Raw genomic sequence first — 70,444 nt, 5'->3', positions numbered from 1 at the left:
TCTACAACTCAACTTCGACTTGAAGTCCTATCTCTAAGAAAGATTGCGGAGAACACCAATGAGAACCTCATCGCTAAACAGCTACACCTGGAAGCTATGACCGACATGCTAGGCCGGTCTCACAGCCTTGCTCAGCAGCTTGCGCAGCAGTTCCCCCGCAAGGCTAACCTTTCTTGAACTGTCTTGGAAGTGGTCTCGGTTCAGTATTATTTGGTTACGCTGCAATGGTGCCCAGTTTTTGTAATCTGCTTCTTCGTTGTGCTTTATGATCACTGGTGGCGAACTTTGATGCCCAGTGGATGTAATATGTGTAATAGCTGTGATAGCCTAGCATAAGTTGCTTGCTTATTTATTTCCTTGTTGTCTTGTTTATTTGTTTGCTTGTAGTCAGTGCAGTTCTTTTTCCGCGGTTTGCTAGTGGCTGCAATAACCTATTTTTTAAAACTAGGCCACAATAACCATGGGCTAATATTTACTGTAGTGACACTGGGCCTCCTACGGGCCGTAGAAACAGTGGGCCTTCTACGGGCCGTAGAAACAGTGGGCCTTCTACGGGCCGTAGAAACAATGGGCCTTCTACGGGCCGTATCATCAATGGGCCTTATACGGGCAGTATGATCGATTGGCCAAACATGGGCCAATAACAGGCCGCATTATGGCCGTAAATGGGCTAGAGATGGAATCGTCCGTTCATGGGTCGACCATAACGGGCCATCGTTAATAGGCCGTATTTGATGACGCTATGAAAACGGCCCAACGTATTAACGGACCACAAACGGGCCGACTGTAACCACGGGCTGAATTTGGCCCACAAGCAGAAAATGACAGTAACGGGCTGTAAGTAAACGAATGCTGGAAATGAGCCCAAGAATAAATGGGCTTTGAGAAGGCCGAAAGATAACATGGGCTGGAAACGGCCCAACGGAATAACGGGCCGTTAATGGGTATAAAGTGATACACTGTTCATTATAGGCCAGTTTCACCACGGGCCGTTAATGGGTGTAAAGTGATACACTGTTCATTACAGGCCAGTTTCACCACGGGCCGTTAATAGGCCAAGAGTTATATAGGGCCTCATATGGGCCGAAAGTCGTCATGGCCCATACATGGGCCAGAAGTGAAAACGGGATGGAATCATATTGGATGGCCCAGATGACGCTACTGGGCCTAATTCGGATAAGGCATAACGGGCCTTGGGTTAGCGGGCTGTAAATGGGCTATATGCGAACATGCCGTTAACAGGCTTTCCATGGGCCGGCCGGCCACCTTTTGACCAAGTCAAACGGGCCGGCCTTTTCACAGGAATGGGTCTCTGTTGGGCCGTGCCACGTGTCGATGTATCATAGGCGCCTTCTGTCCAATGAGTGGATGAGATCTGTCCCAACGATGAGCCGACACGTGTTTCCTCCAGCCAATGCTGATTTTACACGTGGAAAATCCCCATTGGTCGGGGCTGTTAACGGGTTATCGGATCCAAAACCCGACCCGATAGCTTAACGGCGTTCCGTTATGGTGGATGCCACGTGTCGGTCACCCTTGACGAAAGCACTTCTGTGACGCGCGATTTATCGTCATGGAAGTGGACACTTCCGTGATGATAATTTTGGTAATGTCATGGAACACTTCTACGACAGCACAGGTATGACTATCTTGATCCTGTCATAAATTTGTCATGGATGTACATGCACGACAAAAAAACGCGACCTACTGTGACAAACACGTATCATCACAAAAGTGTATTTTATTGTAGTGTAAGCCCCCGAGTGGGAGGCTTGCTCATCACTCGGTAGGATTTCTCAAACTTAGGCGAGTACTGGACTGCAGCTAAGCCCCCGAGTGAGAGGCTTGCTCATCACTCGGTAGGATTTTTCAAACTTAGGCGAGTACTGGACTGCAGCTAAGCCCCCAAGTGAGAGGGTTGCTCATCACTCGGTAGGATTTCTCAAACTTAGGCGAGTACTGGACTGCAGCTAAGCCCCCGAGTGAGAGGCTTGCTCATCACTCGGTAGGATTTTTCAAACTTAGGCGAGTACTGGACTGCAGCTAAGCCCCCGAGTGAGAGGCTTGCTCATTACTCGGTAGGATTTCTCAAACTTAGGCGAAACGGATTCGCAGCTAAGCCTCCGAGTGAGAGGCTTGCTCACCACTCGGTAGGTTTTTTCAAACTTTAGGCGAAACGGATACACGGCAAAGTCACCCACTGGGGGATTTCAGACGCAAACAAAAGTAACAACAACCATTTAGGAAGACTGTAAAGCTCTTGTCTTTGATAAACAAACTACAAAGGTATTTCTTATTACATCTCATCCGAATGAGTACTTAAGTATAGAAGGGGCGGAGCAGCTCCGCGTTCCAAGCCCGTGGCTCGTCTTTCTGATGCTCGACATTGTAAAGATGGTATGCTCCATTGTGGAGAACTCTGGTAACAATGAAGGGACCTTCCCAAGCAGGGGCGAGCTTGTGTGGTTTCTGCTGATCCACTCGAAGAACCAAGTCTCCCTCTTGAAAGGCTCGGCCCCTCACGTTTCTGGCGTGGAATCGACGCAAGTCTTGCTGATAAATGGTCGACCGGATTAAGGCCATCTCAATTTCCTCCTCTAGGAGATCGACTGCGTCCTGCCGGGCCTGTTCCGCTTCATCTTCAGAGAAGAGCTCGACTCGGGGTGCATTGTGAAGCAAGTCACTCGGTAGAACAGCTTCAGCTCCATAAACCAAGAAGAATGCAGTTCGGCCAGTCGACCGATTGGGAGTTGTCCTCAATCCCCAAAGAACTGATGGAAGTTCATCGACCCAGTCGCCTGCTGCGTGCTTGAGATCACGCATCAGTCGGGGTTTCAGTCCTTTGAGAATCAAGCCATTTGCTCTTTCTGCTTGTCCATTCGACTGGGGATGGGCGACTGAAGCATAGTCGACTCGTGTGCCTTGGGAAGCACAGAAGGCTTTGAACTCATCAGAATCGAAGTTAGACCCATTGTCAGTGATGATGCTTGCGGAACTCCATATCTGAATGTCAATTCTGTGATGAAGCTGACAGCAGTACTGGCTTCAAGATTCTTGATAGGCTTGGCTTCAACCCATTTGGTAAACCTGTTGACTGCTACAAGCACATGAGTGAAGCCGCTCCTACCAGTCCTCAGGGGTCCAACCATATCCAATCCCAAAACGGCAAAGGGCCAGACGAGTGGAATAGTCTTCAGGGCTGACACAGGCTTGTGGGACATATTGGACTGAAACTGGCAGCCTTCACATTTGTCGACTATATCTTTCGCCATTTCATTTGCTCGTGGCCAATAAAATCCGGCTCGGTATGATTTGGCCACAATGGTCCGAGAGGACGCATGGTGACCACAGGTCCCCGAGTGGATGTCGTTGAGGATCACTCGACCTTCTTCTGGTGTTATGCACTTCTGGCTGACTCCGGTTATGCTTTCCCTGAACAGTTGTCCTTTTATCACAGTAAAGGCTTTGGATCGACGGACAATCTGTCAAGCCTCTTCTTCATCCTCTGGGAGTTCCTTCCTAAGGATATACGCAATGTATGGCACTGTCCAGTTGGGAGTGATGACCAAAACCTCCATGATCAGGTCGACCACGGCTGGGACTTCGACTTCAGTCAGATCTGTGGCACTCTTAGGCTGCGGGGGCTCTTCAGTGAAAGGATGTTCTTGAACTGAGGGTGTATGAATGTGTTCCAAAAACACGTCGCTGGGAATGGCTTCCCTCTTGGAACCTATCTTTGCCAAATCATCGGCTGCTTGATTTTTCAGTCGGGGTATATGATGGAGCTCTAACCCCTCAAACTTCTTTTCCAACTTCCTCACCGCGTTGCAGTAACCAGTCATAGTTGGGCTTCTGACGTCCCACTCCTTCATCACTTGATTGACTACTAAATCTGAGTCGCCGTACACCATGAGGTGACGGACGCCGAGTGAGATGGCCATACATAACCCATATAAGAGTGCTTCATATTCCGCTTCGTTATTGGAGGAATCAAAGTGAATCTGGAGAACATATCTGAGCTTGTCTCCTCGGGGGGATACCAGTACCACCCCAGCACCGGAACCATTCAGCATCTTGGAACCATCAAAAAACATGGTCCAGTGCTCCGAGTGGACTTGACTCTCGGCCCTCCAAGGAAGGGCGAGTTGGAGTCTTATCTGGGCCAGCTTGCTGCAAAGCTGGTCCTAAAACTTGAAGGTACTGATGATTGACTGACTTATTGCGGTCGACTGTCAAGCCTGATCATATCGTCGACTCACCGTTTACTCAACTGTGCAGAGCTTTGCCAAGACTTTGATGTGGAAACTGGGCGGGTCGAGACAGGTCTCGACCCCATAAATTGCCCAGTCAATGAAGACGTCACAATGAATGTGCTGCAATTGGAATCTCGCATGGACAGTGCGGTTGCTTATCTTGCCCGCCTGAAGGCGGCGATGACTCGGGTTGATGCTGAACTCTGGCCTCAGGCGGAACTATCTCAAGATCTCGAGTCTCTGTCGTGGTTCTAAGTCTGACAGTAGAATGGGGGGTAGGGATGTAGAGGCAAGATCCTAGCTATGGAGAAGCTGTACGCACGAGTTTTACGAGTTCAGACCCTTCTCGGAGGAAGTAACAGCCCTACGTCTCGGAGCCCGGAGGCGGTTGACTGGATTATATGCGTGTGTGTGTTATAGGGGGTGCAAACCCTTGTCTCAGAGGAGGGGTGGCTTATATAGAGTGCGCCAAGACCCCAGCTCCCCTCCGTTACACAGGATTCAATGTACATAAAGTGAGAGCGTTACAGGTAACGTCAATAATAAAGTGCTATAAATGATCATTAAGTCTATGAGTAAACGTCCGACCGTTGCTGCGCCGAGTGGCTTTAGGTCTTCTGCAAGTCGAGTGGTTGAGTGGTCGAGTGATCCAAATAAGGAGGGGTCTCCGAGTGAATGGTAGGTCGAGTGGATTGCACTCGACACCTTTGTTGAGCCCTCTCTATTTGCTCTTGAACTTCTTTGCTTCTAGGACAAGGACCTTAGGTAGGACATATAGGTCAGGCCTATTACCCTACCCTAGGTCTATGTCCTCATCATTAGCCCCCAAATGGATTGAGGTCCGAGTGAAAGAAGGTTGAATTTGATCTTGCTTTGACTCTTGCCTTTCTCAAGAACTCATCTCTGAACGGAGGCTAGTGTTGGTACTTCGGCTTCGTTTCAGTCGCCTTGATCGATTCAGGAATTGCCGATTTGTTTTTATAATGTCACCCGCCGAGTGTTGTCTTTGACGCGAAATCTTTGGCGTGATCGGTTGTAGAGGATCCCGGATTTCGCAGGATTCGAAATTTCGGTGAAAGCGCGCCAGGCGGAGCGTGCCGTGGTAAGCGGAGTGGATAAACAGGACGTTTCGATTTTTGCGCCACCTTTTTCGCCACGTACCCCGTGTGCGACTGTTGCCGGATTTGACAGGATCGCCCGGACCCACGCGTCAGCCACTCGGAAGTGGGCCTTTAAAAGTGGCGAGGCCGAGGCGTCCGCACTGTGCGTGCCCATTCTCCTTCTTCTTCCTCTCGCTCTTTCACCCCATCCGACTTCTCCACTCTTGATGCCTCCGCTCCACCGCCATGGGGAAGGAGAAAACGGCGGCGCTGGAACGCGCGAAGAAGGCGACGGGGGCGACGAAAGGCAAGAAGATGAATCGGGGATCTTCATCGCGGTCGGGGCTGCCGCGGGGTTGGATCTAGGGAGATTGGATCCGATCCTCGCTTCAGCAGGAGGACTTGGATGATATGGCCGAGTCAGGGCTGATCGTCCATGGGTCCGCGCGGCTGCCGGAGGGGGAAACGGAGCCACAGCCGCAACCGGGTGAGTGTGTTCTGCTTGCCACTCATGTCGACCGCGGTTTCTCGCTTCCTCCACACCCCTTCTTTCGAGGTTTCTTGAATTTCTTCGGGGCTCAACTCCATCATTTCACTCCCAACACCATCACATACCTTGCCGCATTTGTGTCCATGTGCGAGAATTTTCTGGGGTGTCGACCGCACTGGGGTCTTTTCAAGCACATTTTCACCATCCGCTCCCAAACAGTGAAGAAAGCGAACTCGAACGACGAGAAAACTCATGTTATCCAGATGTGTGGGGGTCTGGGTATTCAGAAGAGGAAGAGGAGTTCCTTCCCTTCTATGACTCTTCCTGAGTCGGTCAGGGGCTGGCAGCCGACCTGGTTCTATTGCCAGGATATCGCGACCCCAGGCCAGTCGACTGGACTTCCTCCTTTCTCTTTTGATCATGTTCAAACTCCATCTTCACTGAAAGTGACCGCTGCGGAGAAGCCGGAGACGGGCATGTTGGTCGAGAGAGTAGTTCAACTGATCAACACAGGTGTCACCGGCATGGATCTGCTGGAGGTGTTCCTCAGTCGGCGCATTCAACCACTCCAAGCTCGTGACCACTCCATGTGGATGTACTCCGGGGCTGGTGATACCGCTCGGGTTCGTCCGGAGGAGGTCGAGGCAAAAACAGTGGCCGAGTGGCTGAGGGGCATCACCGGGAACAAGGACAACCCCAGGGGTGCCAGGAGAGTCAAACCTTTCAGCGAAAGCAACCAGCCAGACAAGGTTTGGCCATTACACCTGATTGAATTTGGATGTGTTTTCTGACTGTTTGTTGATCCGACTGATTTCCACTCGGCTCCTTGTTTTGTAGATTTATACAGAGATGTACTCAATGCCCAATGGCGAGCAAGCTCTGGAGCAGGACCGTGAAGGCGAGGACAGCGCGGAGGAGAGCGGCGAGTGGGAGTCACCAGCCGACGATGATGAAGATGAGAGCGATGAGTCAGACGACGAGGAGGTAGCCAACTCACCACCTCGTTCCGAACGTCGATCCAAGCAGCACCATGATCTCGCGGGCAGGCGCGGCAAGGCTGTGGCCTCGAGCGCTCCATCTCAAAAGCGCGCTCGGTCTTCGACTCCAGAATTGGCTGAGAAGGTCACCAAGCAGCCCAAGATCAATCCTTCGAAGGCTCGGAAGACCCTGCCTAGAATTAAGATGGACGTTCCTGTTGCTTCTGGGTAAATGTTCTCCCCGTATTTTCTTGTTCTAACCGATTCTCTTGTACTGACCGAGTGGATGATGAACCTTTACAGCCCGGCCTCGGCTGCGACTGATATGGATATCGACAAGACCCCAGTCGACGAGGAAACCGCCGATGCAGCTACCTCCAAATCCAGTAAGTCTGCCCGACTCGAATTTGTTTGGACAACTGGATTGTTGGTCAGCTATCTCTTTGACTTTCTCTGTTTGTTGCAGCACCACGAGACGTTGTTGTGCTCTCGGACGATGAAGAAGAAGTACCGCTGAGGGGAAGGAGGAGGAGGGACAAGGAACTGAGCGGGAAAGCGTCTGAGGTCCAGGTTCCTCAGTCGACTGAGATGCCTGAGACGGCAGTGGAGCAATCGACAGATCCGGCACGTACCAACATCACTTTCGCTATCCCGCTGTCGACTGATTGCCCATCAGGATCAGCTGCTCAGACTTCTGCTGTGCCAATACCGACTGCTCTGCCATCATCGCTTTTCACTGCGTATCAAACTCCGGATGACCCACCGACTGGCGCCAAAGAAGCTCTTCTTCAGTTGAACCTTGTGATGGGGCAAATGAAAGTGGTGCATGAGGCTGGTCAGGTGGCCTTCAACGCCGGAACAGCTCTGCAGACCAATGTCCAGGTTAGTTGATTTTTGATTGATCATACTTCTCATCTGATCACCCACTGGGTGTGACTGTTTTGAAGTTGTACGAGGCAATTTGAGTCGTCTTGAATTGAATCTTTGAACTAGTGGGTGCACTCTTAGTGCACCCACTGGGTGTAGTCCCCGAGACAATAGTTGACTGCAGGCAGTCGACTGTGGTCTGAGAATCTAAATTTTGTCACTCGGTCTGGACGGACCAGGTCGAATGAAACCAAAACTAGTGGGGGCACGCTAAGTGCACCCACTGGGTGTAGTCCCCGAGATCGTGGTTGACTGCGGGCAGTCGACTATGGCCCGAGAACTGCTTTTTTTTACTCTCGCGCTGAGCAGGTCATGTCGAGTGTTTATTCAAACCAGTGGGGGCACGCTAAGTGCACCCACTGGGTGTAGTCCCCGAGACTGCCGTTGAATGTTTGATTCGGTGGTAGTCTTAGAGTAGCTATCACTGTGATGTCTTTTTATCTCAGTCAACTGATATGGCTTATACTGCAGAAATCTTGTGATCTTGGGGCTCAGCTTTCTGCAATGAACAAATAGCAAATCAGCCTCAACCTTGATCTAGAATTGGCCAAGAAGAATCTCAAGACTTCTCGTGATGAAGTAGCTGCCATGGGAGGTAACCAATCGTCAACTGTCTATCTCACTGCTGGCACTTTTCCTTTCCATTTTTTGAACCGAGTGACTCCACTCGAGCAGATGTATGTAGTGAAAACCGTCACCTCCAAGCCCGTCTGAAGAATGTTATTTCTTTAGAGAAAATGAAGCAGGCTTTGGAGAAGAAGGATCAGGATCTTGCAGCTGCACAGAAGGAAGCACGAGAAAAGACGGCGCTTGCTGACAAGAAGCTTGCTTCAGTCGGCAAGTTAGAAGAAGAGAACTCAAAACTGAAGACTGCCATTTCTGACGCCAGTCGGGAGGTCGAGCGACTGAAGAAAGACAAGGACAAGCTGACAAACGAGCTTGGGAGCCTCAAGGCCAGGAATGGCTAGTTGGAGTCTTATCTGGGCCAGCTTGCTGCAAAGATGGTCCTAAAACTTGAAGGTACTGATGACTGACTGACTTATTGCGGTCGACTGTCAAGCCTGATCATATTGTCGACTCACCATTTACTCAACTGTGCAGAGCTTTGCCAAGACTTTGATGCGGGAACTGGGCGGGCCGAGACAGGTCTCGACCCCATAAATTGCCCAGTCAAAGATGACGTCGCAATGAATGTGCTGCGATTGGAATCTCGCATGGACAGCGCGGTTGCTTATCTTGATCGCCTGAAGGCGGTGATGACTCGGGTTGATGCTGAACTGGCCTCAGGCGGAACTATCTCAAGACCTCGAGTCTCTGATGGCTCGACTGAACCAAATACCTGACCGAGTGCAAGAATGGAAAAAGTCGTCTGCTCGCTGCAGTGCTGATGTCGCCTTGTCTCTGGTCCGAGTGCACTGCAAGGATGTCAAAGAAGACAAGCTGGTGGAACTCAAGGTTGCTAACACAAAAAGGCACACTTTCGAGTCCTTTATGGACACTTTCCTTGATGCTGCCACCCGCATCGCAGACAACATAGACCTTGACAGTTTCTGCGACCCAGCCAGTCCTTCTCCCGACGAGTGACCAAAAAACATTATGTTCCACCTTTATTTGCCTCGGAATGCCGAGTGATTGTGTAATCTTTAAACTTCTTCGGGCTTGGTTCTCGAGTACTTTTGATATTCAGTCCGGAACCTTAGGATTTATCTGAACTTTGTTTACCTTGAAATATGCTTGCGTTTGTCTTCGAGTGGGTTTTGTTCTTCACTTGGAATAATCTTTGAACTTGAGATGCAGCTCTGAGGAGGAGATTCCAGTCGACCTGCACCTCCTCGTCCTTGCGAATGAGGATGGAGTGTATGTTGTACTTGTGGTGTAGTTCCGAGTAGAAGGTTGCAGTCGACCTGCACCTCGTCGTCCTTGCGGATGAGGATGGAGCGTACGTTGTACTTTTGGCGCAGCTCCGAAGGAGAAGGTTACAGTCGACCTGTACCTCGTCGTCCTTGCGGATAGGGATGGAGCGTACGTTGTATTTGTGGCGTAGCTCCGAGGAGATGGTTGTAGTCGACCTACACCTCGTCGTCCTTGCGGATAGGGATGGAGCGTATGTTGTATTTGTGGCATAGCTCTGAGGAGAAGGTTGTAGTCGACCCGCACCTCGTCGTCCTTGTGGATAGGGATGGAGCGTACGTTGTATTTGTGGTGTAGCTCCGAGGAGAAGGTTGTAGTCGACCTGCACCCCGTCGTCCTTGCAGATAGGGATGGAGCGTACGTTGTATTTGTGGCGTAGCTCCGAGGAGAAGGTTGTAGTCGACCTGCACCTCGTCGTCCTTGCGGATAGGGATGGAGCATACGTTGTATTTGTGGCGTAGCTCCGAGGAGAAGGTTGTAGTCGACCTGCACCCCGTCGTCCTTGCAGATAGGGATGTGTTTCAAACTTAGGCGAGTACTGGACTGCAGCTAAGCCCCCGAGTGGGAGGGTTGCTCACCACTCGGTAGGATTTTTCAAACTTAGGCGAGTACTGGACTACAACTAAGCCCCCGAGTGGGAGGGTTGCTCACCACTCGGTAGGATTTTTCAAACTTAGGCGAGTACTGGACTGCAGCTAAGCCCCCGAGTGGGAGGGTTGCTCTCCACTCGGTAGGATTTTTCAAACTTAGACGAGTACTAGACTGCAACTAAGCCCCCGAGTGGGAGGGTTGCTCACCACTCGGTAGGATTTTTCAAACTTAGGCGAGTACTGGACTGCAGCGAAGCCCCCGAGTGGGAGGGTTGCTCTCCACTCGGTAGGATTTTTCAAACTTAGGCGAGTATGGGACTGCAGCTAAGACCCCGAGTGGGAGGGTCGCTCTCCACTCGGTAGGATTTTTCAAACTTAGGCGAGTACTGGACTGCAGCTAAGCCCCCGAGTGGAAGGGTTGCTCACCACTCGGTAGGATTTTTTCACACTTAGGCGAGTACTGGACTGCAGCTAAGCCCCCGAGTGAGAGGCTTGCTCACCACTCGGTAGGATTTTTTCACACTTAGGCGAGTACTGGACTGCAGCTAAGCCCCCGAGTGAGAGGCTTGCTCACCACTCGGTAGGATTTTTTCACACTTAGGCGAGTACTGGACTGCAGCTAAGCCCCCGAGTGAGAGGCTTGCTCACCACTCGGTAGGATGTTTTCACACTTAGGCGAGTACTAGACTGCAGCTAAGCCCCCGAGTGAGAGGCTTGCTCACCACTCGGTAGGATTTTTTCACACTTAGGCGAGTACTGGACTGTAGCTAAGCCCCCGAGTGAGAGGCTTGCTCACCACTCGGTAGGATTTTTTCACACTTAGGCGAGTAGTGGACTGCAGCTAAGCCCCCGAGTGAGAGGCTTGCTCACCACTCGGTAGGATTTTTTCACACTTAGGCAAGTACTGGACTGCAGCTAAGCCCCCGAGTGAGAGGCTTGCTCACCACTCGGTAGGATGTTTTCACACTTAGGCGAGTACTGGACTGCAGCTAAGCCCCCGAGTGAGAGGCTTGCTCACCACTCGGTAGGATTTTTTCACACTTAGGCGAGTACTGGACTGCAGCTAAGCCCCCGATTGAGAGGCTTGCTCACCACTCGGTAGGATTTTTTCACACTTAGGCGAGTACTGGACTGCAGCTAAGCCCCCGAGTGAGAGGCTTGCTCATCACTTGGTAGGATTTTTCAAACTTAGGCGAAACGGATTCGCGGCTAAGCCCCCGAGTGAGAGGCTTGCTCATCACTCGGTAGGATTTTTCAAACTTTAGGCGAAACGGATTCGCGGCAAAGTCACCCACTGGGGGATTTCAGACGCAAACAATAGTAACAACAACCATTTAGGAAGACTGTAAAGCTGTTGTCTTTGATAAACAAACTATAAAGGTATTTCTTATTACATCTCATCTGAATGAGTACTTAAGTATAAAAGGGGCGGAGCAGCTCCGCGTTCCAAGCCCGTGGCTCATCTTTCTGATGCTCGACATTGTAAAGATGGTATGCTCCATTGTGGAGAACTCTGGTGACAATGAAGGGACCTTCCCAAGCAGGGGCGAGCTTGTGTGGTTTCTGCTGATCCACTCAATGAACCAAGTCTCCCTCTTGAAAGGCTCGGCCCCTCACGTTTCTGGCATGGAATCGACGCAAGTCTTGCTGATAAATGGTCGACCGGATTAAGGCAATCTCTCTTTCCTCCTCTAGGAGATCGACTGCGTCCTGCCGGGCCTGTTCTGCTTCATCTTCAGAGAAGAGCTCGACTCGGGGTGCATTGTGAAGTAAGTCACTCGGCAGAACAACTTCAGCTCCATAAACCAAGAAGAATGGAGTTCGGCCAGTCGACCGATTGGGAGTTGTCCTCAATCCCCAAAGAATTGATGGAAGTTCATCGACCCAGGCGCCTGCTGCGTGCTTGAGATCACGCATCAGTCGGGGTTTCAGTCCTTTGAGAATCAAGCCATTTGCTCTTTCTGCTTGTCCATTCGACTGCGGGTGGGCGACTGAAGCATAGTCGACTCGTGTGCCTTGGGAAGCACAGAAGGCTCTGAACTCATCAGAATCGAAGTTCGACCCGTTGTCAGTGATGATGCTGTGCGGAACTCCATATCTGAATGCCAATTCTCTGATGAAACTGACGGCAGTACTGGCCTCAAGATTCTTGATAGGCTTGCCTTCAATCCATTTGGTAAACTTGTCGACTGCTACAAGCACGTGAGTGAAGCCGCTCCTACCAGTCCTCAGGGGTCCAACCATATCCAATCCCCAAACAGCAAAGGGCCAGACGAATGGAATAGTCTTCAGGGCTGACGCAGGCTTGTGGGACATATTGGAGTAAAACTAGCAGCCTTCACATTTGTCGACTATATCTTTCGCCATTTCATTTGCTCGTGGCCAATAAAATCCAGCTTGGTATGCTTTGGCCACAATGGTCCGAGAGGACGCATGGTGACCACAGGTCCCCGAGTGGATGTCGTTGAGGATCATTCGACCTTCTTCTGGTGTTATGCATTTCTGGCTGACTCCAGTTACACTTTCCCTGAACAGTTGTCCTCTTATCACAGTAAAGGCTTTGGATCGACAGACGATTTGTCGAGCCTCTTCTTCATCCTCTGGGAGTTCCTTCCTGAGGATATACGCAATGTATGGCACTGTCCAGTCGGGAGTGATGACCAAAACCTCCATGATCAGGTCGACCACGGCTGGGAGTTCGACTTCAGTCGGATCTGTGGCACTCTTAGGCTGCGGGGGCTCTTCAGTGAAAGGATCTTCTTGAACTGAAGGTGTATGAATGTGTTCTAAAAACACGTTGCTGGGAATGGCTTCCCTCTTGGAACCTATCTTTGCCAAGTCATCGGCTGCTTGATTTTTCAGTCGGGGTATATGATGGAGCTCTAACCCCTCAAATTTCTTTTCCAACTTCCTCACCGCATTGCAGTAACCAGTCATAGCTGGGCTTCTGGCGTCCCACTCCTTCATCACTTGATTGACTACTAAATCTGAGTCGCCGTAGACCATGAGGCGACGGACGTCGAGTGAGATGGCCATACGTAACCCATATAAGAGTGCTTCATATTCCGCTTTGTTATTTGAGGAATCAAAGTGAACCTGGAGAACATATCTGAGCTTGTCTCCTTGGGGGGATACAAGTACCAACCCAGCACCGGAACCATTCAGCATCTTGGAACCATCAAAGAACATGGTCCAGTGCTCCGAGTGGATTTGAGTCGGCAGTTGCTGTTCGATCCACTCGGCGAGGAAATCTGCTATTGCTTGGGACTTGATAGCTTTCTTTGCCTCAAACTTAATATCCAAGGGAAGGATTTCAATCGCCCACTTTGCCACTCGACCAGTTGCATCTCTGTTGTTCAGAATCTCTGATAATGGAGCGTCACTGACGACTGTAATGGAGTGGTCAGAGAAATAATGTGCAACCTTCTTCGTGGTCATATAAATCCCATAAACAAGCTTCTGATAATGTGGATATCTTTGCTTTGATGGGGTCAAAACTTCAGAAACATAATATACTGGGCGCTGAACTTTATAGGCTTTTCCTTCCTCTTCCCGTTCGACCGTAAGTACTGTACTGACAACTTGTCCAGTGGCTGCAATGTAAAGCAGTAAAGGCTCTTTGCTGATTGGGGCAGCAAGCACCGGCTGGGTGGAAAGCAGGGCTTTGAGCTCTGCAAATGCTGCATCAGCTTCAGGAGTCCACTCGAACTTATCAGACTTCTTCATTAGTCGGTAAAGAGGCAATGCCTTTTCACCGAGGCGAGAAATGAATCGACTCAAGGCGGCCAAACAACCTGTAAGCTTCTGGACATCGTGCACACGCACAGGGCGTTTCATTCGGAGAATGGCACCAACTTTCTCTGGATTAGCGTCGATCCCCCGTTCGGAAACGAGGAAACCGAGTAATTTTCCGCCCGGAACTCCGAATGTGCACTTTGATGGATTGAGCTTGATATCATACCTTCTGAGGTTGGCAAAAGTTTCAGCAATGTCAGCCAACAGGTCGGAACCTTTACGTGACTTGACCACAATGTCATCCATGTATGCTTCCACATTCCGACTGATTTGAGTGAGTAAACACTTCTGAATCATCCTCATGAATGTGGCTCCAACATTCTTCAGGCCGAATGGCATGGTGACATAACAGAAGCACCCAAATGGAGTGATGAAATCTGTTTTTATCTCATCGGGTCCATACAGTCGGATCTGATGATACCCAGAATAAGCGTCCAAAAAGGACAAGCGCTCACACCCTGCAGTCGAGTCGACTATTTGATCGATGTGGGGGAGAGGAAAGTGATCTTTCGTGCAGGCCCGATTGATGTGCTTGAATTCAATGCACATGCGAAGTGAGTCGTCCTTCTTGGGGACCATGACAACATTGGCTAGCCACTCGGAGTGGTAAATCTCTCGGATAAACTCAGCTGCTAGGAGCCGAGCGACTTCTTCACCGATTGCTTTTCTCGTCTGCACGGCGGACCGTCGAAGATGTTCTTTGACTGGTTTCACTTTTGGGTCGACTCGCAAACGGTGCTCAGCCAGCCCCCTGGGAAAACCTGGCATGTCAGAAGGTTTCCATGCAAAGATGTCCCAGTTCTCACGGAGGAACTGGATGAGCGCTTCTTCCTATTTGGAGTCGAGTGTTGTCGAAATGTGAGTCGGAGCAGCATTGGGAAAGGTCGAGTGAATATGACTCGGCTTCGTTTCACCAGACGACTGAAATGCTAAATCCGTGGCAGGCTTCTTAGCTCGCAACAAATCACTCGGATCTGCATTTTTTTGATACTCCTGCAATTCCACTACTGCCATTTGCGCATCGGCGTTCTTTGAGCCCTTCTGGAAGCACTCTTCTGCCTTCTTCTGATTGCCAGTGATAGTGATCACTCCTTTAGGGCCAGGCATCTTCAATTTGAGGTAGACGTAACATGGTCGAGCCATGAAACGTGCATAAGCCGGCCTGCCCAGAATAGCATGATAACCACTCTGGAAATTGATGACTTCAAACGTCAACTTTTCTTTGCGGTAATTCTTGGAATCACCGAAAACCACATCGAGGGCGATCTGGCCGAGTGACTCAGCCTTCTTGCCAGGAATAACCCCATGGAAACTCATATTGCTTTCACTGAGTCTGGACATCGGAATACCCATTCCTTTCAAGGTCCATACAGAATATTCAGACCACTGCCACCATCCATCAGAACCTTAGTCAACTGAGTGCCTTCGACGACTGGGTCGACCACCAACGCTTGCCTCCCAGGGGTGGCTATGTGTGTCGGGTGATCAGACTGGTCGAATGTAATGGCAGTCTGGGACCACTTCAAATAACTGGGCATCGCCGGAGCGACCATGTTCACTTCTCTGTTGATGACTTTCAGTCGACTCTTGCTCTCAACATCAGCAAAAATCATCAGAGTGGAATTGACGTGGGGGTAACCATCATCGTCCTCTTCCTTATCCTCAACTTTGTCCGATTCTTTCTCCTTTCTTTGGGCTATTTCTCTCAGAACTGCTGGATTAGGAGCCGACATTGTCGAGTGGTATGTTTCGGGTAAATGAGATTACCCTCCTCATCTTTTTTAGTGTGAATGTGGCATGGTAAATCCAACACTTTCTTGGGGTTCCATGGCCCTTTGGGCTTCCCCTTGAACTTTTCTTGAGTCACGGCTAAGGCTTCTCCGGGAGCAGCTGGCTCGGCTTTGTGTTTCTGCTTCCGACTGGAGTTCCCTCCTCCGGTTTCGTGGGCGACTATTTTGTGCTTGCCACTCCGGAGTCGATCCTCCTCTTCACCATTAGCATACTTGGTGGCAATTTCCATCATTCGACTCAGAGACATATCTCCGGTCCGACCGAACTTCAGATTCAATTCTCGATACTTGACGCCTTCCTTGAAGGCACAAACTGCTTGGTGATCAGACACATTCTCCACCGTGTGGTGCCACGTGATCCATCTCTGGATATAATCTCTCAAAGTTTCATTCGACTTCTGCACACAAGACTGTAGCTCAGTTAGCCCTGCTAGCCGTTTGCATGTACCTTCAAATGTTCTGACAAACACTCGGGCAAGCTCTTCCCAGCTATAAATACTGCCAAGTGCTAACTGATCCAACCACGCTCTGGCCGAACCCTCTAACATCAGAGGCAGGTGCTTCATGGCCACTTCATCATTGCCACCACCAATCTGCACAGCCACTCGGTAGTCCTCAAGCCAAGTGTCAGGCTTGGACTCACCAGTGAACTTGCTGACTCCAGTCGCCAACCTGAAGTTGGGAGGAATCACTGCTGAAACACTCGGGACCTGAAATATGCACCCAGCTGCCGGTCGGGTAATCTCTATCGTGGCCATCTCTGTGTGCCCTGTTCCTATCAACCAGACCTTGAACGAGAATGGATCTCGCGTCAAAGCCCGGCTCCCGGGGGTCGACTGGAATCCTTCGCCCACCACTGTGAGGGCGTCTGTCATCGTGTTGCCAAGGCGCGTATGACCCACTCCTCGGGGGAGGCGTGGGTACTCGACGATGATCATACTGCTCACGGTTTCTGTACTGATCCTGTCGATCTCCACATCCCTCACGCCTTGGAGGTGATCTTGGGCTGTGGGCCGACTGAACTGTGTCTGCCATTACAGATCTACTATGAATCCTATTCCGAGACTGTGACATTGCTGTGTTCTGCTCCCCCGCCGCCCGGAGAAAAGCCCGGATCTGCATCAAACCTCTACCAGATTCCAACTGGGAAGGCTGAATCGACTCTGCTATTCGGGCAGCAGCTGTGAGATTCTGGATCGGAGTTCGATATACCTGGTTGGAGGCGGGAAAAGTTGTCGTCGACTGGATTCAGGAACTCGCTGCCGAGCACGCTCGTCGAGTGCGTGCTGGAGATTCTCCAGTCGAGTGCGCTTAGCCAAGTTGGCCAGGCGCACCTCCTCCAGGGCCCGGACCTCGGGGGTTTCTCCAACGATAGGAGTGTGAAGTGCATCCATGTTACGGCGGCGAAGCTCTTCCCTCTGCTACGAAGAGAGGGGCTCGGGGCGGTACTTCTCGTGGGCACGCAACGGATCGCCTCCGCCATCACCACCGTCGTCGCGGGGGAAGCCAGGAGGACTGCGCGGTCCGTTGACCATCAGGACTTCCGCCGCGGGGTCACTGCTGTCGCACTCGGACGCGGTCTCAACGGAGCTAGTCGACAGGTCGAACAGGCCATAGAGAGTTTCGTCGGGCTCGATTGCTGCGACTTGGGGGGTGGCCGATTGGCGAGCTACCGCGTGCCTCACCCACCGCTGGAGCCTCGACCGACAGGAACGCTTGTGCCGGCGGGCAGCAGGGAGTGAAGACGCCACCGGAGCCGACCGATACTGAGTCGACGGCTGCCGCAGAAGGACGCACGCGCGAAAGTGCGTTGCCCCGCGGACGGGGAGCGCCTCGACGTCGAGTGGAGCTTCTTGGAGCCAAGCGGCGTCGTCGGTGATGAACACGAGCGTGCCGAGACGGATCTCGCGGCCCTCAACCAATCCTCCGCCTGAAACCACGCTGATGGGGATCGGAAAAATTGCAACTTCTCCAACAAGTCGCTAAGACACCTGCCCCACGGTGGGCGCCAACTGTCGTGGTTCTAAGTCTGACAGTAGAATGGGGGTAGGGATGTAGAGGCAAGATCCTAGCTATGGGGAAGCTGTACGCACGAGTTTTACGAGTTCGGGCCCTTCTCGGAGGAAGTAACAACCCTACGTCTCGGAGCCCGGAGGCGGTCGACTGGATTATATGCGTGTGTGTTACAGGGGGTGCGAACCCTTTGCCCAGAGGAGGGGGTGGCTTATATAGAGTGCGCCAGGGCCCCAGCTCCCCTCCGTTACACAGGGTTCAATGTTCATAAAGAAGGAGCGTTACAGGTAACGTCAATAATAAAGTGCTATAAATGATCATTAAGTCTATGAGTAAACGCCCGACCGTTGCTGCGCAGAGTGGCTTTAGGTCTTCTGTACGTCGAGTGGTCTTTTACATGGTCGAATGGTTGAGTGGTCGAGTGACCTAAAGAAGGAGGGATCTCCGAGTGAATGGTAGGTCGAGTGGATTGCACTGAACACCTTTGTTGGGCCCTCCCTATTTACTCTTGAACTTCTTTGCTTCTAAGACAAGGACCTTAGGTAGGACGTATAGGTCAGGCCTATTACCCTACCCCAGGTCTATGTCCTCATCCCCCTCCCCCGTATATAAAAGAGTGGAGGAGGGGGAGGGCCGGCCCTCTACTATGGCGCGCCATGGGGAGTCCTACTCCCACCGGGAGTAGGATTCCTCCCTTTCCAAGTAGTAGGAGTAGGAGAGAAGGAAGGGGAAGAGAGAAGAGAAGGAAGGAGGGGGCGCCGCCCCTCCCCCTAGCCCAATTCGGACTAGGACTTGGGGGGCGCGCGGCCTGCCCTAGTCAGCCCCTCTCTCTCTCCCCTAAAGCCCAATAAGGCTCATATATTCCCCGGCGAATTCCCGTAACTCTCCGATACTCCGATAAATATCCGAACCACTCAGAACCTTTCCGATGTCCGAATATAGTAGTCCAATATATCGATCTTTACATCTCGACCATTTCGAGACTCCTCGTCATGTCCTTGATCTCATCCGGGACTCCGAACTACCTTCGGTACATCAAAACACATAAACTCATAATACCGATCGTCACCAAACGTTAAGCGTGCAGACCCTACGGGTTCGAGAATTATGTAGACATGACCGAGACTCATCTCCGGTCAATAACCAATAGCGGAACCTGGAAGATCTTTATCGGTTAAACCGCATAACAACATACGTTGTTCCCTTTGTCATCGGTATGTTACTTGCCCGAGATTCGATTGTCGGTATCTCAATACCCAGTTCAATCTCGTTACCGGCAAGTCTCTTTACTCGTTCCGTAATGCATCATCCCGCAACTAACTCATTAGTCACATTGCTTGCAAGGCTTATAGTGATGTGCATTACCGAGAGGGCCCAGAGATACCTCTCCGACAATTGGAGTGACAAATCCTAATCTTGATCTATGCCAACTCATCATGTACCATCGGAGACACCTGTAGAGCACCTTTATAATCACCCAGTTACATTGTGATGTTTGGTAGGACACAAAGTGTTCCTCCGGTATTCGGGAGTTGCATAATCTCATAGTCATAGGAACATGTATAAGTCATGAAGAAAGCAATAGCAATATACTAAACAATCAAATGCTAAGCTAACGGAATGGGTCAAGTCAATCACATCATTCTCTAATGATGTGATCCCATTAATCAAATGACAACTCATGTCTATGGCTAGGAAACTTAACCATCTTTGATTCAGCGAGCTAGTCAAGTAGAGGCATACTAGTGACACTCTGTTTGTCTATGTATCCACACATGTACTAAGTTTCCGGTTAATACAATTCTAGCATGAATAATAAACATTTATCATGATATAAGGAAATATAAATAACAACTTTATTATTGCCTCTAGGGCATATTTCCTTCACTTCCTCCCCCTGTATGCTACAGACTGTGACCTAGGAACTCTGGAAGTGACATGAGTACCATCTATTGCCCCAATGCAATCCTGAAAATGGCATCACAAGCCTGTGTTAGTGCTCAACTTGAACAATACGAGCATATCAAGCCATGAAAAGTGTATATTGTCAATGCTCACCTTGAAGTATGGATACCATCTTGGGCTTCCGCGAATCTTGGGTGGAGTCTGGCCAGATTGTCTCCTGATCATCTCTCCTCTAAGCTCCCCAAAAGCAAAAAAAAGCACCTGCTTGAAGTACCTAGAGATGGTCTCCATTAATCTCCTGAACATGTTGTGAATGACCCTGAACCTCTGGTTATGGCCAACAACATGGAGGAACATGGCCACTTGCTCTTCCACACTGGTGTTGATGTTATCTTGTAGCAGCCCCTGCTCCTGAAGGTCTCGACAAGCCTGGAAAATGGTGCTCTTTTCATTCGAAGCATCCACAGAGCCTCGACGTCATTGCAGTTGTAGATGTAATTCAGATTATGGATCCTCTCCTGTTCCCGGATAAACATTGGACCATAGCAGATCAAAGGTCTCCCAGCATGACGAACAGCTCTCTGGTGCATGAACATGACCCATGCCTGAATCACACTTATCAGTGTTGGTACCTGAATTATCAGCCTCATCCGTGCGTCCATAACCTAGTCGACATCAACGGTTCATTCAGTGGGAAATCGATTCTATACCTTGCCTAACGGCTAATGGCCTAACCACTGACCTAACAAAGGGGGGAGGGGGTGCTGCTTACCGGCTTCGAAGATGAGGACGACGTAGGGGGAGCCATGGCACAGACAAGGTCGACTAGACGGTGGCCAACAGCAAGGGGAGCACCAGATCCGCCGCCTCTTCCGCCGCCGCCACCGCCTCTAGCGTAGATATGAAATCGCAGCCGCCGCCGGTGGTGAGGCAGTAGGGAAGAAAGGGGGTAGTGGCTATGGGTGAGTGAGTGAAAGGGGGTGAGGCTAGATTTGGCGCCGGGACGGTGCGCCAGATTTCCCATCTCCCGCCATCCCCCCTCGCCCTCGCGTCGCACCCGCCCGTGCGACCTCGCGCCGCACTCAGCCTGGCTCGTGAGAAACTGCCGATCCAAGCGTTTCCAGTGAGCCAGGCTCTTGGCTACTTTGAGAAGCGTGCGATGCAGGCCCAACAGTGAAACCAGGCAACCAAACAGGCCTCTTCCTTCCCGTGCGGGCCTGGTTGGGCTCGATGCGGGCAACCAAACACGCCCTAGGCGTCTACTCAACTCACTTGCATGCCTTGTTGTGTTGCATGCACCCGCCTCGGCACGGAGCATCGTCAAGCTCTGGCTTCATGTGACTTGTGAGGGTGTGACGGAATATGCACACCCCTCCATGGCGCTTCGGTCGTGGGTCTTGGGCGTCCGCTCGTATCCGCAACCATTGGTTCGGCAACCCCGTCTGATGTGGTGCTACAGTTCACTCTGGCAGCTTAGACCGAGCAGTTACAAGGCTTGCTGACACATGTTGGGAGCGTTCTGTGTTGGGCAAAGGTTGCTTTGAGCACGCTCTTTCTTGTGCTAGCTATGTTGTAGACCTCTCCGATGTTGCATCATCTTGGTGAGGTCGGTGTTGGCTCCGTACAGGATACGGGAGCAGAGCTATATGGTTGTTTCTTCCCTCGTCCTCATGTTCGGGACAACTCCCAATCCATGTCTGCCTTGATCCCTGTGTCGTGGCTCTGGTGCTACAGATCATGAACGAGGTTCTGGAGCTATGCCCGAGCCTTGCTTCGCCTCTGTCAATGGAGCATTGGAAGGTGGACTCGGATGACGTCATGCGAGGGATATGATTCGCCTCCGTCATGTCAGCAACTAGAGGTGAACTCACCTGGGCGCTCGGATGTGGCTTTGGTGCCCACTCCACCCCAATGTCACATTATCCTGATGCTTTCTTTGCAAAAGGTCTTTGTGACGTGCTTATTAGCTTGGATGGATTTGGAAGAGCGATTGCTTGCCTCCTAACGGGGACGATGCAAAAGCAAGCTGAAGGGCGGGAGGGGACGTACGTAAGGTTGGACGAAGCTGGGAACGTACGTAAGGTTGTACGAAATGTTCTACCTGGCAGTAGAGATAGAGAAAAGAAAAGGAGGTTGACTAAATACATATCAGAAGGCCGACGATACATGCAGATCGACCAACACGAGCGACCGATCCATCACCTCGTGCTTCGTTCGTTGCCATCGTGTCAGCTGCTCGATCTGCCCCATGGGTTGTCCCTATCCTTCGCCGGCCATCTCCATCCTCCCGTCATACCCCTCTTCCCCAGGAGGCTCCTCCTGAGAGACGCGCTCCCCCTCTACACCCTCGCCCCATCCTTGCAGAGGGATCTCTTGGTGCTGCGGCACTCCAGCATAAGCCGCGATGCCCTTCCCCACATTCTCCCATCAAGCGGCATGCCCCCCCCCCCTCGCGCGGTTGCAGCATCAACACATACCTCATTGGCTCGCAGGGGCACCACCATTCGGCTCATACCAACACCAGCTGTCGTTCCAGCACCGTTGCGCTAGGGTTGCAGCCTTGCCGCTGCCCGGTTCCAACAACACCAGCTGCCGGCCCAATAGTGGCGCTGGCAGGTTCCAGCACTACCGTGCTAGGGTTGCAACACTCATGTAGGCCCTCATTCCAGTAACATCAGTTGTTGTTCCAACAATGGCGCCAGCAAATTCCAGCAACGCTAGACGCCGTTCCAACATCGATGTCGGCCAATCCTAGCAACACCCCTCTCCGTTCCAACATCTGCGTCGGCCAGTTTTAGCAACGCCAACACCGTTCCAACATTGTTGCCGCCCTCGTTCCAGCAAGGCCGGCCATCGTTCCAAGGCATGTTTTGGTGATCCGCGTTGGAGTTGCCCTAAAGCATCCAGAGTGGTGTGCGCGCCATATCGCATAGCAAGCGTGGCGAGGCGGCCAATCGCGCACAAGATCGGTTAGCCGATTTGCAACGCTTCTTCTTTACCTAATAATAAAGAGAATTGGGTTTCTGTCCGTACGTCATTTAAATTGCCCCCAAAGTTGGCAGAAAATTACCCACTATGCCATCCGTAAGTAAAACGATTCGTTTTATTTCAACATCGCCGCCGGGTTTGCTTCTTAAAGTGTAATACATTCAAATTGTACAAGAACTCAAACAATCCGATGGCTAAGGCAATGGTCTACCACGCTGGCGACCCAGGTTCGATCCCTGCTTCCCACCCCTTTTTCTCTGTATGTACGTGCCTCCTCCTCTCGCACGCCCTAACGGGCCGGCCCATGTGCGGGTGGTGGCGCCCCCTGTTTTGTTTTTTGCTTTTTACTTTTTCATTTTAATTTTTCACTTTTCTTCTTTAAGTTAATTCAGGATTTTCAAAATAACCAAATTTCAAAAACTTGTGAGCTTTAAAAATATATTAATAATCATAAACTGTTTATGAATTCAAAAAATATTTGAAAATCATATAATTGGTCGCATATTATAAAAATATTCACAAATCACAAATAGATGTTCATGAAATAAAAAAATGTTCATAATTTTTTTTAAATAATCCAGTATTTAAAACATATTCTGGAAATAGAAAAACATGTACATGAATTGTAGAAAATGTTCCCAAAAATTGAAACATATCTATAAATAATTAACAAAACGAACCGTCGCTTGCATAGAAGTTTTATTAGGGGATCTATGGAGGTCGTTTTATGATTTTATTTAGTCCCTTTGCGTCGGGTTTAAAAATGGTCTTCGTGTTTCACACAACGCTGAGACCAAAAAAATAGACATAGCTTCCTATTGGTTAGTTCTTGTAAGCTATGCAAAAATGATAAATGTCTATTTTGCATTCATACACAACTATGTTTATTCTGGTACCACGGTACTGGTATGGTAAACACCTCTATGCTAGGTCAAGACGAGGCACATCATTCATCACTCTAGCTCAAGCAGGGTCTATTAATGCAGTTTGCTCAGCCAATTTTTTTTTCGTTGTGGCGCCTTAGGAAATCAAATCGTGATCAAACCATCACATGTTTAGTTTTTTAAATGAATTTTTAGAAGTCCCTTATTTCATCATGACATCACTTAGACATAGTTTGTGAAATGATATTTTAAAAGTCCTTATCTCATCCTGACATTTGATTTAGAATTTTTTATATCTAGCACAACTACATAATCTCCCGTTACAACGCACGGGCATAATTGCTATAATAAAGCAAATTGGGTTTATTCTCGTCCGTCATGGCATTTTTCAGAAAAGTCCCTTTATTTCTGATAACTCAACCCGCAGTCCTGTTTTAAGTCACACCCGAACCGTTATTTTACATTTTTGAAAACCACCCTTATCTTTTAGGTAATTCATCCTCGGATCATATTTAAGTCAAACAAATGTTTTTTTTCTAAATCATTCATATATTTTAAACCGTAACTCCGATTTGAACATATTATATATGAAATTTGATTAGAAAAATACGTAGAATATGAATATGAGATTATTTTTACCTGTTAAGTATTTTTAAATATTATTTTGGAAGATAGTTAAGTCAAACAAATGAGTTTCTAAATTATACTCCCTCCGTAAAGAAATATAAAAGCATTTAAAACACTACTTTAGTAATCTAAATGCTCTTATATTTCTTTATAGAGGGAGTACGTATCTTTTAAACTGTAACTCCGATTTTAACATGTTATATATGAAATTTCATTAGAAAAATCTGTGGAATATGAATATGATGTTAATTCTACCTGTTAAATATTTTAAAATATTGTTTTAGAAGCAAACTTATAATTTATAGCGCACGATCCTTTTTCTTTCGTACCGGCGGTGATCCGAATTGCAAATAAACACCCCACTATAACCATATAGGGAAAAGAAAACATCAATAAATACACATGCATACCTCTGAAAAACGTCGCAGGGGAAAACAACAGATTTCTCATTGCGAGAGTGAGAGAATGCGAGAGAGAGAGAGAGAGAGAGAGAGAGAGAGAGGAAGAGAGAGACGCCTTAGGATTAACCATATTCGAACACGTTTTATTTTGTTTGTGTGAACACCGAGGCCATCGCCGGCGAAGGTGAGAAGGAGGATAACCGGCAGCACAAATATGATGCCTCGCTACAACAAAGGGGATGGACGTATTGTGGTCTTCAATGATGGTTATTGGGTTAAGAGCGTGTGTTATGTTTTCTTTCCCGTTGCAACGCACAGGCTCTTTTGCTAGTGTATCCTAAAGCCAGAAAGGAGAGGATTTCCTTTTAGCCTTACCTTTTCTTGGTGCAACCAGACGGAAAACCTTAGCGCTGATGACACCGGAAAGCAGCGATGGTATGAGGATATCCACGAGTTGGCGTCACCAGACTGTGAAAGTAAACCTGGATTGGCTAGCTAATTAATCAACAACATAGTCCATGCTAACATGCTTTGCTTTTGGATCGGCTTAATCAAGTGCATAGGCCATGCTTTACTTTTGAATCGGCGTCAGATAAAGGAGGGATAGGGATTATTCGGCGGAGAGATAATAATAAATAAAGAAAGAAAGAAAGAGAAAGAGGGGATCATGCATGTTTCGAGGGGGAGTTGGGATTGCGATGTGCGGATGAGTCACCTGCCGTCGATTCGGCACGGCCGGTTTGACGAACTCGAAACTGGGTTCGCTCTCTGTAGGTTGGGGAGATTCTGGGTCGAAGTTGTACCCAACACCACCACACGTCCACGCAAACTCAACCCGGGTTTCTCACCGGTCATGGCGAGACTCGTGTGCTCTTACGGTGGATTCAGTTAAATTGAGCTTTTGCTAGAACAAAAAAAGGCACTGAAGCTCTTCCAAACTGAATGTTAACAGTACAAAGGCATATAGCGTAGAACGTGCATGAAACAATCTCGATCTTTCGGCGACACGCACGGGCAGCGACCGACCACGTCCGACACCCCGCAACCCCAGCCAGGAAAATCAAAGTGACAGCATGCGCCCGTGTGCAAAACGCACACGTTTAACGGACGAAATGACGGCGGACAACAGACACACACACACAAGCAAATACAACCTGTCTCTTGTTTCCTGCTTGGCCGCGTGCAGTGCGTACGAGCCAGCCACACACAAGTCGGCAAGCACTTTCTCTCGCCGCTGCACCGCCTTGGCATCTCTTGGTGGCGGCATCACCCAATCACAGTCAGCCGTGTGTGCGCGCGTCAGCGTGAGTGTGGTTGCCTAGTGCGCGTATAAAAAAGGCCATGCGCTTCTGCTCACATGGTCAGGCATACATAGAGCCCTGAGCGAAGGCCTCTCCCCGCCGCGGACGGACTGCAGGCTCCAAGAAACACGAGGGGAGGATCGATCCAGGGGTCTAGTTAAGCGTTAACAACCTCTCGTTTCCACCATACGTACAGTAGCTTTTCGTCCGGGAGAAGCAAGCAAAGCAAGCTCTGGCTTCCTGGGGCCGGCCAGTCGAGGTATGTACGGCAATCATCGCCAGTTCTTCCACAGTTCCACTGAATTGAGCTTGCCCTTTTTTCTTAAATTCTCTAGCTTGTTTTGAGATACGATTCCTTGTCTTTTAGCTTCACAAGCTCAATTCAACCGCTTCCGCATGCAGATAGGAAGATTATGTTAGATCGCCCGATTGGTGCTTTTACTAGGAATTAGTAATACTCAAGCATGTGTATGTTCGCAGTAGTGAAGCCAAATTAAGCTTAAGGGTGCTGGAAGAACCTATGTATCCAATAATTGTGTGGTTTTTCTTATTCAATCCATGGAGCATACCTCAGCTACGAGCAAAAATAGCAGGATGCATGTGAAGAAGCAAAAATTGCATGTGTTTTTCCTTTACACGAATCACCCATTTGCAGTACTGCAAAAGAAGCTGTTGTTAGTTAATCAGGAGCTATAGCTTAACCAGTTAGTTACTCTAAATCGTGATGAAGCATACTTGTTAGGATAGGGATAGTGTTAGGTGTCTCCGTTTACCACCAAATTGTACTGGGCGGGTGATAAACGTAACTGTCCTTGGACTATGCATGTAACCGTGGCCCTGTCAGATGTTGACACTTTTGATGGAATCGGTTCATCGGTCGGTGTCACACGCGGCCGTAACAACAGTGACCAAAGTGTTCCACTCCATCTTCTTCTCCTCAAAAAATCAATTATTTCCTTCTTTCCGTGTGGCGTCGTGTCCTGCTGGTGTAGGACTAGTGTTGCGGGTGACGATCCATCTGGAGGCACGCATCATGGAGCTCAAATAATGCCGCAGGCCCGCGTATGCATGCCATGTTAATTTGCGGGACTCAAATAATAAGAATAGTATTCCATCACGATAATTTATGGGCTTTTTTCCCCTTAAGGCTGGAACATATTTATGGAGAAATTGCAAAATTCCATTGTTTGTATGGGCATATTCTGACATCTCTGCTGCCTCGAGTTCGTTCCAGCAGGTGTTTGCATCGATCGTCGTCGCACGCAGGAAGAAGCTCCAATGTTGCGCGAGAGATGGCAGGGATGCGTTTTTATCCTCGTCCTTCTTCTTCTCTCCAACGCGGCGTCAGGTATGTGTCTAGGCCCGTGCTCCGGTTTCAGTTTCAGTTTCAGTACGGTGCTGCCGGTGCCGGGTTCCATTCTCGCTTTCCTTTCTGTCCCCGGCCCAAGATTCGTTACTTAACTCGACATACATTTCCGGACGTACGTAGAGCATCGTAGAAAGAAAGAACGATGGAAAGAAAGACAGAAAAGGATGTAACATGGCGGCACTACATGACGTGGCGTCTTTTTCCAAAGACGCGACAGCACGGCACACAGACAGACAGAGTTCTATTTTCGTTTTCGTTTTCTTGAAAGCGCGCAGCAGCACAAAGGGACTTTCTAAGCTGCGATGCGCGTTCCCTTTCCAGAGTCTTATCTTGAGTGAGCCATGAGCAAAAAAGGCGAGAAGCAGACGCAACACGCGTACAGGCTAGCTAGCTCATCGGTTGTGGCCTCGTGCTGTGATGCACCTACCTAACTATCTTACGTACATTCTCGATCATTCTCTCTCTTTGACACATGCAAAAGCCTTATCACTCGCAGTTATCCAAATTATAGCATTTGCCACTCGAGCACTGAACAGACTCAGCCCTAAAGCTCCAATGATGTGGCCAAACAAGGAAAATCTTAACTGCACACTGACAATCACTGACAACTGAACTCAACTTCACCTTGATGTCATGAACTCATGATGGACAGGCACTTCTCTGGGGGACAACACGATGCTCCCCACGGAGACGGAGGATTCTCCGTCAGACTTGGCGAAGATCGTGCAGTCGTCTAAGCAGACCAAGCAGGCGCGCGTGTGCGGCGGAGCAGACCACCGGCTGCTGCGGTCACTCGCCAACACCGGAGCGGAGGTCATGGTCACCGTCCCCAACTCGCGGCTGCAGCACATGGCCGAGTTCCGGGAGGAGGCCCGGCTCTGGGTCGCCGCCAACGTGGCGCCGTTCCTCCCGGCGACCATGATCACACACGTCCTGGCGGGAGACGACGCCCTGTCGTCCAGCTCCGGCTCCCCCGGCGACGCCCACTCGCTGGTCCCCGCCATGCTCAACCTCCACGCCGCGCTCGCCGCCGCCCGCCTCGACGGCCGCGTCAGGGTGTCCACCGCGCTGTCGTCGGTGCCGCTCGCCCCGTCCTGGTCCGCCGCCGTCGCGGGGCTCGTCCTGCGGTTCCTGAGCGAGACCGGCTCGCCGCTCTTCCTCAAGCAGGCTCGCGCGCGGGAGGCCACCGACGACGACGCCAGAGTCGGCGACGCGTACGCCGCGATGCGGGCGCTCGGCTTCTCGGGCGTCCCGCTGATCGCGGCCGAGTTGGAGCTCGACGGCGCGCTGGTGTACCACAGCTACTTGCATCATGCTGCCGGTGGAGGCGGCGGGAGGCGGTCGCTGGCGTCGGGGACGTTCTGCGTGGCGCTGCAGAACGCGGACCCGACGGCGCTGCAGGCGGGGCTGAGCTGGGCGTGCGGGCAGGGCCAGGCCGACTGCTCGGCGATACAGCCCGGCGGGGCCTGCTACAAGCAGAACAACCTGGCGGCGCTGGCCTCCTACGCCTACAACGACTACTACCAGAAGGGCTCCAGCACCGGCGCCACCTGCTCCTTCAATGGCACCGCCACGACCACCACCACCGATCCCAGTAAGCAGCAGTCCGGCAAAGCTTCTTCTCCTGTACGTACCACCATGGATATATGTTCTCTGATTCTTTCATGTTGATCGCTCGTTGCAGGCTCAGGATCGTGCGTCTTCGCAGGAAGGTGAGCACCATTTCTCGCGACACCTCAAATAGTCACCACATTCGTGCTCCGAGATCGTTTCACGAATCTGACACGGTACCAATTTCGTGGTTGCAGCACCATGGCGGGGGGCTCCAACTCGACCGTGCCGAGCGCCAGCCCGCCGACGAGCCTCGCCCCTCCGTCGGGTGGCCTCACGCCTCCGGTCGGCTCGAGCCCTCCGTCCGACTTCGGGCCCCCTCCGACCGGCTTCGGCCCTCCCGCGAGTGGCTTCGGTCCCCCGTCTGGGTTCGGCCCACCGTCTGGCTTCGGTCCCCCGTCGGCGTTCGGCCCGCCCGGGAGCTTCAACGGGAGCGGGACCTTCGGGCCCAGCGGCACCCTCGAGCCTTACGGCATGGGGTGCCGCCACGTCGCCTCTTTGGCTGCCTCCACTCTTGTGTCCGCCATTGTTCTTGCCGTTCTCGTCGCGTCGCCCGATCTGATGTAAATTATGTGAGTGTGAATTTGAATTAGCTATAGAGAGGAGAGCTCACGTTGTTGTTAGATCACGCCCGTTCTTGTCGCGTCGGCCGACAACTCCATAGTAACATGTAATAGCAGCGTTGTAAAATACAATACAGTCAGAATAATATTGTAATACGATATACAGTGGGCATATTGATGAAATTGTTCAGACAATTCGATGTGCATGTACTCACTAGTAGCCGATTAAATTGTTCAGACATTAAAAAAAATAGTTGTTCAGACAATTTAATGTACTCACTAGTAACCGAAAGACAGTAGGAGTGAAATAGAAGTATAGGGGAATTTGTCATGTCACAGGGTGGGTATCACAATCGGCGGGAAAGAGACCACCCAAAGTAGCAGTAGTGTTCCTGATGTTGTTTGATCTGTTGTACACGATTCAGCAGTTTTTTTTTAGGAACACCTGCAATTTTATTCATACTCATAATAGTTACAAGTACATTGATTTGGATCTAAAATCCAAAAAAATACAAAGTAACTTCTATGACTAAGAATTACAATGAAATCTCTTGGAAACACCTTCTTCGCTGTATCAATCTCTGTTAGAAGAAATACTCCAAAGACTTCGGTAAAAAGGCTACAATTGGACTGGAGCAACGATGTTGTTACTCTCTCACCCGCACAAACATTACCAATAATAATTTTTGAAAGCACCTTGAGTTGCTCATCCAAAAAGATGGGAAGCCTTGATACTTGGGCCGGGGATGATCCCCTAGAAGTGTAGGACGTCGGATCACAAAATCTTCACCATAATGTCGATGAAACACTTCAACTTCACAAAGAATCAAACCAACAGAAAAAGTTTGACACGCCAACGTAATATCATCAGATCCGAATAATCGAATTTGCGAGGACAGAAAACTCTATAACCTTATGGCACCGTCAAAAGAAAGAGAGTAAATTTATTCTCACAAAATACGATGATCACTAGACGATGACGAAGACCATAGTATTCTGAAGATGCGAGGTCCCCCCACCTCTAGGCGCCAAGATGGCGGTCGGAGGCGAGGGGACCAAAAAATTCCTAGCGGCGGCGGCGGCGCTGCAAACTCTCTCGGCCGCAACGTACACGATTCAACAGTTAGGAGAAAACACATACCGATGGGCTCTCACCTTCTTTGCCACGAGTCCTATATCTCGCCTACTGCGGGACGTAAATCGGCCTCGCCTACAGCACGCGGCCGATGTACAATTTTGATTTTTGTTCATTTCTTTAGGCTTTTTTCGTTTTTATCAGTTTTTAGCATTTTTCACCGTGCTTCTTCGTTTCTCTTATGTTTTCTGTTTTATCGTGTTTCTTCACTCATTTCTTTGTTTTCCTTTTTTTTGGCATTTCTTCACCGGTTTTCTATGGATTTTTTCAACACATGTCTATTTTTTCTCAAAACACACTGTGCATTTTTCATATACACATGAAACTTTTTTTCATACACATTGAATATTTTTCAAATACACGATGCCCATTTTATTTCAAATACATGCTTTAAACATTTTTCTCCTATTCCCGCAATTTTTTTCCTATACATGTTAAACATTTTTAAAATACATCTTGATTTTTTTAATTGGCATGAAACATTTTTGTTAAACCACATGGACTATTTTTTACATTTTTGTTAAACCACACGGACAACCGATGTATAAATTATTTTTAAAAATGTCATAAACAGTTTATGAAAAGCAAGAATATTTGTTTAAAATGTGAATATTTCTACGAAATATTTTTATTGCTACGAAATATTTTTTATACTTCATAATTTTTTTACATTGTATAAACATTTTATAAAAAAACCATGTACATATTTCAGAAATATATGAATATCGTTTTAAAATGTCAAATAATTTTTTAATTGTATTAAATATTTTTTTATTACAAAAACATTTTTTAAGTTCAGCATAAATTGTTTTGAAACCCGAGAATATTTTTTAATTGTCACAGTTTTTATAATGCTATCAACAATAATTTAGCACCGCGTTAAGTTTTTTGCAATGTGTGGTGAACATTTGTAAAATTTAATATTTCGTTTTCATTTTAGAAATATAAATAAAATTAATAAAAGAAAAAAAGGAAAAAGGAGAAAAAAAAATTGGAGCACATTGTTGCTCCTCTCGTGTGCTGGGCCGGCCATTTATGGAGTACTGCAGGCAACACTGTGTCGTGTCTTGCAGCAAGCGATACATAGCCGCGGCCCTTCTTCGCCTCAGGAGCTCCATGTTCCCCAAAAGGCACCAAAAGTGTTTGTATCGTGTAGCATTTTTCGAAAAAGATTTAGGTCTATTAAAAAAGTTCATCAGAAGAATAAAACAGTGAAATGTATCTCAATAATAAAAATTAAATCGAGGTCTCTAGATCATCGAACGATCACTACCGCTGTCAGAACGAGCCATTGACGTGCCACTGTCGCCACTCCTCTACGAGAGTCGGCTCGACCTTGTTGATGACAATTTGGAAATTTTCGCGCACGTGCCACTAAGGACCAGCACCTTGAAGCCAATGTCGTCGTCATTGAACCTTGAATAGATCTGAAGCAACTGACACCAAATCTCACTGTCGTGTATGCACGGAGAGAAACCCTATGCTCGCTGACCCAAGGAAATGACATGATTCTACGTCAGGCTCCGTTGATTATGTTCAGATGACGCTTACGGGGAGGATTGAAGCTGATAAAACAAATTTGAAGAAGAAGCATTGCTACCCGCCTGAGTGCGGCACCTGCGAGGACTAAAAACCCCTAATATAAATACTAGCCGGAGCGGAGGCACCGGAATTCCCTTCCCTACCACCGTCCGCTAGAGCAGCAGGAAGAGGGATGCGAATCCACAGGCTCGCCAGCGAAATCCGGCGGCGCATTTTTAGTAGCCAAGTCAAATTTAGATCAATTTACAACAAATAGAGCATTTTGGAGACCGAGTACCCTGGAACCTTAATTTTGAAAAAAAATCAAAATCCAAACTTTTCTGTTTAGAAAATACACATGTATAAAATTTCAAAGTACACATGTACAGAAGGATGTAATATGTATGTAAAATTTTAAAATTCAAACTTTTCAGTTTAACTAAAAACACACATGTATACAAGGATGTAATGTGTATGTGTGTACAATTTTATGGTGAAATGCCTTGAATTGCGAGCGGCACAAAAAGAATATATGAACTTTGACGATGAACAATACGTATGCTAAAAAGCCTTAGATTTGTTTCTTTTTGTAGCTCTCCTTTTAACGCATTTTGACCTGAAAATCTGCACGTATGTGCATTATGCATCTAGGTATATGTTTATTATTTTTTTCAGAATTTTGTAAAACTGAAAAGTTTGAATTTTGAAGTTTTTAATTAAGGCCTTCATGAAGCCCGGTCTTCATTTTGCATTTTTGATTTGCAACGGGGACTTTAAGCTGACTACCCGAGGATATATTATCTCCTTTTAAATTGCATAAAACTGGAGACAGACCAAAACCTGACCCCCTCCCCTCCCCTCGCGTCGTCCTCCCGTGGCGACCCGAGGGCCCCTAGGGTTCCCCTAGGCGCCGCTCCCTCCACCCCTCCTCCCCTGCCGCCACCCGAGGGAGTCGTCGGGCTTCGCCTCGGCGACTGCTGATGACGGTGGCGGCGGGGCTTCGGCGCTTCGCTCGCTTGCCTTGGTCCCCGGAAGCCGGGCGGCGGCCCGGTTGGTGAGGCGGCGTCGTCCTTCGGCTGGCGGCGCGCGCGGGAGGTGCGGGCCGGATCCCTCGGCTGCTCGGGCAGCGAGGTCCTGGCGGGCAGTGGTCGCGGCGCGGCGAGGTTCCCCCTCCTCTGCTCCAGATCTGAAGGACAGGTTCTCCCTCTCTCTGCTCTCCCTTGCTGGATTCGCCTAATTCTGGGTCTCTGATCCCCGGATCCGGTGCCGGCGGGTTGCTCCCTGAGCAGGTGGTGCTGGACGAGCCCGGGGGAAACCCCTGTTGGTATTCCCAACACGGCGGCGGCGGCGCCCCTTTTGCGTCGGTCTGCTCGTTGGAGTCGCAGCCGTGGGCTCCCATCCACATCCCGGCCATGCCTCCCGGGCGAAAGCTCAAATCCCGGCGTGGGATGGGCGGCGGCGACGCCTGGTGCGTCGTGTCCTCCTTGGAGGCGCCGTCTGGGGAAGGTTGGTGCTTTGGGGGCGTGTAGCAGTTGCAGGTGGGCGTCTGGCGTCTGTAGAGTCGATGGCGTATATATTCGGTGCAGGTTTCAGATCCAGCCACAAGTTGCTCAGCGGCGGTGTTTTGCAATGCCCCGGCGGGTCGGCGCCCTCGAGTCAGGGCGGAAGGGGATCGGGTTCCCCTTCCTGGCAGCAGTAGCGCTGTTGGTGCCGATTTGGCTGGTTCTTGAGTTCCTCGGACCTAATCTTCGCCATGTGGCTTGGCAGCTTCTTCCTTTCGGCGACTCTCCCGGCGGCTTACCCTCTTCCTTCGGTTCCCTACGGCGTCTGCGTCGCAGCCTCCATGTGTGTGCTCCGGCGTGATGTTGGTTGTGATCCATGGCTGGCCCGGACTTGAGGCCAACCTTGCTTTAGCTCTTGGGTGAGCGTCTCTACACTTTGACGGTTCGGCGCCTTCGAGCCTAGGCGAGGGGAAGGGTTCCCCTTCGGTGTTAGAGAAAGCATGTGTTATGTCATCTCCAGTTCCTGGTTTCAGTCATGTGCCCGACCTATTCTAGCGGCTGCAGATCCTCGTGGCTTCTTCCGTAGTCGTTTCAGGGCCTTTGTGTAGTGGGCTTATCCTCAATTAGCTGCACTTCAATGTAATTTCCCGTTTGCTGGTTGTAGGTGTAGCGTTGTAAGTTGTTCTGCTTTCTCCCTTGTATCCTTTTGCCGTTGCTTTGTTCGTGGTCTGCTCTTGTACTCCTGGCCGGTTGATGGCTTTGTTAATTCAAAGTCGGGCTCCTCTGGAGCCTCCATTCCAAAAAAAAAATTGCATAAAACTTGACTTGGCTGCAAAACAAATAGTAAGTTGCACATTCGACCAGGCACAGTGAAGCAAATTTCACCGTATATCACAGTTCACAAAATTCAGCGTGGTGCTAGGCATGGATTGGTGGTTCGTGCTGCGTCCGGTGACCCGGCTCTCAGTCGGCGGTTGATGGATCTAGCGGCTAGTGTACGTCAGCGGCCTCCGTAAGGTGCGGTTGGTTGCTCTGACGATGGGCTTCTTCGACTACGAGCTGGCTCGGTGGTGGTGCTAGGTGGTCGCCGTTGTGAGATGGTGTGTGGATGAGGTGGTCTTAGGAGCTTTGGTGAAAACCCTGTCTCAGTTGTGCCCTGTGACCAGCGATGGCGGCGGCCGTGGCCGTCGCTTATCTTCTTGGAGACATCGTCGTACTGCTGCTACACCCCTCCCGCGTGGATCGCTGCATCTCCGGGGAAAACCCTTGATCTAGTTTGATCGGACGATGACGGCGCCTTGGTGTCGTATTCCCTCCTGGGGGCTTCAACTTTGCAGCTGGATGTTGGCGAGTGAGACCAGTGGAAGACGGTGGTATTGGCACGAGGCTTCTGTGGCAATGATGATGGGGTGAGGAGTGTCGGAGACGTGGCTATGGTTGCGGTAGTCGACTCTTCTCCGGCGTGTATGCGGGATTGTCTCGGCTAGTTTGTTGCTATGAAGTTGAAGCTGCGGCAGCGGGCCTCGATGGTATACGATGACAGGCGGCAGGTGGTTCGTTCGATGATCTTTTGCCGCTGGTTTTCCATCAGAGTCATAGTTGTGCTGTCTGGTCACCGGTGGTTGGGTTTGGCGCGGACCTTCATGCATCTCCACACGGCCTCTTTCAGTGTGGGTTGAGTTGACGATCGCCTACGGCGAAGTTGGAGTTGTTTGCTCAGGGTTTAGGGACGACGATGACGCCTCTAGGGGAGGAGTGATGACGATGACGCCTGTGTGCTGTCTCACAAGACCCTCTTTGAAATGGTGTGCGTGAGGTTTCATATGTGTGCCGCCAGGGGTTGTCATGGTTTTTGCCCGGTTCTTCACAGTGAACTGGGCAACCTGGTTTTCACTCGGTTTTCCTCAATTAACCAAGTAACTCTTTTCTTCTTAATGAATGCAGGATAACTGCCATTTTGAAAAAAAAAATCACAAGTCATTATATTCCCTAACTTAAGCTATTACATATAACCAAATGTGCCAATAAAAAATAGGCTGCTACAAAATGAAACGGAAGGCGGAAAGAAGTAAAGGCCATCACTTCCTCGGACCCAGCACTAACCGACCAAAACCATCTCTGAGATTCCTCACTCTTCCTCTCATTTTCTTGGTTGGCCTCCAAGCATCCCTTTTTTTTTTATGTGATGTGATGTGGTTCAAGCGCCCCTATGCTTTAGCAGAGGGCTAATTAAACATCTCACATCGTAATGATTCTTTGATCAAAGCAATGCTAATTAACATGTACCGACATACTATCCTACATGGGTACGTGTTGGTTGCTATGAGGACTGGCGTTTGCTAGCTTTCGGCACGTCGGCTTTTGTTCGTGCTCTTGCTTTCTTTCTTTATCGTGAGGAGTACGTAATAAGATAAAGAACTAATAATTCGCGGGACAGCTGAAATTCTAGAGCACTCCTGCACGAGACGAGAGGTATCGATCAGATCTGCTGCTGTGTATCTGAACGACGTGCGAGTGCAATGCAAGTCGCGCGGGATCTGAGATTGATATACGCGTCGACCCGATATGATGATACGTGTTTGATGGATTGGTATCGTCGCAACCTCAGTCACCAGCTGGTTTAGCAAGCGTGGAGGTGGCTGCGCACCCTCTCTCAAGTTTTAGGTTTCATTTACGTATTTTGGTCGGCGATCTGCATCGTCGCCCAATTTTGACCAAGACGATCGACGTGGTGGTGTTTGATTGATTCTTCGGTGAATAGTCTAATTTTAGCGAATTCTGTTGCACACACAGCTACGTCGAAGTTGAAGACCTTATCTCTAGGAGAGGCGTCTTGCTCTTCAAATCTTGTACTCAATATATACTCGCCCTCGAGGCTCAATAATACATCCATCATATTCCACCAAACCTCTCTCTCCCTTCTAACATGGTATTTATCGCAAGTCGATCCTAAACCCTAGCCGCCGCCGCTTCTGCACCTGCGCGCCGCCCCCGGTGCGGTCGACCTCCATGACCGCCGTCGGGGGCCGCGCCGCCCGTACCTAGGGTTCGTCCGCCGGCCGTGTTGGTCGGCTGCCCTAAAGAGTCTTTTTCCCGAGCCCTTGCTCCGGGTTTTTCGCTCTCTCGCCGGTCGTTTTTTGATCGGCGTTTTTCTTTGTGGTTTTCCGATCTATGCTTGATCGGTTTGCGTCGCCCACCGCCGCCGCCGACACCCCGCGGCTCTACTCCGACACCGGCGCGACTGGCCAGCTACTTCACCGACCCGGCGGCCTCGCGCAACAGGCAGCCCTCAAGGCCGTCGTCCGCGCGCCGGCCCGCCCGTCGCCCTGCGCCGGCCGTCACCGCCCTGCTCCGACCGGGACACCTGCATCGCCTACAACCGGCGGCCTCGCACCATGCGGAGGCCAATTATAGCCGCCGCTCGCGTGTCGGCCCGTCAATCGATCCACGCCACCCGCCTCCGCCGCATCTGCACGGCGGCCCGGTGGTCTACCTCGCCGGCCTCGTCCTCGGCTGCGTCGGGACGGTTGCGTCAGACTCGTCGGCTGCCTCAACTCGGGCGCCGCTGCTCCGTTGGTCGCTCGGGTCTCGCTGCCCGGGCGCCGGCGTTGCTTTGGCAGCCCGGGTGCCGGTGCTGACAAGCTCGTCCGCACGACGTCCCGCGCTGTCCGTCGTCGCCGGCTTCTGTTGGAAGTATGCCCTAGAGGCAATAATAAAAGGTTATTATTATATTTCTTTGTTCATGATAATCGTCTATTATTCATGCTATAATTGTATTGTCCGGAAATCGTAATACATGTGTGAATACATAGACCACAACGTGTCCCTAGTAAGCCTCTAGTTGACTAGCTCGTTGATCAACAGATAGTCATGGTTTCCTGACTATGGACATTGGATGTCATTGATAACGGGATCACATCATTAGGAGAATGATGTGATGGACAAGACCCAATCCTAAGCATAGCATAAAAGATCGTGTAATTTCGTTTGCTAGAGCTTTTCCAATGTCAAGTATCTTTTCCTTAGACCATGAGATCGTGCAACTCCCGGATACCGTAGGAGTGCTTTGGGTGACTATAAAGGTGCATTACGGGTATCTCCGAAAGTGTCTGTTGGGTTGGCACGGATCGAGACTGGGATTTGTCACTCCGTGTGACGGAGAGGTATCTCTGGGCCCACTCGGTAATGCATCATCATAATGAGCTCAATGTGACTAAGGCGTTAGTCACGGGATCATGCATTGCGGTACGAGTAAAGAGACTTGCCGGTAACGAGATTGAACAAGGTATTGGGATACCGACGATCGAATCTCGGGCAAGTAACATACCGATTGATAAAGGGAATTGCATACGGATTGATTGAATCCTCGACACCGTGGTTCATCCGATGAGATCATCGTGGAACATGTGGGAGCCAACATGGGTATCCAGATCCCGCTGTTGGTTATTGACCGGAGAGGCGTCTCGGTCATGTCTGCATGTCTCCCGAACCCGTAGGGTCTACACACTTAAGGTCCGGTGACGCTAGGGTTGTATAGAGATATATGTATGCGGAAACCCGAAAGTTGTTCGGAGTCCCGGATGAGATCCCGGACGTCACGAGAGGTTCCGGAATGGTCCGGAGGTGAAGAATTATATATAGGAAGTCAAGTTTCGGCCACCGGGAAAGTTTCGGGGGTTACCGATATTGTACCGGGACCACCGGAAGGGTCCCGGGGGTCCACCGGGTGGGGCCACCTATCCCGGAGGGCCCCGTGGGCTGAAAGTGGAAGGGAACCAGCCCTTAGTGGGCTGGGGCGCCCCCCCTTGGGCCTCCCCCCATGCGCCTAGGGTTGGGAACCCTAGGGTGGGGGGTTTTCCCCTTGCCTTGGGGGGCAAGCAACCCCTTTCCACCCCTTGGCCGCCGCCCCCCCAACCCTAGATGGGTTTTGGCCGCCCCCCCCTCCCAAGGGGGCCTATATAAAGGGGGGGGAGGGGGAGCAACCTACAGCCTTGGGCGCCTCCCTCCTCCCCTGCTACACCTCTCCGTCTCGCAGAAGCTCGGCGAAGCCCTGCCGAGACCCGCTACATCCACCACCACGCCGTCGTGCTGCTGGATATCCATCAACCTCTCCTTCCCCTTGCTGGATCAAGAAGGAGGAGACATCGCTGCACCGTACGTGTGTTGAACGCGGAGGTGCCGTCCGTTCGGCACTCGGTCATCGGTGATTTGGATCACGGCGAGTACGACTCCGTCATCCACGTTCATTGGAACGCTTCCGCTCGCGATCTACAAGGGTATGTAGATGCACTCCTTTCCCCTCGTTGCTAGTATACTCCATAGATGCATCTTGGTGAGCGTAGGAAAATTTTAAAATTATGCTACGATTCCCAACAGTGGCATCATGAGCCAGGTCTATGCGTAGTTACTATGCACGAGTAGAACACAAAGAAGTTGTGGGCGTTGAGTTTGCCAATTCTTCTTGCCGCTACTAGTCTTTTCTTGTTTCGGCGGCATTGTAGGATGAAGCGGCCCGGACCGACCTTACACGTACACTTACGTGAGACAGGTTCCACCGACTGACATGCACTAGATGCATAAGGTGGCTAGCGGGTGTCTGTCTCTCCTACTTTAGTCGGAACGGATTCGATGAAAAGGGTCCTTATGAAGGGTAAATAGAAATTGGCAAATCACGTTGTGGTCATATGTAGGTAAGAAACGTTCTTGCTAGAAACCTACAAACCACGTAAAAACTTGCAACAACAATTAGAGGACGTCTAACTTGTTTTTGCAGCAAGTGCTATGTGATGTGATATGGCCAGAAGATGTGATGAATGATATATGTGATGTATGAGATTGATCATATTCTTGTAATAGGAATCACGACTTGCATGTCGATGAGTATGACAACCGGCAGGAGCCATAGGAGTTGTCTTTATTATTTTGCATGACCTGCGTGTCATTGAATAACGCCATGTAAATTACTTTACTTTGTTGCTAAACGCGTTAGCCATAGAAGTAGAAGTAATCGTTGGCGTGACGACTTCATGAAGACACAATGATGGAGATCATGATGATGGAGATCATGGTGTCATGCCGGTGACGAAGATGATCATGGTGCCCCGAAGATGGAGATCAAAGGAGCATGATGATATTGGCCATATCATGTCACTATTTGATTGCATGTGATGTTTATCATGTTTTTGCATCTTATTTGCTTAGAACGACGGTAGCAAGTAGGATGATCCCTTATAATAATTTCAAGAAAGTGTTCACCCTAACTGTGCATCGTTGCAAAGGTTCGTCGTTTCGAAGCACCACGTGATGATCGGGTGTGATAGATTCTAACGTTCGAATACAACGGATGTTGACGAGCCTAGCATGTACAGACATGGCCTCGGAACACACGCAATACACTTAGGTTGACTTGACGAGCCTAGCATGTACAGACATGGCCTCGGAACACGGAGGACCGAAAGGTCGAGCATGAGTCGTATAGAAGATACGATCAACATGGAGATGTTCACCGATCTTGACTAGTCCGTCTCACGTGATGATCGGACACGGCCTAGTTAAGCTCGGATCATGTTTCACTTAGATGACGAGAGGGATGTCTATCTGAGTGGGAGTTCATTAAATAATTTGATTAGATGAACTCAATTATCATGAACTTAGTCTAAAATCTTTACACTATGTATTGTAGATCAAATGGCCAACGTTGTCCTCAATTTCAACGCGTTCCTAGAGAAAACCAAGCTGAAAGATGATGGCAGCAACTATACGGACTGGGTCCGGAACCTGAGGCTCATCCTCATAGTAGCCAAGAAAGATTATGTCTTAGAAGCACCGCTAGGTGATGCTCCAATCCCACAGAACCAAGACGTTATGAACGCTTGGCAATCACGTGCTGATGATTACTCCCTCGTTCAGTGCGGCATGCTTTATAGCTTAGAACCGGGTCTCCAAAAGCGTTTTGAGAAACATGGAGCATATGAGATGTTCGAGGAGCTGAAACTAGTTTTTCAAGCTCATGCCTGGGTCGAGAGATATGATGTCTCCGACAAGTTCTTCAGCTGTAAAAAATGGAGGAGAACAGTTCTGTTAGTGAGCACATACTCAGAATGTCTGGGTTGCACAACCGCTTGTCTCAGCTGGGAGTTAATCTCCCGGATGACGCGGTCATTGACAGAATCCTCCAGTCGCTTCCACCAAGCTACAAGAGCTTTGTGATGAACTACAATATGCAGGGGATGGAAAAGACCATTCCCGAGGTATATTCAATGCTGAAATCAGCGGAAGGGGAGATCAGAAAAGAACATCAAGTGTTGATGGTGAATAAAACCACCAAGTTCAAGAAGGGCAAGGGTAAGAAGAACTTCAAGAAGGACGGCAAGGGAGTTGCCGCACCCGGTAAACCAGTTACTGGGAAGAAGTCAAAGAATGGACCCAAGCCCGGGACTGAGTGCTTTTATTGCAAGGGAAGTGGTCACTGGAAGCGGAACTGCCCCAAATATTTAGCGGACAAGAAGAAGGCCGGCAACACCCAAGGTATATGTGATATACAAGTAATTGATGTGTACCTTACCAGTACTCGTAGTAGCTCCTGGGTATTTGATACCGGTGCGGTTGCTCATATTTGTAACTCAAAGCAGGAACTACGGAATAAACGGAGATTGGCAAAGGACGAGGTGACGATGCGCGTCGGGAATGGTTCCAAGGACGATGTGATCGCCGTCGGCACGCTACCTCTGCATCTACCCACGGGATTAGTTTTAAACCTCAATAATTGTTATTTAGTGCCAGCTTTGAGCATGAACATTGTATCTGGATCTCGTTTAATTCGAGATGGCTACTCATTTAAATCCGAGAATAATGGTTGTTCTATTTATTTGAGAGATATGTTTTATGGTCATGCCCCGCTGGTCAATGGTTTATTTTTGATGAATCTCTAACGTGATGTTACACATGTTCATAGTGTGAATACCAAAAGATGTAAAGTTGATAATGATAGTCCCACATACTTGTGGCACTGCCGCCTTGGTCACATTGGTGTCAAGCGCATGAAGAAGCTCCATGCAGATGGACTTTTGGAGTCTCTTGATTACGAATCATTTGACACGTGCGAACCATGCCTCATGGGTAAGATGACCAAGACTCCGTTCTCCGGAACAATGGAGCGAGCAACCAACTTATTGGAAATCATACATACCGATGTGTGTGGTCCAATGAGTGTTGAGGCTCGCGGAGGATATCGTTATGTTCTCACTCTCACTGATGATTTAAGTAGATATGGATATGTCTACCTAATGAAACACAAGTCTGAAACCTTTGAAAAGTTCAAGGAATTTCAGAGTGAAGTTGAGAATCAACGTGACAGGAGAATAAAATTCCTACGATCAGATCGTGGTGGAGAATATTTAAGTCACGAGTTTGGTGCACACTTAAGGAAATGTGGAATAGTTTCACAACTCACGCCGCCTGGAACACCTCAGAGAAATGGTGTGTCCGAACGTCGTAATCGCACTCTATTGGATATGGTGCGATCTATGATGTCTCTTACCGATTTACCGCTCTCATTTTGGGGTTATGCTTTAGAGACTGCCGCATTCACTTTAAATAGGGCTCCGTCGAAATCCGTTGAGACGACACCGTATGAATTATGGTTTGGGAAGAAACCTAAGCTGTCGTTTCTAAAAGTTTGGGGATGCGATGCTTATGTCAAGAAACTTCAACCTGAAAAGCTCGAACCCAAGTCGGAAAAATGCGTCTTCATAGGATACCCTAAGGAAACTATTGGGTATACCTTCTACCTCAGATCCGAAGGCAAGATCTTCGTTGCCAAGAACGGGTCCTTTCTAGAGAAGGAGTTTCTCTCGAAAGAATTGAGTGGGAGGAAAGTGGAACTTGATGAGGTGATAGTCACCCCTTCCGAACCGGAAAGTAGCACAGCGTGGGAAAATGTTCCTGTGGTGCCTACACCGACTGGGGAGGAAGTTAATGATGATGATCATGAAGCTTCGGATCAAGTTACTGAACTTCGTAGGTCCACAAGGACACGTTCCGCACCAGAGTGGTACGGCAACCCTGTCCTGGAAATCATGTTGTTAGACAACGGTGAACCTTCGAACTATGAAGAAGCGATGGCGGGCCCGGATTCCGACAAATGGCTAGAATCCATGAAATCCGAGATAGAATCCATGTATGAAAACAAAGTATGGACTTTGACTGACTTGCCTGATGAGAGGCGAGCCATAGAAAACAAATGGATCTTTAAGAAGAAGACGGACGCAGATGGTAATGTGACCATCTACAAAGCTCGACTTGTCGCTAAGGGTTATCGACAAGTTCAAGGGGTTGACTACGATGAGACTTTCTCACCCGTAGCGAAGCTGAAGTCCGTCCGAATCATGTTAGCAATTGCCGCATACTATGATTATGAGATATGGCAGATGGACGTCAAAACGGCATTCCTTAAGGGCTTCCTTAAGGAAGAGTTGTATATGATGCAGCCGGAAGGTTTTGTCGATCCTAAGAATGCTAACAAAGTATGCAAGCTCCAGCGCTCAATCTATGGGCTGGTGCAAGCATCTCGGAGTTGGAACATTCGCTTTGATGAGATGATCAAAGCGTTTGGGTTTACACAGACTTATGGAGAAGCCTGTGTTTACAAGAAAGTGAGTGGGAGCTCTGTAGCATTTCTCATATTATATGTGGATGACATACTGTTGATGGGAAATGATATAGAATTCTTGGAGAGTATAAAGGCCTATTTGAATAAGTGTTTTTCAATGAAGGACCTTGGAGAAGCTGCTTATATATTAGGCATCAAAATCTATAGAGATAGATCAAGACGCCTCATTGGTCTTTCACAGAGTACATACCTTGACAAGATATTGAAGAAGTTCAGTATGGATCAGTCTAAGAAGGGGTTCTTGGCTGTATTGCAAGGTGTGCAATTGAGCACGGCTCAATGCCCGACCACGGCAGAAGATATAGAAGAGATGAGTGTCATCCCCTATGCCTCGGCCATAGGGTCTATTATTTATGCCATGCTGTGTACCAGACCTGATGTAAACCTTGCCGTAAGTTTGGTAGGAAGGTACCAAAGTAATCCCGGCAAGGAACACTGGACAGCGGTCAAGAATATCCTGAAGTACCTGAAGAGGACTAAGGATATGTTTCTCGTTTATGGAGGTGACGAAGAGCTCGTCGTAAAGGGTTACGTCGACGCTAGCTTCGACACAGATCTGGATGACTCGAAGTCACAGACCGGATACGTGTATATTTTGAATGGAGGAGCAGTAAGCTGGTGCAGTTGCAAGCAAAGCGTCATGGCGGGATCTACATGTGAAGCGGAGTACATGGCAGCCTCGGAGGCAGCACAGGAAGCAGTCTGGATGAAGGAGTTCATTACCGACCTAGGGGTGATTCCCAATGCGTCGGGCCCAATGACTCTCTTCTGTGACAACACTGGAGCTATTGCCCTTGCGAAGGAGCCCAGGTTTCACAGGAAGACCAGGCATATCAAGCGTCGCTTCAACTCCATTCGTGAAAGTGTTCAAAATGGAGACATAGATATTTGTAAAGTACACACGGACCTGAATGTAGCAGATCCGTTGACTAAACCTCTCCCTAGGGCAAAACATGATCAACACCAGGACGCAATGGGTGTTCGATTCATCACAATGTAACTAGATTATTGACTCTAGTGCAAGTGGGAGACTGTTGGAAATATGCCCTAGAGGCAATAATAAAAGGTTATTATTATATTTCTTTGTTCATGATAATCGTCTATTATTCATGCTATAATTGTATTGTCCGGAAATCGTAATACATGTGTGAATACATAGACCACAACGTGTCCCTAGTAAGCCTCTAGTTGACTAGCTCGTTGATCAACAGATAGTCATGGTTTCCTGACTATGGACATTGGATGTCATTGATAACGGGATCACATCATTAGGAGAATGATGTGATGGACAAGACCCAATCCTAAGCATAGCATAAAAGATCGTGTAATTTCGTTTGCTAGAGCTTTTCCAATGTCAAGTATCTTTTCCTTAGACCATGAGATCGTGCAACTCCCGGATACCGTAGGAGTGCTTTGGATGTGCCAAACGTCACAACGTAACTAGGTGACTATAAAGGTGCATTACGGGTATCTCCGAAAGTGTCTGTTGGGTTGGCACGGATCGAGACTGGGATTTGTCACTCCGTGTGACGGAGAGGTATCTCTGGGCCCACTCGGTAATGCATCATCATAATGAGCTCAATGTGACTAAGGCGTTAGTCACGGGATCATGCATTGCGGTACGAGTAAAGAGACTTGCCGGTAACGAGATTGAACAAGGTATTGGGATAGCGACGATCGAATCTCGGGCAAGTAACATACCGATTGATAAAGGGAATTGCATACGGATTGATTGAATCCTCGACACCGTGGTTCATCCGATGAGATCATCGTGGAACATGTGGGAGCCAACATGGGTATCCAGATCCCGCTGTTGGTTATTGACCGGAGAGGCGTCTCGGTCATGTCTGCATGTCTCCCGAACCCGTAGGGTCTACACACTTAAGGTCCGGTGACGCTAGGGTTGTATAGAGATATATGTATGCGGAAACCCGAAAGTTGTTCGGTGTCCCGGATGAGATCCCGGACGTCACGAGTGGTTCTGGAATGGTCCGGAGGTGAAGAATTATATATAGGAAGTCAAGTTTCGGCCACCGGGAAAGTTTCGGGGGTTACCGGTATTGTACCGGGACCACCGGAAGGGTCCCGAGGGTCCACCGGGTGGGGCCACCTATCCCGGAGGGCCCCGTGGGCTGAAAGTGGAAGGGAACCAGCCCTTAGTGGGCTGGGGCACCCCCCTTGGGCCTCCCCCCATGCGCCTAGGGTTGGGAACCCTAGGGTGGGGGGCTTTCCCCTTGCCTTGGGGGGCAAGCAACCCCTTTCCACCCCTTGGCCGCCGCCCCCCCCCCCAACCCTAGATGGGTTTTGGCCGGCCCCCCTCCCAACGGGGCCTATATAAAGGGGGGAGGGGGGAGCAACCTACAGCCTTGGGCGCCTCCCTCCTCCCCTGCTACACCTCTCCGTCTCGCAGAAGCTCGGTGAAGCCCTGCCGAGACCCGCTACATCCATCACCACGCCGTCGTGCTGCTGGATCTCCATCAACCTCTCCTTCCCCTTGCTGGATCAAGAAGGAGGAGACGTCGCTGCACCGTACGTGTGTTGAACGCGGAGGTGCCGTCCGTTCGGCACTCGGTCATCGGTGATTTGGATCACGGCAAGTACAACTCCGTCATCCACGTTCATTGGAACGCTTCCGCTCGCGATCTACAAGGGTATGTAGATGCACTCATTTCCCCTCGTTGCTAGTATACTCCATAGATGCATCTTGGTGAGCGTAGGAAAATTTTAAAATTATGCTACGATTCCCAACAGCTTCATCTCGGACTCCGCCGCCACCACGCCTCCACCGAGCGGCGTCCCCGACCTCGCGCGCGATCGGCTTGATCATCCGCTCGCCATCGCGATCCGCCTCATCTACGCCGCGCGACCGACCTGGCCCGTCGGTTACGCGCGCCTCCGCGGGTCCCGTGAAGTTCGTCCCCGAGTTCAGCGCGCCTCTTCACCGATCGAGCATCGGGCTGCCGCTGCGTCGCCCCGTCGGCCCGCAGCGCCGCCGCCCCGTGGTTCTCCTCGCGGCAGCATCGACTCGTGCGTCGCCGCTGCGTCACCCCTACGGGCCGTAGTGCCGCGATACGCGGTCTCTGCCGCCGCCCAAGGCCGTCCCCGCGGTTGCACCGACTCGCGAATCGCCGTTGTGTCGCCCCTTCGGGCCGCAGCGTCGCGGCTCGCGGTCCCCGCCGCCGCCCCGAGGTCTTCCCGCCGTCGCCCCGACCCGCCTGCCGCCGCTGCGTTGCCCCTTCGGGTCGTAGCGCCGCGGCCCGCGGTCCACTCCGCCGTCACAGCGCGTCGACCTCCCGTGGTATGCGCCGCGCCGTCTCCCTTGGCGCGGGAACGCCATCGTCCGCGCCGGTCTTCGTCACGCTGTCAGGGTTCTTCGCCTACTTCGAGCACCGCCGCCGCACTCCTAACCTAGCCGCCGCCGCCGCCGTCAGGCCGCCGCCGCCGCTCTTCTTTGGCCGCCGCCGCCGCTACCTCCGTAGCTGTCGCCGCCGCCCGTCCACCCCACTTCGTCTTCGTCCAGCACCAGCTCGTCGCCAGCGTCGCCGTCATCTACCCCGACCGCTTCATCTACTCCGACAACCGCGGGCGACATTGGCCCCGCGCCGATTGGCGCCGCAACCGTCGTCGAGTCCTTCTCTGCTGGCCTCTCCGACCTCTTCGACATGGCGTACAACTCGTGCAGGTCCCAGTCTACGCATGCCCGGTGCTGGCAACACCGCCGCGTGCCTTCGTCCACGACGTGTCCCCGGGCCTGGCAAGCCTGGTGCGACGCTTCGTCAACTTCGTCTTCGACCGTCTACGCATGCCCGGTGCTGGCAACACCGACGCGTGCCTTCGTCTACGATGTGTTCCCGGGGTTGGCAAACCCGGCGCGACGCGTCGTCAACACCATTCTTCTTCCTGGCGCATCACTTCTTCGACACCACTGCGCCCATGACTAACTCGGCGCCTCCTTGCGCCTGCGGCTCCACGGCGACTCCCTCGACACCGGCTACCCCGACTCGACATCAACCACGGCGTTCTTCGCACGGCTACCTCGACCACGGCTACACCACCCTGCGCTCTCGGCTACTTCGACATCGGCACAAAGGGCTATCATCCGCTTGAGCAACTCGTCGGCTTCCTCTACAGTCAACGCGTCCGCGACGCGACACCGTCCATGACGCTCCCGCTACGACTGCGGGGGGATGTCAGCCCGTCGGCTGCTATTCTCTCCAGTCTGACCGTCCGCGACGCTCATGTTGTTCGCAACGCTACCGCTACGACTGCAGGGGGATGTTAGAGATATATTTGGGTTACATGAATTTGGTAGTTTAGGATTCCTACCTTATCTCTAGGAGAGGCGTCTTGCCCTCCAAGTCTTGTACTCAATATATACTCGCCCTCGAGGCTCAATAATACATCCATCATATTCCACCAAACCTCTCTCTCCCTTCTAACACAATATATTCACACCTTACACGAAAATGAAATGGTAAGACTAAAATAAATCCTAAAATTGGATGTCTAACAGTCGGCCAGATTACGCAAACTCTTTCAGAGTCCAAGTGGGTAATGCCAAAAGTAAGTACTTCCTGGCGAGGAACATTAAGAGCAACAAACCAATAAAGCCATCACCTCTAGCATACAGAAACTCTTGGATTTTTGCAGGACATGCAGGTGCCGGAGCACACACCTGACTCACAAGCCCTGCCCGGCCGTTCGATTGCCCCGTGATTCGCGAAGTAATGGGATCACGCACGACGACACAGTAAATTTTAAGTTTCAATCGTTGAAACTTGCGATTTTCTCGCTCATTCTTACCAATTTTGTTAGATAAAATTTTAGGACTTTTTTTTGTCGGTCGTAGGCACAACAATCATGATTTTATAGCTCGCTCATACTATGTTTCAAGAGTTGACACGTAACATTTATTTTCAAAATTCGTCAAAACGTATCCAAAATGGATCTTGTTTGAAAGCCCTCATCACGGGAAACATGAATATGAAAAATAACTTAATTTGGATTTTTTATTTAAAAGATATAACAATGTAAGAATAGGAAGTTAAAAATAAAAGCACGCGCAAGGGACTCGGTGTCTTAAGACATGCGTGCCACAAATCCTTGTCCCTCAAGTAAGACACAATATCCGTTCTTCAAACCTACCATGGACGAGTCTGCCTTATGAGGCAGAAGCCCAAAAAAATCTTCGCACATGGGCCGAGCATCGGCCCGAGCATGGCGACAAGAGGATCCATTGTTGTTTCCAAAAAACTAGGACCCACGTCCCCAATGCAAACCATTGTTATCTTTCTACTCATGTCGTGGATATGGATAAGGCGGCGGTTCGCCGCCACCTCCTACTCGGACTGGAACAACTCTAGGATGGCCTGGTTTTCGGCCACAAGGAAGAGATCGGCGGCGAGGTTCGCAAAGGTGGTACCGCCCACATGCTCGACCTTCAAATGCGCCTCCACGGCTTGGGTGAGGTGGAACTCCACCTCCACCTCCTCCATGTCCGCCACCTCCTATATGACGGTCTTCTCCTCCGCCGCCACCTCCTCCTACATGACAACCTTCTCCTCCGTCGCCACCTCCTCCTCCTCCACAATGCATGCACTGGTGGCGCGCATCTCAACTGCTATATCTGCTTGGCGCTCCTACTTCAGCAGATTGTAATATGTCACCTTTTGACGGACCAGGGTGTCCGGCGAGGTCAGATCGGAAGGGAACGAGGACAAGGAAGCGGTGGCGGCGCAGACAATAGGAAATGGGAGGACGGCTAGGGTTTGCCCTCATTGTCTAGCTTAAATAACCGAGTTCTTGCCCCCTCAGGCGGCACGCCAGAGTGGCGACATGAATGTGGTCTTCACACCGATAACCTTCCCGGCGGACCAACAAGTTGTTGCGTGGGTCTCGCCCGTCAGTTGCGAATGCGTACGAGCACATACAAGCGTCCCGATATCCGTGCCATATATGAGTTGGGTTTGAGAGGTGCCAGACAGCGCGAGCATATGGACGGACTTTGAGGGGGCTGGTTGGGTGATGTTTTTGGTTCCGGGCGGTATCCGATTGTCTGCCCCGATGTTTAGATCTTTGCTAAAAACCGCAAACTGAGCCTAGCTCAAATGGTTAGATTCTTTGTGGTGGAACCAACTCACTAGGATTCAAGCACTCGACTCACTGCTGCTCGCATTTTTTTAGATTTATTTGAGGCTTTCCGGTGATATTTGTTCAGCGGGAGGAGACGTTCCCGTAGACTCAAGATGCTGACTCAGTCTCTCAAAGGTGCTCATAGGGTATGGTGCGTATGTGTTTATTGTGTGTGTGTGTGTATGAGCTCGCCTGCAGTGTGTTTTAAGAGAAAAAAAACTTTGCTAAAGGGCGCTCATAACCAGCGAACGTTCGCCGGTGAGGGTGGCACGACGTTTTAGGTGGCATTTTAGTTTTGAGAGGGTGGATTTTTTCGTAGCGACATGATAGCTTCTTTGTAAAACTACAGTTGTTTGATTTTTGTCGACAACTAAAACTGCCGTCAAATGACGTTGGCTTGCGTCCCCTTCCCCAGCTGTTTTTTTTTTTGCTAAAAGCCTTCTCCCACACTGCTTGTAACCGGGTGTGCACCAGATCTGCGGTCTGCCGCGGGGAAGCCAGGCAGGCAGGCAGCAAAACAGCACAGGGCGTTACGGAAAACGCCGCGAAGACGATACGCTACGCGCAATAGTGAAACAGACGGTTGTTGCGCGCACGACTTCCTTCCTCGAGAAGGGGAGAAGGGGGAGCCCGCCTGCCTGCCTTTGCCTGCCCAGCCCAGCTGCCTGCGTCGCCACCACCGCCACCACCTCCTCCTCCTTCCTCTCCCACTGCCGCCTCCGCTCAGGTGACTCGCCGCGGGGAAGGGAGGCCGACCGGGAGGAGGCTCCGATCCGGGCCTCTGTCTCTCCAAAGGTATCGATGATCTTCGCGCCAGTATTTCCTGCTTCGTTGGGTGTGGGTTTGATTCGCGTGATTCCCCTTCAGCGACCGCTTATCTGGATTCGGCCATGTGTGTGAGGTAGGTTCGTCGGGGGCTGGTTAGGTCGAGCCAAACGCGTCGTGAGGAAGAGGGGATTTCGCATTGGAGAAAATATGAACGTGCAGTATTTGCATTGACCGGTCTGTCGATCTGTTTGTTCCCGTTTCAGCTCACCCCCTTCCCCCCGATTACAATGGGAACCTGCAAAAGCTATGCTTTCGTCTAGAAAAAAATTTAGATCATCTTCTTCTATTAATTCTTCCTAAATTCCCAATTAAGTTGCATTTGTTCCCAAATTACTTGGTAGCGAGGAACTGTTTTGCTCCAATGGTCTGATTATTAACTTGCTAATCTTACTGTCAACTGCAAGATTAGAGGATTCCATCGAAAAGGTGTCAGACTGTCAGCCACCTTTGAGCTTGACCAGCGTAGGTTTTCTCCTGTCTCCGTAGGGGTTTTGGTTGGCAGCTTGTGCTTTTTTGTCCTCGCAGTTCCTAGCTGGAAAACTGTGGGGTGGAACTGTTGGATCTATGACAGCTTGGCTAGAAAAAAGCTGGTCCTGTTGCTGTTAATGATCAGTAATTGGTGCTGAACGTTTGATGGGAAGTGGGATCCTTGGGATTTTTATTTCCTTGGAAACATAGGGAAGGGTCTTGGAGGGTAGCTTAAGAATAAGACACAGCAAGATTTATATAACCATTGCGCTGGACTTTTATTTGTTTGTCACTTCTGCTCTTGTATACTGTACTGTCATTAGTATCTTTGGTGTCTTGATTGCCCTTCTGTTATACATGGACAGTTGAACTTGTGAAGTCTTGATTGCCCTTCTGTTATATCAAAGAAATAGGTGTTCTGTCATCCACTTGTCTGTTCCATTTCCATCATTTCAGTCGTGAAGAGCTTGTCAATATCTTTATGATCGTCCTTTTTTCTTCGTTTTATAAATATAAAGAAAAAAATTCAGCAGTGCAGTTGGTACAATAACAGTTGGTGAAGAAATAAATGATAGTGGAAGCTAGTTGTGAGGATGGGCGCTTTATTGTTCTTTATCCTCAATTAATATGTGAATAGTGGATATTGACATTATTGATGCCAAAATGACCTTATCCCCTTGCACTTTCAGGCCTATTATTTTTCTCAGGAATTGGATTTGGATACACTCTTCAATAATTGTTTTCAGAGGTATGAACATCGAACTTCTTGATATCTTCTTTTGGGGTATGCTACTCATGTGACGGCATTTTATCTAGGTTGTGCTTAAGACTTTTTTTCTTTAATCTTTCAGTTTGGCTTCAAACACTTCAATCTTGTAGGAAGAACATTTGCCTTGTTATGATACTGTGTGCCCCCAACAACAACAGCAGCATATCAATTGTCACGCTATAAACTCTTTTGAAAGTTAATAACTAGGATGAGGTGCAACATGTTTTTTGCATGCAAAAAAGTTCAATGCCAGTAAGCGGTTGGGATCAACTCGCACACATGCTATTCAGATGACCATAACTGTAATTTAAGATGACGCATACTACCTTACTCTAGAGTGTGCAGTGTTCACAGATAAGATTCAGGTCAGGTATCTCAAATTTGTGTGGTTATTTAAGTGATTGGAACTGGTACAGTTCTGTGATGCTAACTATTTTTTTAGAATTACCTTTTTTTCTATTTTTTGTTGACTCTTTGGATGTGGTTATGCAAGTTCTGATTAATAACACATGCTCTTTATTGCAGCAGTCTAGATATTCTCCAATTCAAAAGGAATAACACTCAGCTGAGACAAGCACTATCTCAGCTACTGGGAGGCCTAGATGTCCAAAGTTTTGGAAAGAAGAAATTCATTTGGTACCACCACTCCTACAAGCTCAGCTTCAGCTTCAGATTCTTCAAAAAAGAATGAGAAGACGGTATCACGCTACCTAAGACCTTCTACAGGCTCATGCCATGATTTATGCAAGCATGGACACAGGAATCCTTCTGAAGAAAAGCTTCTGCTTTTAGGAGGGAGAAGAAAGAAACTTCCAACTCATCCAAATAATTTGACACTGCATGGATCAGTTATCTTAGATACACCCAAGGATGTCAGGAACAGAAGAAATATTTCACTAGTCAAGTCGAGTATATCACTGGGTGAAGCTGATCGTGTTGTTCACAAGATAAAATCAGCAGATTTGAGAGGCGCTGCATCATCGGAACACTTGGTCCCACGTATTGCTTTATCAGCTGATCATAAAAATGTGAACTCTGATGGCAGAAAGAAACATCCAATGGTTGCCCAGAGGACTTTGGCTAATCCAAGGCATTCCAGCGGAGTACCCAATATTGATAAAAAAGCAGCAATGCCTGTAAAGGGTTCGAAGTTGCCAGAGAAGACACTGCAGGAAAAAGCTAGAACTGTGGAGAAGGCCACTACTGTCAAGCAACCGTTAGTTAAGAAACCAGCTTCACTTCCTACTAAACTCAACTTGATTAAGAAAGTTCCTGTGTCATCTCAGGCTTCTAATAATCTTGTATCTTCAAAAGATAGAAGTACTCTGAAAGGAAAGCATCCTTCTTCACCAGCAATTATTACTGGCAAGCGCACAAGCAATACTGGTAAGACTGGAAGAAGTTCTATGAGGTCCAGCAATGCAAGTATCAATGGCAAGGAACGCTCAGATGTGCCCAGAACACCATTCTCCACTGAAGACGAGTTTATTGCATCTGTTGAATTACAAGAAGACGATGTGCAAAATTCATGTGTTACAAGCTATAATGTGGAGTCAACAGTAGTGGAGCTGTTTCCAGATGCCACAGAATATGGAGACATTTCTCAAACAGCACCAGAAGAAGAAAGCAGAATAAGTTCAGATGATGACTTGGACATGTCCATAACATCATCGTCTGTCCAATCTGACTTGACTCCTGTTGAAACAGACGAAGAGGATGTGCAAGGTTCATCTATTATAGGCCATCTGGTGGAGTCAGCGCTAACAGAACTATCTTCACATGCCACAGAATATGTAGAAGAATCTCAACCAGCACCAAAAGAAACAAGTAGATTCAGTTTAGAGGATGGTGTGGTGGAAAGTAATGAAGTGAGTGAACCATTGGTCTCTGAACTCCCCGTTGCTGCTGAATTGCAGCTATCATTTGATAATCAGAAACTCAAGACTATGCTCAGTAAACCTGATCTAGAGCATATGCAACCAGAGAAGAATTCCACTAATGGTCGAGCTTCAACGGATGAAGACATCCGAACAGATGATCCAGCTCTCTGCCAGCTACCTAAACAATTAACAGCTGTGCAAAGTGCAGATGTATATGATTCTGCATTAACTGAAAGTAGCTCGGGAATGGAAGCTGATGGAGTGAAAGTCAGTGCTAGTGTGGAGTCTGTAATCACTGAAACTAAGGAGGACATGGGAGCTCATGAAGACCTTCAAGGACCTCCAGAACTGCTTGATGATAAACATGCTGAGGATCCCGAGTATTGCCTCGATTGCACTATAGGAAATGTAGCTGAAAATGTGGAGGCTGCTGAAATTGACGATGTTGGGAATATTAATAGTACATCTCATTGCCAATCAATTTTAGAAACTTCATTCGGTGGTGAACTTCTGGAGCAATCAGAGTCTGTGCTAATTGATTCTAATCTACAAACCGATGAGTTAGCAAGTGTCCATAACAATGACACCTCTGAACAGGATGAACTGAAATCAATGATTGTTGCTCAACAGTTAGAGGAAGAATTATCAGATGATGAGAATTATGAAGAATATGATTATGAGTTAATTGAATTAGATGACTTTGATGCAGAAGATGAAGGAGAAGCAATCAACCCAAATAATGATTCTTCAAAGGCTAAAGGCCAAAGGCTGCAAAGGATCTCATCACTTCACCCAGATGATGCTAGTACCACACCTTACAAATTGAAGTTTAAAAGGGGTAAAATTGTAGAACTCACACCAGACAGTAATGGCCCGAGAAGACTCATATTTAGAAGAAGAGCTGCCAATGAAGTTGCAAATGGTGAAGGTCAGCTAGTGAGAAGGATTTATAAGAGGAATCCTAGAAATAATGGTGTTCCTACTGAGCCTGACTTGGAATCTCCTTCAGTGAAACTGAGGCATCAAGATACACAAGACAAGAAGGATGCGCAGGGGCTATTCAACAATGTAATAGAAGAAACTGCAAGCAAGCTTGTGGAGTCTAGGAAAAGCAAGGTAAAAGCTTTGGTTGGTGCTTTTGAAACGGTGATACTTCTCCAGGACGGCAATCCCACTACACCACAGGCAGGTAACTCACCATACTTAGCTCAAGATGAAGATGAAAAGGCACGGGATGAGCCATTGTAGATTATGCACATCTTACGGAATTGCCAAATTTTCTCATTAATGTTCTGGAATCTTCTTTCTTTTTCCTCCGAAACTGGATTGAGTGAAGAGTATTTTTGTATAGCTTGTGTGTTGCATCTCTTTTAGCGAGAAGTAACATTTGCCCAAAGGTTTGGATTATTACAGTGCATGGCCAAGGGGCTTCATGCAGATAGTGCTTTCAGTTATATTTCAATGTAAATCGATTGAGACACCAAGAAAACAAAACCAAGTGTGCTTTTGTTGGCTTGGATTTGTGAAGTTCTATAATACAAGAGTGTTGGTTTGAAATTTGTTACAAGTATGCTACTCTTAATCTTGGGTTTGAATTTGCTATCCTGGTGGGTGTATTTGTATGTTATTGGCCTTGAGCTGATGCAGGGGAGCTCCTGAACGTGTTCTGTTGCAATGCCTATTTTCTTACAATCCCTGCTTCATCTTGAAGATGTATGCACAGGTAATTCCTTGGTACTTTTCATCATCCACACCCTTCAAACTTTTTTATGTTGATCCTGATACAATGCAATTGCATGTTGGATGCAACTCTACACTCTTATCACTCATCAAACCAAATACGTTTTATAATACAATACATAACTGTTGTGAGACTCATATCGCATTCAAGTCGCACCATTCATTTTGTTTCAAATTTTGTAGAATGGCAATGTCTCAAAAGCAGCATCCACGGGGAGACTTTCCTGTTGATCGTATCTTCTTGGCCTTCTCTCTGATCTTTTTCTCATCCTCGTATTTCCTTTCCCCTGCCATTGACCTTGCTCCTCCAGCAATTTTGTTGATCCTTGTCATTTCCTGATTGTATTCCGCCAGTTGTTTCGCTCTCTTTCTGTCCAACGCAACCTGCAATTTAGCAAGTTCTCAGTTCCTTCAGCCCCATCATTTTGTAAATAATTGTATCATGAATCATGGTAATGATTTGGTTTTGCACATAAGGATTATACCCCCTCTCCCCCGCAAATAAAATAATTAATAATAACAATGAAAAACACAGTGCCCTATTCTTCTAAAAAAAGAGAAACATGCTGCTCTGCTCTATCAAATTATGCTTTCGAATCAACAAAAACCTCTTTCTGTTCTTTTTGGCGCTTGGCCTTCACCTTCTTCTCAGTCTCCCACTCAGCTATGGTTTCCATCATCTTTTCGTACCTAAATTTGGCGGTTATGTTAGCTGTAGCCGCATCAAATAATCAGCAAAAACTGAAATATTTATACTCACTCCTCCCTGACTCTAGCAAGCCTTTCCTTCTCCCATGCATCAGCCTTGGTTTGTGTGCCGGCAATAGTGGTTACTCCAGCTGTGCCATCGTCGTTCCGCCTAGACTGATACGATGTTGCTGGCCTGACAGCGGTTGGTACCCTCTGAACTGCCTGCTCCTGCTCAAACCTCTTGCTTCCTTTCTTCTCTGGTGATTTTCTGGAGGATCCTGGAGCCTTTTTTGCTCCCACAGAAGAATCATGCATCTTTGGTGGAAGTGGCAATGGCACCTTTTGGTCTGAACCCGTGCCTCCGGGCTTCCTCTGCTCTGGTTTCAGCGGCCTCCTTACCGATATGTTGGCTGAAACGATAATGCGATGCGACATTGTTATAAGAGGTTTTAGTACAGTAGAAGTGACAAGGGATTGTGTTAAGTGGGCAGTAGATAAGAATACCTGGTCCCTCGTCAGCATCTTCTGCACGCTCTTTGGCACTGAACCATCTTGAGATCTTGCTGCCTCCTGTAGGCTTTCTCATGCTTTCACCTCTCTTGGTTGGCGGCTGAACAGGGCTGGCCTTCTGCTTCTCTTCTTCTGCTGCGATTGCATATGCTGCCGCGGCAATTGTGGCTGCGAATATAGCGTTGTATTCGTCGCCGCTATCCATTTGTGCTGGAAGGTGGCAATGCCAGTCAGGTTCTTTGTTCCTTTTTTTTTTGTTTGTTTGGTTCATCATGATGGATTTGTTTCTTCTAACGAAAATTCAGTTCGGCGCGAAGTCAATTAGGAAAAATCTATAGCTGGTTTCTGGCACGAATCTGTTTGAAGAGTAGTTTCCTTGCTCATAGCATCTGAATATCTGATGGTTCCATAATTTATGTTTTACAGTGTGGATTAACTGATTGATCATAGTGTTATAGGATAGGAATATAAGTGGAATGTACTTCTTACTGAACAAAAATAAGATAACAATAATGTTTTTTTCGAATTATGTTTATTAAGCTGAAACTTTCAGGAGCCGAGTTTATTTTGAATTATGTTTATTATGCTCAGCCTGAAAGAGCAAATCTGATCACATACCTCTTCCAGGAGCCGAGTTTTCTTGTGGCAGTATTGTAGAAGCTTCCCGGCTACCTTTGTCTCTCTTCTCTACGCCAGAAAACTGAACCCTACAAAAGGATGATCTAAGAACAAGTAAAGTAGAATAAAAGGGAAGGATCAACTAATATGTTGTGCTTGGAAAAGTTTGAAGCCCTCGAACGACGAAGACAATAAGAACGTAAAATATTTTTTGAGAGTAGAAAAACACAAAAGCTGTCGTTTATAAAAGAGGTTGGCATGGAGAAGAAGCTCACAGTTAATCAGCCAAACAGAGAAGGGAAAAGATCCAAAGCTTTCAGATGCTGCCCGCACGCGGTTCTTTACCTCAGCGCCTTCGAATCGCTGTCCATGGCGCGCAATGTATTTGTAGAGAAGAAGCAGCTCCAAGGGGCACCAAGCCTTGCATTTAACTATGGCTTGCTTGTATTTGGAGGTGGTGAGGATGAGAGGGGGGAGATGGTTGGAAGAGGGCAAGGAAACTGTTGTCTTGGAGGCAGGCAAAGAGCATATGTATTGGAGCCTTCGAGATGGGATTGCTTTACCTTCGTGGAAGCCTTCAAGAATCCATCCCCTTTTGGGTTTGCGCTGCCCTCCAGGAAGAATCCCACCTTCTGCCTTCGGCTCAAGTCAAATATGACAGCTAGCCTAGGAATGACAGCTTTCCTTAATGCAAATTAGCATCTTCTCGTGCATTACCCCTGCCTAATTATGCCGGATACTCGTGCTCTGCACATAGCTAATTGGCCACTTTCTTTGGATAATGGAATCTAATTTTTCTTTTTTACCGTTTCATATCGCGAGTGCTGGATCCGATCTACTCCCTCCGTTCCTAAATATTTGTCTTTCTACATATTTCAACAAGTGACTACATACGGAGCAAAACGAGTGAATCTACACTCTAAAATATGTCTACATACATCCGTATGTGGTAGTCCATTTGTAATGTCTAGAAAGACAAATATTTAGGAACGGAGGAGTACAATGGTTGCTTGATGCCAGATTTGCCACTTTGCGCTTTCTTGGTGCGGCAGGTAGGATCCTATTAGCTAGAAAGGGAAAAGTTGATGATGTGCTACGTTCTGTCCCAAGAAGGGGCTCCAATTTCCAACTTCCAAGATTTTGTTCTAGGCTTCTAGCAAAAGAGCTACCAGGTTACAAAATGCAGAGCAAACTCTCGTCACCTTTGCACCAGACGATGCACGCATACGACCAATAGACCAAAAGAAAAGCGACAAGCCACGACATTTAGTGTACCCTTGTAACTTGTAAGTCCTTGTGATATTTTTATTTACTTTGCAAGTAGGAGATGAAATTAGCTCATGATACACACTGCCAATTGTCATCAACAATTTCTAAACTTTGTATAACCGTAGTGAAATATCATCCAATATCTTTGGATTAGGGATGCAGGAGCGGAGCAGCTCTGCTCTGTGTGCTGAGGCCAACGATACCACCTCTCTAGGATCCAAAGGAGTGTCTAGAGGGGGGAGGGGGGGGGGAGGGGGGGCGGTGAATAGACAACTAGCACGAGCCAGTGACCAATTTTAACATGTTTGACATTTAGGTAGATTTTCGCAAAGGCTAGGGTAGTACAAGCACACCTTACACCATACATTTCTAGAATATAGACAACGGAATGTTAAAAAAAATATGCAAGTGCAAGAATGTAAGGAGTAGAGTTTAGGAGATTCTTAAACGCAATAGTGACACAAAAGATTTGTCCCGTGGTTCCAATAGGTGGTGATATCGTACGTCCACATTGATGGCAAGCTTCGATCTCAAAAGATCGCGATTGCGAGATTCCATGGAGGAATCGAGTCCACGACATTTAATGTACCCTTGTAAGTCATTGTGATATTTTTACTTTGCAAGTAGGAGATGAAATTAGCTCATGATACACACAGCCAATTGTCATCAACAAGTTCTAAACTTTGTACACCGTAGTAACATATCATGAAACACCCCCCCCCCCCCCCATAACAGAGTTCGAATGCGCGACAGTTCATACTATAGTCGGGAAACGAGCTCTTTGCAACTCGTCCGAGCAGATTACCTATCTAAACTTATAGGAGAAGCAAGTTCAAAGTCCTTGGATTAGGGATGCAGGAGCGGAGCAGCTCTGTACGCTGAGGCCAAATCCAAAGATATTGATGCCATGCATGCTACCACCTCTCACCTCGGGTGGAAATGGAAAGGTGACAACCTAGTGCCCATCAGTAGAAAGAATAGAGAATTTAGCAACTTCTAATTTTGTGGTGGGTCCCATCTATATTTGCAAACTTAGAACCAATGTCAAATTTTGACGTTTCAGACTACATCAAAATTTTAGCAATATATAACTTTTTGTATGAAATTTCCAATCTATTCATCCTCAATCATGACAGTACAAAAAACATTAGAGGTAATAAAAATGACAACCAGGTCCATGGACCACTAGCGACGACTACAATCACTGAAGCGAGCAGAAGGCGCGCCGCCGTCATTGTCCCTTCCTCGCTGAAGCCGACAAAACTCGTTATAGTAGACAATAAGTTTTCGCAATATCACACTAGCCTACGTATTCTCGGCCAAGATGTCAAGGGTAGTTTGAAATCAGCAGGAGTGACTTGGCGTGACGCTAGACTTCATGCACTATATAACTTCTTCAAACCACCTTAAGCCAAAGTAAAGGGTCGACGCCCTAGAGCCGTAATCATCACCGTTGAACCCTTAAATAGATCTGAAGCATTTGACATCAAATCTCGCCATCACGCACGTGTGACGAGAAACACTAACCTCATCACCTCAAGGAGACAATAGGTATTATGTTATGATCCAAATTCAAGTATAAAGATAAATGATAACTTCTGACCAGCGAGCGGACCGAGGCCCGTCGCCGGTAGGCTTGGGCCTACGTATCAATACTGACTTAGGTCACCTGTGTTAAATATATCCTTTGTAAGCCGCCGCACGGGATGAGTTGATCAGTTATAAATCCCCCGACGTTTGTAACCTTCCCCGATATAGTGAAGTTTTGCTGGCTGCCCCCCGTGGTTTTTCCCCCTTCGTGTTGGAGGGGTTTTCCACGTTAAATCTTGTGTCTCCTGCTTGTTTTCGTTCTTCTCGTGTTGTTTTGCCCATCATATCTCTAACAATAGGAATCTGCATCGGAGCTTAGTGGACTACATTCAGGAGACGAACTCGAGGAGGACCGGAGTTTGGAAGACAAACTCAAAGAAGAAGCGCTAAAAAACCCTAACCCTAACTACTAGAGAAGCGGAGGCATCGGGATTCCCCTCCCCGCGATGGGCCATCAAAGCGTCAAGCAAAGGGGAGGCGAATCCACATACTTATCGATGAAGCTTGGAGGTGAGAGTTTCCCTAGCTATCGAGGGAAAGGTTTGGATACTATATACTATCCAAGGACTTCGAAGTTGTTTGTTGGAGAAGTTCAGATAGGTGGCGTGCTTCAGTGCTTGGACAAGCTGTATAGTTTTCCTTTCGCCAAGTATGGTACAAATTGCTATGCATTAAAAGTTTACTAGACGAGGGGCATTTATGGATTGTGTCATAGTTGTACAAGTTTCAAAGTTTGGAATCTTACAATTTATATGGAGATATTGAGAGGCTTTTAAATATATAGGAATAAACGAAGATGCACAAAGGTTTCAGAGTGATGGGATGTCATCACTGAAGACGACACCATTTCAACGTTTTCATAACCACAACTACCAGATAAGGCGGGACGTTGCCGCGATGCGAAGAGGAGCTTTATATTTTCTCAACCCACACTTGGTTTTGACATACCTTTCGATAGCTCCCACTCGACCTCATCCCATCAATAGTCTTCCTCGCTCGCGGCGAACAACACTGCAACCCCTCGTCATCCTTTTCCTAACTCATATCCTAACTCAGTTGTAGCCATCGCTGGTCCTATATCCGTCCATGGTCATCCCGATTTCGGTGGCCGACAACTCATCACTTCATTGAGTCTAACCACTCCGAAGATGACATCTACCTTGAGCGGCGGCTCCGGCTCACAAATAACATCAGTAATTGCCTCCCTCGGCTTCCGTGCCATTGCCTGTACCTTGACTGGCGACTCCGGCTCGCAAACTAATAACTCCTGCTCGCAAACTAGTCATTCAGGGAAGCTTCAACTCGAATTTAAGATAATTACAGTTGCATTTACTATGGAAGATAAACAAATATCTCAGTGTATTTGTTTTGGAAGAATAGTAGATAGTTTAAAGCCTTCTTGGAGAAACTTCAGATTCAACTCCTATATTTGAAATGGAATCAAAAGAAACCTGAGGTAAACGGAAGATAGATGTTCGGTGGGGCCCACTGTAAAGAGAGATAGAGAAACGGAAAAAGGGATAAGGCACGCTCCCCCTTCTCCGCCCCCTCACCGGAGGCGACTCGCGCGCGAGCTTCTCTGTTGGGGACGGCGAGGCCTCGGCTTCGATTGATTCCCCTCCATTCCCGCAGCCTCATCTCCACCCATCACCCTAGCTACGCGCATCGACATCAACCTTTTCTCTTCCTTTCTCCTCGCGTGGGCGAGCCCTAGCGCGGGTTCATTCTCGGCGCGGCGGCGCTGCGAGCCCTTCCCGCCGGAAGTTCGCCAGTGCGGTGGGCGCGGCTGCCGGTTCTGCCTCAAAGGTGCTCCGTCCACTGCTCGAGTTTGGTGATTGAAATCCCCGCATCCCATTTGCATTTGGCGCGGGTATGGCTGCGGTTTGGAGCGGCTGCAGCACAAGCCGCGGTTCCTTCAGCCAGGAGCTGCCCCGGCGTAGCGCGAAGGGCGGCCAGGGCACGAGAGTCCGTCCAGCGACCGGCGGCCGGAGCAGAGGTGACGCCCGTCCGGTAAGCGGCGGCGCGGTGACGGCGAGAGGGGCGCGTGTTTGCAGAGCGGCTCCGTGCGTCCTCGAATCTGATGTCACCGGCAAGGAGGAGTCCGACTTGGGGGTTCGGGGCGTGGAAGATGAGCGACCTGGTGCTGCTGGTTTCGATTACCACCAGAGGCACGGGCTCCGGCGCCGTCCGGCGAGGCCGGCTGCCGTGGAGAAGGACCCTGTGGGCGCGAGAAGCGTGCCATCAGCGTCAGCTTCAGAGCCGGCGGATAAATTCGAGCGTGAGGGATCAAGGCTGCACTTCCTGGAAGAGAGGGATGAGGAATTGCTGTCCAGAAGGTTGATGAAGCTGAGCCAGTTCAACAAGGTCAGGAGTGCCATAGAGCTGTTTGATTCAATGCTGGCGTCTGGCCTTCAGCCCAACTCGCACGCCTGTAACTCCCTTTTGGCCAGTTTTGTCCGCAGAGGTTCCTCCATGGACGCCATGAAGATGTATGAGTTCATGAAGGGGAAAGGATTGGCAACTGGCCATACATACACCTTGATACTCAAGGCTGTTGCGAGGACCGAGGGCTATATGTCTGCCTTGCAAATGTTCAGTGAGATTGAAGAGTGCGCTGAATCGAGGGAAACCCTTGATGTGATTGTGTACAACACTATGATATCTGCATGCGGAAGAGCGAAAGACTGGAGGCAAGTGGAGAAACTGTGGGGAAGGCTAGCAGAGAACTCTTTAAGTGGGACTTTGATGACTTATGATTTGTTGGTTAGCACATTTGTGCAATGTGGACAGTCTGAGTTAGTTATTGCTGCTTATGAGGAAATGCTCCGCGACGGGCTTGATCCAAGTGAAGACATAATGAAGGCCATCATTGCCTCGTGCACCAAAGAAGGGAGGTGGGAGTTTGCGCTGGCCACATTTAGGAGAATGTTGAGTGCTGGCATGAAGCCCAATATCATTGTGTTTAACTCGGTTATCAACTCACTTGGAAAGGCTGGTGAAGACGAGCTCGCCTTTAGGATGTACCATCTTCTAACATCTTCAGAACTTGAGCCTGATCAATATACATGGAGCGCATTGCTGTCAGCGTTGTATAGGTCTGGTCGATGCTGGGACGCCCTAGAGCTTTTCCAAGGAATTAAATCCAAGCATCCATCTGTCTTAAACAGTCATCTCTACAATATAGCTTTGATGTCTTGTGAAAGACTTGGTCAATGGGAGCATGCTTTGCAATTGTTGTGGATGATGGAAAAAAGCGGACTGCAAATTTCAGCCGTCTCTTACAATCACGTGATACGTGCTTGTGAGGTTGCTTGTGAGCCAAAAGTTGCTCTGAAAGTATACCGGCGTATGACTCATGAAAGGTGCTCACCAGACACATTCACACATTTATCTGTTATAAGAGCTTGCATTTGGGGATCTCTTTGGGACGAAGTAGAGGATATACTGGAGGTACTATTTTGTTCTTTGTTGTTTTATTTCTGTTGAACTAGCTGGTAATGATTTTGAATTTCCCATAGCATTACTATGGACTACTCTAGTGTTCTAGTGTCTAAACATTTGGTGCTTCGATTCTCAGTTCTTCAAAGCTACATTACCATTATGGAAAAGTTGCAATCTCCCAGGGTCAATTGACTAAGAAAATCAACACTGTTAAGCTGAGATATAAGTCTGTTGTCTGCTGTAGTAAGGTTCTTCCATACTGAGAGTGAGCAGCAAGTTTCAGGAGTATGGGTTATATCAAATGAAAATCTTAAGTAGCTTCTTGCCTAGGCTTTGATTTTCGTAGTCTTTGTTCGCAATATGAAAGGAAGTCCTCTCACATATAACTGTGTGAGTGCTTATATTTCTAGAATTTGTTGTTCCAAGTGGACTTCTGTTCTTTGCACAAATGAAATTCACTTCGATACACATGGCTTTATTTTCTACTTAACTGTTTGGCGTGCACATTTGCTAGCCTAAAAGAACTGATACATTGCATGGTCATAAGTTACAATTGAATTAAACCTTTAATGAAGTTTTGACTTGACATTTTGGCTATGCCTACTGGATATCAGCAGTAACCATCATATATGTAACCATTTAAGCTAACCGTTCGAGATTTGCCACTCACGTTTTTGATTTGGTCAAACTTGACCGCAGTTTTGGTTCTTTAGAATCACCATTCATTTCCATACTGAATAGTTCTGAACATTGCAGGAGGTCGCTCCAGATTCTTCGATCTACAACACGGTCATACACGGGCTTTGTTTGCGTGACAAGATCAGATTAGCCAGGAGGGTGTACACAAAAATGCGGAGCATTGGGCTAACACCAGATGGCAAGACAAGGTCGTTCATGCTGCAGCACATCACGTCAGCAGAGTAGCCCTAGCACTAGCTTTTTGCTGTACAGATCTGAACGTGCAATGCAATCACATATGTAACCTACCTACTATCACTACACTTAAACAAGCATTTTCTTAACTTGTTTGAGTAAAGATACACGTTAAAGCTGAAATGGTTATGCTGGCGCATTTTATGTTCACTGTAATGGGACGAATATGGTCAAACAAACGCGAGGAATAAGCTGTTTGATATCAGCAGTCTACCGGTCGGTCGAATTCTGTTATAGTGCTCTATGCTTCTGTCTTGACTATCCCAATGATTTCAGTCGAACGAAGCAGTGAACCCAATGTGTGCTCTGTAGTCGGAAAATGTACTGTCCAGTGTCCACCTAACTGGTTGCTTTTGCTCGCTTTCATATTTTGGGAAACTATGAATTTCTTTTACATGTACATCGGTGTACGAAGTGTGTGTCTGTAATTTTTGTTCTAACCTTATACAGATTACTATGATGTGCAGAAAAAAGAAGGGAAAATTAGGTTTGTGGCACTATCCATCTCCGGTTCAAATTATGGATGTGCCACCAACTCGAGCGAAGAAATTGGACTGAAGCCTGTGTGTGACGATAGCCTAAGTTTTTGTCAAGTCTTCACCTCGTTGTCGCCTCCCATAACTCATTTCTTTCTATGTGAGACCCGTCACTTTGCCACATCATTAATAATGGATAGGAGACTCGTTTGACCCAATTCTATCCATGCGGGCCTTACCAATTGGGGGTGGGTGAAAGAAAACTCACTCCCGTCCATTCCATCCAGTCCATTGAGGCGCATGGTGACATTAATTAACAAAATCCACCTAGGGGATTAGGATGCACTTTCAATTTTCCTCATTTTGGTAATCGATTACAATATAGATCAAATCGTCGCACAAAATGTAATCATGATCTTGAGAATCATATGCCGTATCCACTCTTCTAGGTATATGGGACATTACCTCCTCAATGCCAATTGTGCCCTATGCAGTATACAAGTTTTCATAGAAAGCACTAGTCATATCTGCCAACTCTCTTGGATCCGAACAGGTCGATCCATCATTGCGCTGCAAGCTACTGATGGTGTTTTTTTGCTTTGCGCGCACTAGCCTTCTTCTGAAAATATTTCGTATTGGAGTCTCCCTCTAACAACCATTGAACTCGAGCTCGCTGCCTCATCATCACTTCCTCTCGAAAAGAGAGTTCATGATCCTATCCTGCACCCGCTTCTCGTCGGGGCCGGGGCCAACCCTAAGTGGATCGGCTCGGTACCTCGCCAGCTGCTGTCTTAGGTCCCTCAACTCCTGCCGAACAGAGCCGAACGAGTGCCTGCTCCAGCGTTTTAAACTCGCCGCAACAGTGTCTAGCTTGTTTGCCAACTCCGTGACTGTCGTTGCTGAGAGTTCCGCCTCCCAAGCATGTCCAAGAGCCTCGCCAAACCTGTCATCAGTTTCCCACGCACACTCATAGCGGAAGGGTTTCTTCAACGAATGTCTCAAGCTGCTGTCCTCCAGCACATTTGACAAGACGACTAGGCCATGATCATGTTAGGGAACGCAGTAATTTCAAAAAAATTCTACGATCACGCAAGATCTATCTAGGTGATGCATAGCAACGAGAGGGGAGAGTGTTGTCTACGTACCCTCGTAGACCGAAAGCGGAAGCGTTATATCAACGCGGTTGATGTAGTCGCACGTCTTCACAATCCGACCGATCCTAGCACCGAACGTACGGCACCTCCTTGTTCAGCACACGTTCAGCTCGATGACGTCCCTCGTACTCTTGATCCAGTTGAGGCCGAGGGAGAGTTCTGTCAGCACGACAGCGTGGCGACGGTGATGATGAAGTTACCGGCACAGGGCTTCGCCTAAGCACTACAACGATATGACCGAGGTGTAAAACTGTGGAGGGGGGCACCGCACACGGCTAAGAGATTGTCTGTTGTGCTATTGGGGTGCGCCAGGGGGAGGAGGCCGGCCAGGTTTGGGCGCGCCAGGGGGAGTCCTACTTGGACTCCTAGTGCAAGTAGGATTCGCCCCCCTTTTCCTTTCTTCCACCGGAGGGAAAGGTAAGGGAGAGAGAGGGGGAAGGAAAGAGGGGGGCCGGCCCCTTCCCCTAGTCCAATTCGGTTTGGCCAAGGGGAGGGGCGCCCCTCTCACGTGGCCCTTTCTCCTCTCCTCCAATAAGGCCCACTAGGCCCAATACTTCTCCCGGGGTGTTCCGGTAACCTCCCGGTACTCCGGAAAAATGCCCGAACCACTCGGAACCATTCCGATGTCCAAATGCAACCTTCCAATATATGAATCTTTACCTCTCGACCATTTCGAGACTCCTCGTCATGTCCGTGATCTCATCTGGGACTCCGAACAAACTTCGGTACATCAAATTACATAACTCATAATACAAGTCGTCATCGAACGTTAAGCGTGCGGACCCTACGGGTTCGAGAACTATGTAGACATGACCGAGACACATCTCCGGTCAATAGCCAATAGCGGAACCTGGATGCTCATATTGGCTCCTACATATTCTACGAAGATCTTTATCGGTCAAACCGCATAACAACATACTTTGTTCCCTTTGTCATCGGTATGTTACTTGCCCGAGATTCGATCATCGGTATCATCATACCTAGTTCAATCTCGTTACCGGCAAGTCTCTTTACTCGTTCTGTAATACTTCATCCCGCAACTAACTCATTAGTCACATTGCTTGCAAGGCTTATAGTGATGAGCATTACCGAGAGGGCCCAGAGATACCTCTCCGAAACACGGAGTGACAAATCCTAATATCGATCTATGCCAACACAACAAACACCATCGGAGACACTTGTAGAGCATCTTTATAATCACCCAGTTACGTTGTGACGTTTGATAGCACACTAAGTGTTCCTCCGGTATTCGGGAGTTGCACAATCTCATAGTCCGAGGAACATGTATAAGTCATGAAGAAAGCAGTAGCAATGAAACTGTAACGGTCATAATGCTAAGCTAACGAATGGGTCTTGTCCATCACATCATTCTCCTAATGATGTGATCCTGTTCATCAAATGACAACACATGTCTATGGTTAGGAAACTTAACCATCTTTGATAAACGAGCTAGTCAAGTAGAGGCATACTAGGGACACTTTGTTTTGTCTATGTATTCACACATGTACTAAGTTTCTGGTTAATACAATTCTAGCATGAATAATAAACATTTATCATGAAATAAGGAAATAAACAATAACTTTATTATTGCCTCTAGGGCATATTTCCTTCAGATCAGACTTTGCCGCGGTGAGGTGTTCGACCGATGCAAAAGGGAACAGTGCCGACCAGCTCGAAGTGGCGAGAGCTCTGTCGAGCCGGATGCGGCAGTACTTTCCCTCCACAACTCTTTTTTCGAAGGTCCAGTCCTTATACCCCAAGTCAGTTAGATTGCAAACATCAACTGCTTCACGAAAACCTGCAATTTGTGCACTGTCCCATTCATTTGGTCCCAACTGTTCCTCTGGACGCAGAATCTCATTGAAATCTCCCATGCACACCCAAGGCAGTCACTACAAAAAAAATACACTTCCGTGATGATACGTGTTTGTCACAGTAGGTCACGTTTTTTGTCATGCATGTACATCCATGACGATTTTATGACAGAATCAAGATAGTCATACCTGTGCTGTCGTAGAAGTGTTCCATGACATTACCAAAATTATCATCACGGAAGTGTCCACTTCCATGACGATAAAATGCGCGTCACAGAAGTGCTTTCGTCAAGGGTGACCGACACGTGGCATCCACCGTAACGGAACGCCGTTAAGCTATCGGGTCAGATTTTGGATCCGATAACCTGTTAACAGCCCTGACCAATGGGAAATTTCCACGTGTAAAATTCTGATTGGCCGAAGGGAACACCTGTTAGCTCGTCAGTGGGCCAGATGTCGCCCGTCCATTGGAGGAGACATGCCTATGATACGTCGACACGTGGCTGGGCCCAACAGAGGCCCATATAGGTTAAAAAGGCCGGCCCAGTCAAATGCCCGTAGTACTTAATCAGGTACTAGTGGGCCAGCCCAATAACGGCCTGCTTAATAAAGGCCCATTTACGGCCCGAAGCCAGATCTGGCCCGTTAATTGTTCGCCCAATATTTGGGCCCATTTACGGCCCGAAGCTAGATCTGGCCCGTTAATTGTTCGCCCAATATTTGGGCCCATTTGCGGCCCGAAGCCAGATCTGGCCCATTAATTGTTCGCCGAATATTTGGGCCCAACTACAGCCCAGTGACTTTCGGCCTGTTAGAGGCCTGATGTAGACATGGGCCCATTTCAGCCCGCTGTGACTTTCGGCCTGGGAATGGCCCGTGCTGCCCATGGGCCATATATGGTCCGACGGGACATCGGGCCCACTAACGGCCCGTGCTAAAGGTGGCAACAGTTAAGCCCAACGTGACTTTGGGCCTGTTAAAGGCCTGTCGCGTAATTCGGCCCGTTGATGCCTATACTAAGCTTTCGGCCTCTTAAAGGCCCATGATATCAGTGGGCCAACTAAGGCTCGAGATATGTTTCGGCCTGGTAATGGCCCGTGAGCTAACTGGGCCCAAAAAGGCCTGGTCTACATTTTGGCCTGCTAAAGGCCCGTCGACGACTAGTGAAAATTGAGGCCCAACATGCATTTTGGCCTACTAAAGGCCCGTGGTTTCATCTTGGCCGTAACAGGCCAGTACAATATTCAGCCTGTTAATGGCCCAACGCTACCTGGGCCAAACTAAGCGCTGGGTCGACAAAAGGCCCAACTAAAATATAGGCCGGTGTAAGTTTGGGCCTGGCGCAATGTGTGAAGGCCCCAATCATTCGGGCCCAAGAAAGACGCAGGCCGGCCCAATTGTGGCCCGCTAAAAACCAGGCCCGTTAGAGTCGAATGTTTCGGCCCGGTCGACTACATCTGATTTTTTTTAGATAGCGAATGATGGCAGTAACTAGTAGGAATTAAGAACAAACCTACTCTATACAATAAAGAAATTAGGGCATAGTAACTAAGAATAAACCTACACTATACAATAAAGGATTTAAGGTATATTACATCCACTGGGCATCGAAGTTCGCCACCAGTGATCATAAAGCGCAACGAAGAAGCAGATTACAAAAACTGGGCACCATTGCAGCGTAACAAAATAATATTGAACCGAGACCACTTCCAAGACAGTTCAAGAAAGGTTAGCCTTGCGGGGGAACTGCTACGCAAGCTGCTGAGCAAGGCTGTGAGACCGGCCTAGCATATCGGTAATAGCTTCCAGGTGTAGCTGTTTAGCGATGAGGTTCTCATTGGTGTTCTCCGCAATCTTTCTTAGAGATAGGACTTCAAGTCGAAGTTGAGTTGCAGAATGCCTTTCTGCTAGAACTTGGGACTGAAGAAGTCGAACTGATTCAGACAACGAATTCTGTGAGCTTGTCTGACTGTTAGTCTCAAGTAACTTGAACACTGCATCAAGACAAGACTTTGGGGTTGTCTCGCTATCTTCAAGATGTTTTGCCTTCTTTGCTGCAATATATGTTGGGTTTGTCTCACAGCCTTCAGCAGACTTGTGCATGCCATCAGGCATATCACCCTGAAACAAAGCAGAGAGATGATAGGTTTTGCACGTGTATAAACAAAGATGATAACTGTGCTGTCAATTCCATCCAATTTCAAATTAGAAAATAAAGAGTAAGTTCAAAATATCAATAACATAATTTGGCATTGTTCATAATGCGGGGAGCTTCACCACACTACTGGATTACCATGTCAACATAACAAGCATAGATGAAGGGCAAAGAAAATCATTGTATCTATTTTGGATAATGTGCATGGCATGTTGTTCATATCATCAGCCACATCAGTAAGATAAAACAGGAGATGACAAGGTGCAAACGTGGGCTGCTTCACCACACACTGGATTATAGATCCACAAAAATAAGCATACATATAGGGAGTATTAAGTAATGTGCATGGTATGAATAAGGAATTTGGTTTTACAAGTAAAACTTAGAACTTACGGTTCTTGCGAACATGCATTTTGGTAGAAACAGCACACTAAACAGCAGTAAACGATAGGGGTATGAGCAAATTAAACAGCAGTTGAGGATAAAGGCTTTAGAAGGACTGACTTACATTAACAGTTAACACCGGCTTTATAATGCCCTTCTCCATGTCAAGGGAAGGATAACTCAAGAATTTCAGCATAGAATCTTCTTCATAAGCATTGCCTATACTCTATATTTTGTAGAGAGTAATTATAGATATGATAATACTGGAAG

General features: G+C 48.5%; 4 protein-coding genes across 11 annotated transcripts; 3 read left to right on the top strand and 1 right to left on the bottom strand.

Annotated features, from left to right (window-relative positions):
• The first annotated feature begins 25,927 nt into the window (after positions 1-25,927).
• LOC109784630 (glucan endo-1,3-beta-glucosidase 4) lies at positions 25,928-29,690 on the top strand. 3 transcript variants are annotated; one of them, XM_020343228.4, is made up of 5 exons: positions 25,928-26,211; positions 27,187-27,300; positions 27,974-28,915; positions 29,006-29,033; positions 29,130-29,690. In XM_020343228.4, exons 2-5 carry the CDS (start codon positions 27,231-27,233, stop codon positions 29,497-29,499), a joined length of 1,410 nt encoding a protein of 469 aa, XP_020198817.1. In that variant the 5' UTR covers positions 25,928-26,211; positions 27,187-27,230; the 3' UTR covers positions 29,500-29,690. The 3 variants fall into 3 exon arrangements, with proteins under 3 accessions (XP_020198817.1, XP_020198816.1, XP_020198818.1); XM_020343227.4 differs by having other exon boundaries at positions 25,945-26,211; positions 27,190-27,300; XM_020343229.4 differs by having other exon boundaries at positions 26,002-26,211; positions 27,177-27,300.
• Positions 29,691-49,921: 20,231 nt separating this feature from the next.
• Positions 49,922-54,957, top strand: LOC109784627 (uncharacterized). Of its 2 annotated transcripts, none has more exons than XM_020343222.4 (3): positions 49,922-50,250; positions 51,441-51,499; positions 52,049-54,957. In XM_020343222.4, exon 3 carries the CDS (start codon positions 52,123-52,125, stop codon positions 54,646-54,648), a length of 2,526 nt encoding a protein of 841 aa, XP_020198811.1. In that variant the 5' UTR covers positions 49,922-50,250; positions 51,441-51,499; positions 52,049-52,122; the 3' UTR covers positions 54,649-54,957. The 2 variants fall into 2 exon arrangements, with proteins under 2 accessions (XP_020198811.1, XP_020198810.1); XM_020343221.4 differs by having other exon boundaries at positions 49,953-50,250; positions 52,046-54,957.
• A 170-nt stretch (positions 54,958-55,127) lies between these two features.
• Positions 55,128-57,711, bottom strand: LOC109784628 (uncharacterized). 5 transcript variants are annotated; one of them, XM_020343224.4, is made up of 6 exons: positions 57,304-57,711; positions 56,959-57,047; positions 56,335-56,550; positions 55,901-56,240; positions 55,782-55,830; positions 55,128-55,524 (listed from the first exon to the last, which is right to left on the bottom strand). In XM_020343224.4, exons 1-6 carry the CDS (start codon positions 57,327-57,329, stop codon positions 55,336-55,338), a joined length of 909 nt encoding a protein of 302 aa, XP_020198813.1. In that variant the 5' UTR covers positions 57,330-57,711; the 3' UTR covers positions 55,128-55,335. The 5 variants fall into 5 exon arrangements, with proteins under 5 accessions (XP_020198813.1, XP_020198812.1, XP_073352966.1 ...); XM_020343223.4 differs by having other exon boundaries at positions 55,749-55,830; positions 57,304-57,701; XM_073496865.1 differs by having other exon boundaries at positions 55,749-55,830; positions 56,959-57,040; positions 57,304-57,483.
• A 3,577-nt stretch (positions 57,712-61,288) lies between these two features.
• Positions 61,289-64,314, top strand: LOC109784626 (pentatricopeptide repeat-containing protein At3g29290). Its single transcript, XM_020343220.4, has 2 exons — positions 61,289-63,267; positions 64,015-64,314. The coding sequence occupies exons 1-2, from the start codon at positions 61,690-61,692 to the stop codon at positions 64,180-64,182; spliced, it is 1,746 nt and encodes a 581-aa protein (XP_020198809.1). The 5' UTR covers positions 61,289-61,689; the 3' UTR covers positions 64,183-64,314.
• Positions 64,315-70,444: the final 6,130 nt, after the last annotated feature.

Source organism: Aegilops tauschii, chromosome 4 (assembly GCF_002575655.3).
Source record: "Aegilops tauschii subsp. strangulata cultivar AL8/78 chromosome 4, Aet v6.0, whole genome shotgun sequence".
In the NCBI taxonomy this organism is placed as follows: domain Eukaryota; kingdom Viridiplantae; phylum Streptophyta; class Magnoliopsida; order Poales; family Poaceae; genus Aegilops; species Aegilops tauschii.
Note: the sequence above shows the minus strand (reverse complement) of the source record. Positions and strands in the feature narration are given on the sequence as shown.

Coding starts and splice junctions, on each gene's coding strand:
- LOC109784628 (XM_020343223.4), bottom strand. CDS start 57,329: ATGGACAGCGATTCGAAGGCGCTGAG. Junction 57,048..57,303: donor AGCGATTCGAAGGCGCTGAG/GTAAAGAACCGC, acceptor ATCCTTTTGTAG/GGTTCAGTTTTCTGGCGTAG. Junction 56,241..56,334: donor AGATGCTGACGAGGGACCAG/GTATTCTTATCT, acceptor TTATCGTTTCAG/CCAACATATCGGTAAGGAGG.
- LOC109784627 (XM_020343222.4), top strand. CDS start 52,123: ATGTCCAAAGTTTTGGAAAGAAGAAATTCATTTGGTACCACCACTCCT.
- LOC109784630 (XM_020343228.4), top strand. CDS start 27,231: ATGTTGCGCGAGAGATGGCAGGGATGCGTTTTTATCCTCGTCCTTCTT. Junction 27,301..27,973: donor TCTCTCCAACGCGGCGTCAG/GTATGTGTCTAG, acceptor CATGATGGACAG/GCACTTCTCTGGGGGACAAC. Junction 29,034..29,129: donor TCGTGCGTCTTCGCAGGAAG/GTGAGCACCATT, acceptor TCGTGGTTGCAG/CACCATGGCGGGGGGCTCCA.
- LOC109784626 (XM_020343220.4), top strand. CDS start 61,690: ATGGCTGCGGTTTGGAGCGGCTGCAGCACAAGCCGCGGTTCCTTCAGC. Junction 63,268..64,014: donor AAGTAGAGGATATACTGGAG/GTACTATTTTGT, acceptor TGAACATTGCAG/GAGGTCGCTCCAGATTCTTC.